Source organism: Hypanus sabinus, chromosome 24, assembly GCF_030144855.1.
Source record: "Hypanus sabinus isolate sHypSab1 chromosome 24, sHypSab1.hap1, whole genome shotgun sequence".
In the NCBI taxonomy this organism is placed as follows: domain Eukaryota; kingdom Metazoa; phylum Chordata; class Chondrichthyes; order Myliobatiformes; family Dasyatidae; genus Hypanus; species Hypanus sabinus.
The window spans coordinates 6,147,972-6,220,060 of NC_082729.1; the positions used below are offsets into that span (position 1 = coordinate 6,147,972).

A 72,089-nucleotide genomic window follows, 5' to 3' on the forward strand; every position below is an offset into this window, starting at 1 on the left:
GGCATCAGAAGCTTTTTGTTTGCTGTTATATATCATGCCAAAAAGAAAAAGAGACACATGGAGCTGCTAACGATATTGCAGAAATAATAGAACCATCCTTTATGTGGAGCTGTAATTGATTGTGAAGCGTGTTAGTTTATTTGAAGGTTTTAAACAACCACTCTTAATAAGCTGCTGCAGATAGAAACAAGAATGATGGTTCCATTATTTCTGGTTGTCTGTTAGACTGCTGGATGGATCCCTGCTTCTCACATCCCACATACTGGAAGTATCTTTTCATCAATGTGCTATCAAGATTGATTCATGCCATCTTCAAGGTTACTTCCCTCAGGCAGTTCATCTGATCAACCGTTCTTGTTAGCACCACTGCGCCCCCCAGTCCTCTCTATCTATTACACCCTGCCACTGCACAATAAACACTTTAAAATAACATTCTATCTCCATCCGCCAAAAGCGGAACTCCCCAGAGGCCAGGCATTTTAATTCCAACTCGCGTTCCCGTTGCGGTCCATGGACTCCTCTTGCCCAAGATGAAGCCACCCTCAGGGTGGAGGAGCAACACCTTATATTCCATCTGGGTAGACTCCAACCTGATGGCATGAATATTGATTTCTCCTCCCGGTAAAAAAAATTCCCTCCCCCCCCTCCCCTCATCTTCTATTCTCCACTCTGGCCTCTTACTTCATCTCCTCGCCTGCCTATCACCTCCCTCCCAGCTCCCGACCTCCTTCCCTTTCTCCTATGGTGCACTCTCCTCTCCCATCAGATTCCTTCCTCTCCAGCCCTCGACCTTTCCCACCCACCTGGCTTCACCTCTCACCTTCTAGCTATCCTCCTTCCCCTTCCCCCATCTATTTTATTCTGGCGTCTTCCCCCTTCCTTTTCAGTCCTGAAGAAGGGTTTTGACCTGAAACATTGGCTGTCTATTCATTTCTATAGATGCTGCCTGAATTGCTGAGTTCCTCCAGCATTCAGTGTGTATTGCTCTTTAGCTATCTTCTAGCTGTCCTCCTTTCCCTCCCCCACCCACCCTTTTATTCTGGCACCTTCCCCCCTTCTTTCTCAGTCCTGAAGAGTCTCAGCCAAAGTGTTGACCGTTTATTCATCTCCACAGATGCTGCCTGACCTGCAGAGTTCCTCTGGTGTTTTGTGTGTCTAGCTGATAAAGAGGCTGCCTGAGCTCTCTGTCCTCTCCAATCAGATTCCTTCTTCTTCAGCACTTCACCTCTTCCTCCAATCACTATCCAGCTTCTTGCCCCACCCACCTTTCCCCTCACCTTGTCTCACCTATCACCTCCCAGTGCCTCACTTCATCCCACACTCCCCCACCCATCCTCCTTCTATCCCTCACCTGGTCTTACCTATCACCTCCCAGTGCCTCACTTCATCCCACACTCCCCCACCCACCCTCCTTCTATCCCTCACCTTGTCTCACCTATCACCTCCCAGTGCCTCACTTCATCCCACACTCCCCCACCCATCCTCCTTCTATCCCTCACCTTGTCTCACCTATCACCTCCCAGTGCCTCACTTCATCCCACACTCCCCCACCCACCCTCCTTCTATCCCTCACCTTGTCTCACCTATCACCTCCCAGTGCCTCACTTCATCCCACACTCCCCCACCCATCCTCCTTCTATCCCTCACCTGGTCTTACCTATCACCTCCCAGTGCCTCACTTCATCCCACACTCCCCCACCCACCCTCCTTCTATCCCTCACCTGGTCTCACCTATCACCTCCCAGTGCCTCACTTCATCCCACACTCCCCCACCCACCCTCCTTCTATCCCTCACCTTGTCTCACCTATCACCTCCCAGTGCCTCACTTCATCCCACACTCCCCCACCCATCCTCCTTCTATCCCTCACCTGGTCTTACCTATCACCTCCCAGTGCCTCACTTCATCCCACACTCCCCCACCCACCCTCCTTCTATCCCTCACCTGGTCTCACCTATCACCTCCCAGTGCCTCACTTCATCCCACACTCCCCCACCCATCCTCCTTCTATCCCTCACCTGGTCTCACCTATCACCTCCCAGTGCCTCACTTCATCCCACACTCCCCCACCCATCCTCCTTCTATCCCTCACCTGGTCTCACCTATCACCTCCCAGTGCCTCACTTCATCCCACACTCCCCCACCCACCCTCCTTCTATCCCTCACCTTGTCTCACCTATCACCTCCCAGTGCCTCACTTCATCCCACACTCCCCCACCCACCCTCCTTCTATCCCTCACCTGGTCTTACCTATCACCTCCCAGTGCCTCACTTCATCCCACACTCCCCCACCCACCCTCCTTCTATCCCTCACCTTGTCTCACCTATCACCTCCCAGTGCCTCACTTCATCCCACACTCCCCCACCCACCCTCCTTCTATCCCTCACCTGGTCTCACCTATCACCTCCCAGTGCCTCACTTCATCCCACACTCCCCCACCCACCCAACTTCCCACTCACCTTGTCTCACCTATCACCTCCCAGTGCCTCATTTTGTTCCCACCCCCATACCACAGTTCCCCTCACCTACCACCTTGCAGCTTGTCCTCATTCCCCTCCCCCACCTTTCGATTCTGGCTTCTTCCCCCCTTCCTTTCCAGTCCTGATGAAGAGTCTTGACCCAAAACATTGACTGCTCAGTCTCCTCCATATGCGTGGCACAGTTGCAATGGTTAGCACAACGCTTTATAGTACCAGTGACCCGGGTTCAATTTCTGCTGTTGCCTGTTTGGAGTTCGTACGTTCACCCTGTGACTGTGTGGGTTTCCTCAAGGTGCTCCGGTTTCCTCCCATGGTCCAAAGGTGTACCATTTGGTAGGTTAATTGGTAAATTGTTCCAAGATTCGGCTAGGGTTAAGTCAGGGGTTGCTGTGAGGAGTGTCTCAAAGGGCTCGAAGGGACTGTTCTGTGCTGTATCTCAATAAATAATTAAATACGATGTTGCCTGACCCGCTGAGTTCCTCCAGTACTGTGTGTGTGTGGCTCAAGACCTCCAATGTCTGCAGGGAGAGGAGAGAGAGTTAATTTGAATGCGATGCAATTGAGGTTGAACCAAGGTGTACAGCATTATGGTGTACAAACTTATCAGATCTGGACTGAATAAACAATTCTGTTTCCTTTGGCAGAGCTGACAGTAAATATCAGTTTGAGCTTTTGTTAACTAGCAATCGGATCTGAAGAGGGTTTATGTATCAACCTTGTCAAGTCATGTTGTAGCTGTATGAAACTTTGGAAGCAACCTGCCTTTTCCAAAATCTCCCCTGAGAAGTGCCCTGGGACTATTAAAACAAGAATTTCACAGTTTCTTCCACTAAGAGGACCACAGAATTGTCACAGTTTGGAGGCTTGCTCACCTCAAAGACCCGGAGAGCTATGCTGGCTGGATCTGGGCTTCATGCTTTGGCTCTTGGTAGGGTCACCCATGCCAAACAGGTCAAAGGGTAAAGGCCAGACTAAGAGTGGCCCACCGCTCCTCCAGGTTCAGGCGTTCAGCCCAGGGCTCACGACCCTGACTGGTCAAACAAAATTGTTACGGAAACAGCAATGAAGAATTCTTCTACATCTGAGTGTGACGGTATTCTTGAGTCTCCACCCGGGACTTGTATAACTGACAGTAGTGAAAACCAAGAGGAAGCTACTGACACAATGACGGAAACCCTGAACACCGCCACAGATGCAAGACCTTCATTGTTGTTCTAAGCACCAACAGTGTTACAGGCAGTAAGTGTTCATGCCCTCATGAAAGTTTATTCCCTGAGGCAGTTAATCTGATTAAACGTTCTAGTTACACCTCCCCCACCCCCTTTATTTTTACCCCAGTCACTGGAAAATATTTTAAGCCACTTTTTATAATTTTGTTTACATTCTAAATACATGTTTTTTTGTATTTATCTGCATTTTATTCCATATCCACCCTTTAACCTCTAGCTTCATATTTTACAGAATTCCTAATTCTTTGCGATTGATGAATGGTGTTGTCTTTTGTTGCGTGTTGTGTCTTTACCAAAGCACGGCAAATCCCCAAAACATGGTTCAGGAACAATTATTACCCCTCAGCCATCAGGGTCTTGAACCAGAGGGGATAACTTCTCTCATCTTCAGTCACCCCATCATTGAAATGTTCCCAGACCTTATGGGCTCACTTTCAAGCACTCTTCATCTCCTGTTCTTGATATTTATTACTTGGTTATTTATTATTAGTATGTCTTCTTTTTGGTATTTGCTGAATTTGTTGTCTTTTGCGCTCTGGTTGAATGCTCAACTTGCTACGGCCTTTCACTGATTCTATTACTGTTATTTCACGCTCTCTTCCATTTCACGCATGCCTGCTCTTACCCCATCCTCCCGCCACCCTACCAGGGATAGGGTACCTCTTGCCCTCACCTACCATCCCACCCGCTTCTGCACATAATTCTCCTCAACTTCTGCCACCTCCAAAGGCACATCTTTCCCTCCCCCTGACTTTCTTCTTTCCACGGGGATCGTTCCCTACGCGACTCCCTTGTGTATTCGTCCCTCCCCACTGATCTCCCTTCTGGCACTTATCTTTGCAAGCAGAACAAGTGCTACACCTGCCCCTATGCCTCCTCCCTCACTACCATTCAGAGCCCCAAACAGTCCTTTCAGGTGAGGAAACACTTCATCTGTTGGGGTCATCTGCTGAGTCCGGTGCTCCTGTTGTGGCCTCCTGTATGTCAATGAGACCTAAAGTAGATGAGGAGACTGCTTCATCGAGGATCTACGCTCCGTTTGACAGAGAAAGCAGGATCTCCCAGTGGCCCCCCATTTTAATTCCACTTCCCATTCCCATTCTGATATGTCCATCCATGGCCTCCTCTATTGTCATGATGAGGCCATACTTAAGTTGGAGGAGCAACACCTTATATTCTGTTTTGGTAGCCTCCAACCTGATGGCATGAACATCAATTTCTCAAACTTACAGTAATGCCCCCCACCCCTCTCTTCACCACTTCCCATCCCCTTTTCCCACCCATCACATCTTTTCCTTTCTTCCATGTCCTGCTGTCTCTTTCACCAATCAACTTCCCAGTTCTTCACTTTACCCGTCCCCCTCCAGCTTTCACCTGTTGCCTGGTGTTTCTCTCTCCCTTACCCCCACTTTTTAAATCTACTCTTCAGCTTTTTCTCTCCCGTCCTGCCAAAGGATCTCGGCCAGAAACGTCGACTGCACTTTTTTCCCCATGGATGCTGCCTGGCCTGCTGAGTTCCTCCAGCATTTTGGGTGTGTTGCTCGGATTTCCAGCATCTGCAGATTTCTTTTCTTGATTGCTTTTACAGTTATTATTCTATTATGGATTTATTGCTTATGCTGATAAAAAAAAATAATCTCAGCATTGTATGTGGTGACATATATGTTAGTTTGTTCATTATGTGCCATATTGTATGACGTAGACAGTCATGGCCTTCCCATGACCATAACCGTTCTTGGCACTCTTTTCCATTGCCTTCTGGGAAACATTTTCCTTTTATCGTTGCACAGTTTGTTGTCTTCTGCACTCCTGATTGATCTTTCATTGATTCTGTTATGGTTACTGTTCTATAGATTTGCTGAGTATGCCCGCAGGAAAGTGAATCGCAGGGTTGTATGTAGTGGCATATATGTCCTTTGATAATAAAATTTACTTTGGTCTTTGGACATGTAAAAGTACATGCCAAGTAAAGTTGGTTCTCGAAGTAGATCCTTGAATACTCTGTGCCGTTCTGGTCACTGTGTTGCAGGGGGGATGTGGAGCTGACTTTGGCGAGGCTTTATAACAGCGGTTCCTAACTTTTTTTTAGCCGTGGAGCCTTACCATTAACCAAGGGGTCTGTGGACGCCCTGGTTTACGAGGATGCTGCCAGGATAAGAGGGCAAGTATGAGGAGAGGTTAGGTTGCTTGCTCTGGGATGTTGGAACCAGAGGTGGCAAGCCAATAGAAGTTTATTAAATTCTGAGAGGCAGAGATAGTGTTGATAGTCTTGTCCTTAGAGTGGAAACATCGAATATTAGAGGGCGTAGCCTTAAAGTGAGAGAGGGTAAGTTTAAAGGAGATCGCTTGGGTTCCCTCCATTTACCCTGGTTTCATGCCATATTCCAAAGACTGTTGGGTTAATTGGTCTTACTTACTTACTGCCCATTACGTTGCTGGCATTTAGGGCTGCAATGACAGTCCTCCTTCTCTGTCTGTCCATATAGTGGCACACAGATGTAGAAAGATTCTTCATTGCTATTTTTGTAACGATTTTTTTTGACCAGTCAGGGTCGTTAGCCCTGAGCTGAACCCCCGAACCTGGAGGACCGGTGGGCCACTCTTCGTCTGATCTCGTCCCTTTGACCTGTTTGGCATGGGTGATCCTACGCATAAAGCCCTGACTCCAGCCAACATCGCTCTCTGGGTCATTGAGGCATGCAAGCCTCCAAAACCTACAACAAGGTTGTGGTCCTCTTGGAGGAGGTTAATTGTTCATATGGGTGTAATTGGGTGGCGTGGGGTCGTGGAACGGAAGGACCTGTTAACATACTGTATCTCTGAGAAAAGTGTGTACAGGATTACGTGTTATAGTTACAGGGAAATTGCAGTGCAGGTAGACAGTAAGTTACAAGGCCATATTGAGGTTAAGAGTTCAACTTGTCTCTCTCTCTCTCTTTCTGAGTTGGGTAATGGATCATGGATGTTGCATGCTAGCTGTCGGTAGGCAAACGTGCCAGGGCAGGAAGACATGGAGAGCAAGCTGTTGCCCATGTAGCAGGCTCCTCTTCTCCACGCAGCCGATGAATCCAAAGGAACGGCAGGGACCGATACATTTTGCTACCAGAAGCAACTCGGGCATTGCCAGTCGGTGTAGGACTGCCTTAGGGACTCCAGCTCTGGATTTCTTCTCAGACTTTACTCCCGAAGCCTTTCCCATGACCGGGTATGGCCGCAAGGCAGGAGAGGCCCAATCTGCCCAAAGCGACTGTCTTTAAGGCACCAGTGAGCCACCTTTTCCCTTTCTCCTGTCAGTAGAAATGGTTCTGCCATGCCACAGGTGAAAGACAGGAGGTTGTCAGAGGCCATTGGGAGCATTTAATAGGGAGTGGCTAGAACAACCTTAAAGAACCATCTTTCTGTACAAGGTCTAGAGTGGCAGGATAGGATCTGTCCTGGAGGCTGGTGGTACATGTTCCTGGACATTTATGCCTTCTTCCCAATGGGAGAGGGGAGAATGACTGGAGTGGTCGGGTCTTTGATGATGCTGGCTGCTTTACTGAGCCAGCAAAAAGTGTACTACAGATGTAGTCCATGGAGGGAAGGCTGGCTTTCATGAAGTGTTAAGCTTTTCCTGTTTCCTCCAGGTGCTCCAGATTCTTCCCACGTTCCAAAGAGGTACAGTACCATGCAAGTCTTAATTACACACTCACACACACACACACACACACACACACACACACACACACACACACACACACACACACACACACACTCACACACACACACACACACACACACTCACACACACACAGACACACACACACACACATACACACATACACACACACACTCACACACACACACACATACACACACACACACACACACACATACATACACGTACACACATATACACACACGTACACACACAGACACACACACGTACACACATATACACACACAGACAGACACACACACATACATACATACACACAGACAGACAGGCGCGCATGCACACACACACACACATATACACACACAGAAAGACAGACACACACACACATACATAGACAGACAGACAGACAGACACACACACACACACACACACAAACACACATAAACACATGTGTGTGTGTGTGTGTGTGTGTGTTTATAATTGGTGTGCTTCAGACTTTTGCACAGTACTGTAGTAATTTTATGTATTGTACTGTACTGCTGCCACAAAAACCCCACAATTTTCATGACATACGAGTGATGATGAACCAGATTCTGATATGGGTCTGAGAGCGGGAAGAGGGCAGGGAGAGGGGAATCACGGTTGGGAAAAGGGGAAGAGAGAGGGGAGGAAACACCAGAGAGACATTCTGTAATGGTCAATAAACCAATTGTTTGGAATCGAATGACCTCTCCTGGTGTCTCAGGGCTGGGTGTGTCTGCACCTGTGCCACCACTCGTCCCTGGCACTCCTTCTCTGCCACCTGTCCCATACCCCTCCCATGGTGCTCCACCCTCGTCATTCCCAACATCCTTTGCTCCTACCGGATTTACAAATTTACTCTCCACTCCATGTTGACAAATACAGTACTGTGTAAAAGTCTTAGGCACCCTAGCTATATATATGTGTCTACGACTTTTTCACAGTACTGTATGGGTCAATTCATCCCGTGGGTGTGATTCTGCAGCGGGGCTTCGTTGGGCCAGAAAGGCCTGTTGCTGAGCTGTATCTCTAAGTTAAAAGAAATTGTCTTCTTCAGCAGTTCCTATTTCAACGACTGGACTAATCTGTTACAGCATTTCGTGTGTCAACAGGGAGCAGCTTCGGTTGAAAACTCCTGTCTTATTTGCAAAGGTTTCACATACATGCCAGCAGATTTTATATTGCAATAATTTGTTTGGTTATGGCTAATTTAAATTAATTGGCAAAACAGTTAGCTGATGAGAGTTTTACCTCTCAGCGTTCTGGTCTCTGCTGTCGGAAAGGTCTGAGGAATCCAGTTTAGGAATAATTTCCCAAAGGACGCTGGGCAAAGGTGCAAAGAGGAAAGAAATTGGAGCAAAGACAGAGGAGGGGAGAGGCTGTAATCAGTTATCTCATCATGGGCCTGGCACCTGATTGTCTACCTGCACAGCACAAAACAAAAGTTCAAAGTTAAATCTTTTATCCGAGTACGTAGATGTCATTCATTTTCTGTGGGCAAAATGAGCAAATCTGTAAAACAGTAAGTGTAAACATCAGGAACTGTAAGCAAACTGTGCAAATGCAGATATAAATAAATAGCAATAAATAAAGAGCATGAAATAACGATATTACAGAGCCCTTAAATGAGCAAATGAGTCAATTAGTTGCACTGGTGTAATTCAGCAGCGGGGGCTCGTTGGGCCGGAAGGGCCTGTTACTGAGCTGTATCTCTAAATTAAAAGAAATTGTCTTCTTCAGCAGTCTCTATTTTAACAACTTGACTAATCTGTTACAGCATCTCGTGTGTCAAGGGCCTGATGGTTGAGGGGTAGCAACTGTTCTTGAATCAGGTGGTGTGAGTCCTGAGGCTCTTGTACCTTCTACCTGACGGCAGGAGCGAGAGAAGAGCACGGCCTGGGTGGTGGGGATCTCTGATAGTGAATGCTGCTTTCCTACGTTACAAGTGAATGATATTAAATACTTTATTAATAACATTTTTTTGTAAAAGATTTATGGTAAGCAATCACCCCAAACAAGGGATGAGCAAGTGAGGATGAGGCTGAGTCAAGGGTCTAAGTGTGCGAGTGTGAGGCTAAGTTGAGGCACGATCTATGCATATTCGAGGCAAAGTCGGGGCGAGCAGAGGTGAGGCAGATTCGAGGCCCGCCCACCTAAACTGAGAGCAAGGTTTGATCGATCTATGATCTGGGCCGATTTGGAAAGGTCGGATACGGGCTGAAACATGGTGGCAGGGTCCAGGTCTTGAGTGTACCGATGCAATAGGGCGTGGGTCCTGGTACGAAGAACAACCCGATGATTGGACGATTTAAACACTAGGCCAGATGGTTTGAAAAGGCAGAGTGTCGGGACCAGAGGCAAGGATCGGGCCAATCCTGCTCGATTCTCCCCTACGTTTACCCAGCTTTGCGCTGAACTGAGGCCGAGGCTGCGGCCTGCTCCGCTGTTTGTGTCTATGGATTCACTTTTGTCCTAAATGTTCTTTGTTACTTTTATTGTTTGCACGATTTGTTTTTCTCTCTGTGTGCATTGGGTGTTTGACAGTCTTTTTTTTAATGGGTTCTTTGGGGTTTCTTTGTTTCATGTCTGTCTGTAATGTGACAAATCTTGAGGGTGTACAATGCATACCTATTTTGATCATAAATGAACTTTGAACTTTACCTGTTAATCATAACACTTTGTTCTGCATGCTCTTTTCGCTCATCCCTTCGTACTATGTCAACATACATATGTTTTAATTTTTTTCCCTGGGTAGAAATGGCTAAAATGGAGAGGTCATAATTTTAAGGCCATGGACTCCTACCATTAACTGAGGGGTCTGTGGACCCCAGGTTGGGAATCTCTGTTTGGAAGAACGTACAGGGAGCTTGTTAGCGGCAAGTTTTTTCACACAGAGAATGGTGCGTGTTTGGAATGTGCTATGCAAGAAATTCAGGTACGACCTATGAAAGGCTATTTAAGACCACCTATACAATTCCGACTGAGGGTAGAGATGGAATTGGATGCATGTCAGCTCCTACAGGGTTTGCAGGCCATTTCTACAATGCGAGACTTATCATCATGAGTGATACTTCACTCCCAGGTGAGATCAACGCCTTTCATGCACACTTTGAAAGGGATAGTAAAACTATGCTTGTGTGACTCTCTGCCCTGTCTGGTGACCCTGTGATCTCTACCCCAGGAGCTGACGTCAGAACATCGTTCCAGAGGGTGAACACTCACAAGGTGCGGGGCCTTAATAATGTACCTGAAAAGGCTCTGAAAATCTGTGCCAAACGTCTGGACATCTTCGATCCCTCATTCCTGCAGTCAATGGCTCCGACCCGCTTCAAAAGAGCACCAACTGTACCAGAGCTCAAGAAGAACACAAGAACATAAGAAATAGGAGCAGGAGTCGGTCATCTTGCCCATCGAGCCCACTCCGCCATTCAATAAGATCATGGCTGACCTGGCCATGGACTCATCTCCACCTACCTGCTTTTTCCCCATAACCCTTAATTCCCCTACAATGCAAAAATCTATCCAACCTTGTCTTAAATGTATTCATTGAGGTAACCACTGTTTCGTTGGGCAGAGAATTCCACACATTCACCACTCTCTGGGAGAAGCTTTCCTCCTCATCTCCATCGTAAATCTACTCCCCCGAATCTTAAGGCTTTGTCCCCTAGGTCTAGTCTCACCCACCAGTGGAAACAACTTTCCTGCCTCTATCTTATCTATTCCTTTCATAATTTTATATGTTCTATAAGATCTCCTCTCATTCTTCTGAATTCCAGTGAGTACAGTCCCAGGCGACTCAATATCTCCGCATAGTCTAACCCCCTCATCTCTGGAATCAACCTGGTGAACCTCCTCTGCACCGCCTCCAAAGCCAATTTTTCCTTCTTCAAGTAAGGAGTCCAGAATTGTACGCAATACTCCAAGTGTGGCCTCACTAGTACCCTGTGCAGTTGCAGGGCAAACTGCCTCAATGGCTATCGTCCAGTGGTACTCACATCTGCTGTGATAAAGTGCTCTGAGAGGCTGGTCACGGTTAGAATTAACACCTGTCTAAGCAAGAGACAGGGCCTACCACAACAGGTCTACAGTGGATGCAACTTCAGCCTTGGATCACCTGGACAATAGCAATACCTGCATAAGACTGTTGTTTATTGACTCCCTCCAATCATTAGTAATTAGAATTACTTAGTAATTACATTACTTAGTAATGTAATTAGTTTTGCTATAATAAGTGTTTGGGACACTGGAAAAATGTTGAATTTCCCCTTGGGGATGAATAAAGTATCTATCTATCTATCTATCTATTAAGCTCCAAAACCTGGGCCTCTGTACCTTTCTCTGCAAATGGATCCTTGGCTTCCTCGTTGGGAGACCACAGTCTGCAGATCAGAAGCAACACCTCCTCCTCGCTGACAATCAGCACTGGCGTACCTCAAGGGCATGTACTTAGCCCACTGCCCTGCTCTCTCTACACCCACGATTCTGCAGTTAGATGCAGCTCAAATGTCATCGACAAATTTGCCAACACCACAACTGGGAGAAATGCAAAGAGACCTAAGAGTCCTAGTTCACCAGTCAATGAAGGTGAATGAGCAAGGGCAACAGGCAGTGAAGAGGGCAAATGGAATGTTGGCCTTTGTTACAAGGGGAATTGAATACAAGAGCAAGGATGTCCTTTTGCATTTGTACAGGGCCCTGGTGAGACCACACCTGGAATATTGTGTACAGTTTTGGTCTCCAGGTTTAAGGAAGGACATTCTGGTAATTGAGGAAGTGCAGCGTAGATTCATTAGGTTGATTCCTGGGATGGCAGGGCTGTCTTACGCAGAGAGATTGGAGAGATTGGGCTTGTACATGCTGGAATTGAGGAGATTGAGAGGGGATCTGATTGAAACGTTTAAGATAATTAAAGGATTTGATAGGATTGAGGCAGGAAATATGTTCCAGATGTTGGGAGAGTCCAGTACCAGAGGGCATGGATTGAGAATAAGAGGTCAGTTATTTAAAACAGAGTTGAGGAAGAGCTTCTTCTCCCAGAGAGTTGTGGAGGTGTGGAATGCACTGCCTCAGAAGACGGCGGAGGCCAATTCTCTGGATGCTTTCAAGAAGGAGCTGGATAGATATCTGATGGATAGGGGAATCAAGGGATATGGGGACAAGGCAGGGACTGGGTATTGATAGTGAATGATCAGCCATGATCTCAGAATGGCGGTGCAGACTGGAGGGGCCGAATGGTCTACTTCTGCACCTATTGTCTATTGTCGGCAGAATATCAGATGGTGACAGGGAGGCGTACAGGAGCGAGGTAGATCAGCTGGTTAAGTGGTGTTGCAATAACACCTTGCACTCAATGTCAATGGGACCAAGGGACTGATGGTGGACCAGGAAGGGAAAGTCGAGGGAAAACGTACCGGTCCTCACTGAGGGATCAGCAGTGGAAAGGGTGAGCAGTTCCAAGTGGCAAGGTGCCAACATCTCTGAAGGCCAACCTACTGACGCAATTACAAAGAAGGCAGGAAAGCAGTGATTCTTCACTCGGAATTTGAAGAAAATTGGTATGTCACCTAAAACACTCATAAATTTTTACAGATGTACCAACGCAGCATCACCATCTGGTGGGTGGTGTGGGGAGGGGCGTGGGGACATGCTACTAAACAGGATCAAAGTAAGCTGCTGAGAATTGTAACGTTAGTTTGGTCCATTATGGACACTAGGACATCTTTGAAAGGTGATGTCTCAGAAATACTGCATCCATCATTAAGGACATCCATCACCCAGGACATGTCCTTTTCTCATTGCTACCATCAGGAAAGAGGTACAGGAGTTTAAAAACACATACACAATGATTCAGGAACAGCTTCATCTCCTCTAGCATCAGATTTCTGAATGAACCCATGAACGCTACCTCAATATATTTTTCATTTCTTTTTGCTCTTCTTATTTAATTTACTTTTAAAAATATATTCATTCAGTCATTCATTATATTCCATGTCGTATGAGATCATCATTTTGTGATGTGTAGTATGACATCATCATTATGTGCCATGACGTGGGCGATCATGGTCTTGACCATGGCTGTTCTTGGCAAACTTTTCTACAGAAGTGGTTTGCCATTGCCTTCTTCTGGGCAGAGTCTTTACAAGATGGGTGACCCCAGCCATTATCAATACTCTTCAGAGATTGTCTGCCTGGTGTCAGTGGTCAAATAACCAGGACTTGTGATGTGCACCGGCTGCTCATATGACCATCCACCACCTGCTCCCATGGCTTCACATGACCCTGACTGATCAGTTGGGGGGGGGGGTGTTAAGCAGATGCTACACCTTGCCTAAGGGTGACCTGTAGACTAGTGGAGGGAAGGAGTGACTTACACCTTCTTCGGTAGGGTCATATCTCCTCCCTGCCACCCAATGGCACTAGACAGTTTAAATGGTCTGGCACAGACTGGATGGGCTGAAGGGCCTATTTCTGTGCTGTAGTTTAGACTCTAAGCTGTGCTCAGTGAATTTCTTTTGATTCTGCCTTGTTGCTGCCACCTGTCATAAAATCGATCCTTCTTTTTGCTAAAACATTTGAACAATGTGAACAATGTCAAGTTCATGGAGAGTGATTATCCCGGTGCACAAAGCAGAGGAGGAGGAAGTTTGTTTTCAGTGTGATTGATGCTTACCAAAGAATATTTTACAACAAGACCATCCAGCTGGAAGCTGAACCTCAGGGAGGAGGCAACAATGCTTGGGGACTTTGCCTGCTACCGATCACGGCATCTTACACGATCGACAGTGAAAGAGTCTCACGGAAGGAAACGAAAAGAAACTGATTGTCGAGTCTAATCCCTCAGGTTCTTGCTGATCCTCCAGAACAATCACAAATGATGGCACTTTGAAGCTAACACTTCGAGGTGTGATACACAGTACTAACACTGTTTTATCCCTTACTGTGAAACACGAAGAATCAATTACTCGTAGATCTATCAGTTCCTCTTCCCAGAAGATCTTACGTACTTGGTGCATTATTTCACAGTGCTGAGCAAGAATCCTGCAGCTATTTTTTATGTTGCTTTTATTTATTTATGGGAGTAGGCTTGTCCGGAATAGGCTTGTCATATGGGGAGCGTTTGATGGCTTTGGGGCTCTACCCACTGGAATTCAGAAGAGTCAGGGGGGACCTTATTGAAACCTATCGATTGCTGAAAGGCCTTGATAGAGTGGATGTGGAGAGGATGTTCCCTATGGTGGGGGAGTCTAAGGCCAGGGGACACAGCCTCAGAGTAGAGGGGCGTCCTTTTGGAATGGAGATGAGGAGGAATTTCTCCAGCTAGAGAGTGGTGAATCTGTGGAATTCTTTGCCACAGGCAGCTATCGAGGCTGAGTCTGTACATATACTTAAGGCAGAGGTTGATAGATTCTTGATTGGTCAGGGCATGAAGGGATACAGGGAGAAGGCAGAAGATTGGGGCCGAGAGGGAAAATGGATCAGCCATGATGAAATGTCAGAGCAGACCCAATGGCCCAAATGGCCTAATTCTGCTCCCATATCTTATGGCCTTCTGGTCTTATGGAATTGTGCTTGTATTTACTTCTTCACGATCTACGTTGGTGATATGAAACCAGATTCTGAAACTGATGAAGTGACAGGGAGCAAACCACACAGAATGGAAGTCAAAACTGAACCTAGGTCAGTGGAGCTAAAGGGCAGCAGATCTGTTAGCTACACCAGTGAGGTTTTCAAACTGGTGCTTATAAGGGTTGTAAGTTCTGGTTCTTTTGCTTATAGTACTTCCCACTGAAGTAAAGAAAAATTTTGTTTAAACGCCGCAGCTTATATTTGCTCTGTAAAGCTTTATGTCTGGGGATTTTCTTGAAGAGCGTCATTTACCAGAAGCTTATTTTGAGACGAGCTTACTGTTTAATTCCTTTTCAGTGGTCGGTGTAGCAGACTTTGTTTGTTCTGCATTTTCCAAAGGAACTTGGCATTCTTCAGTGGTTCAATGGATCAATTTAATATCAGAGAATGTTTACAGTATACAACCTGAAATTCTTACTCTTCAAACACACCCAGGAAAAAAAAACCCAAAGAATGAATGATAGAAACATCAGAACCCCAAAGCCCCTCTCCCCTCCCACACACGAGCAGCAACAAAGGCATGAGCTCTCCCCCTCCCCCTCGTTTGTTCCAAAAAAAGTCACCGACACCCCCCTCCACCATGCAAACAACAGCAAAGCCCCCAAAGAGACCCTGATCTAGGGTCCATCAAGAACTACAGTCCGCAACCCAACACTTCGATATCTCACACCATTGAGGGAGAGAGAAGACGCTCCTGCAAAAAGCAACGAGAGCAGGAGACCAGCAGCTCACGTTTTCGACGTTACAATCTTCCGTGAGTCCCCTGACTCGAGGAGCGACAGGCTCTCACTCCCTATCAGAAAGAGAGAGGGAGAGGATTGCTTGAGTACAGGGGCCTTCTCCTGACCTTAGCGCACAAGGCCTGCTTCAGTCTCCCGCAATGCTTTCGCTTGTGACACTGGTGAAGAACCAGGTCGTCCGTGGGGTTGTAGTCTGAAAGCGTCCATCTTCCAGGCCAAACCTGAAGATATCATAAAATCAGGCCCGATCATCCCCACAAAATCTGGATGTTGTATTTTGAAAATCGTTTTGATGAATTTGAGTCTGTGATGAGGAAGGCGAATGCGCTAGCATTCATTTCGAGAGGACTGGAATAAAAGGATGTAATGTTGAGGCTTTATAAAGCACTGGTGAGGCCTCACCTGGAGTATTGTGAGCAGTTCTGGGCCCCTTATCCTAGAAAGGACGTGCTGACATTGTAGAGGGTTCAAAGGAGGTTCACAAAAATGATTCCAGGATTGAGCTGTTTATCATATGAAGAGTGTTTGATGGCTCTGGGCCTGTATTCACTACAAATTCAGAAGAATGAGGGGTCCTCATTGAAACCTATCGAATGGTGAAAGGCCTCGATAGAGTGAATGTGGAGAGGACACTTCCTATGGTATGGGAGTCTAAGATCAAAGGACGCAGTCTCAGAATAAAGGGACATCCTTTTAGAAAGAAGTTGAGGAGAAATTTCTTTAGCCAGAGAGTGGCGAAACTGTGGAATTCATTGCCAAGGCAACTTGGAGGCTAAGTCTTTATGTATATTGAAGGCAGAGATTGATAGATTCTTGATTAGTCGGGGCATAAAGGGATACAGGGAGAAAGCAGGAGATTGGGTGAAAGGGGAAAATGGATCAGCCATCATGAAATGGTGGAACAGATGCAATGGGCCGAATGGCCTAATTATGCTCCCATATCTTATGGTCTGATGGAATTGAGTTTATATTTACTTCTGCAAGAGTCAGAGTGATAAATAAATGAACAAGATTTACAGCAGTATGGTTTTCAATAACGTTAAAGCTGTTGTCACTGGTGGTTTTGTGGGCCGGGTACAAGGTTGTCCTAGGTTACGATGGGCATTGATAGGATGCTGAACTGGCCTGAGAAGTGGCAGATATAGATCAATTTGGAAAACTGTGAAATAATTCACTTTGGAAGGTGGAATTTGAAGGCAGAATACAGGGCTAAGGGTTGAGTGCTGTCGCAGCAACAACCCTGCACTGAATGTTAGTAAGACCACAGACTGCGGACTTCAGAAAGGTTAAGATGAGGGAACACAAGTGATGCACCATCAATAACTCTCGGAGACGAGGAGTGAACGATAAGCTTTTATTAGCAGCAAAAGGGAGCATGACTGAGGGAGGAGCAGTGCCTCCAATCGCCTTTATACAGGGGTCTGTGGGAGGAGCCACAGGAGCAGTCAGCAGAGGGCGTGTCCAGACAGGTATATGTAGTTCACCACAAGTCAATCCTCATCAAGGGATCAGAAGTGGAGACGGTGAACAATTTCAAGTTCCTGGGTGCCAATATCTCTTAGGACCTAACCTGGACCTAGCATATTGATGCAGCCATGAAGAAGGCACGACAGTGACTATATCTCATTCAGAGTTTGAGGAGGTTTGGTGTGTCACCAAAAGCAGTTGAAAATTTCTACAGATGTACCATGGAGATCATTCTGACTCTCTGCATGACTGTTTAGTATGGGGGCACCAAAATAAGCTGCAGAGAGTTGTAAACTCAGTCATCTCCATCATGGTCACCTGCCTCCATAGAATCCAGGACATCTCCAAGGAGCGATGCCTCAAAAAGGCAGCGTCCATCATTAAGGACCCCCATCACCCAGGACATGCCCTCTTCTCATTGCTACCATCAGGCAGGAGGTACAGAAGCCTGAAGCCACACACTCAGTGATTCAGGAACAGCTTCTTCCCCTCTGCCATCCGATTTCTGAAATTAAACCCATGAACACTACCTCACTACTTTTTTATTTCTATTTTTGAACGATTTACTTTAACTACTTGATATATATATACTTACTATAATTCACGGTTTTTTTCCTCTATTATTCTGTATTGCATTGTACTGCCGCTGCAAAGACAACAAATTTCGTGACACAAGCTGGTGATGTTGAACCTGATTCTGGTTCCCATTCTCGACAGTGCGGGGGAACAGAGGGCCCTTGGGGTCCCTCAAAGTTGAGGCGCGTTAATAGAGTGGTTATTTACTTGATTTTATTTATTGGGATACAGAGCGTAACAGGCTCTTCTGGCCTTTTGAGCCCCGCTGCCCTGGAATCCCTTGATTTAATCCTTGCCTAATCACGGGACAATTTACAATGACCAATTAACCTATTAACCTATACAATTTTGGACCGTGGGAGAAAACCAGAGCACCCAAGAGGAAACCCACGCGGTCATGGGAGGGAACATACAAATGCCTTAAAGGCAGCGGTGACCGTCGGCACTGTGCTGCCCACGACACCTTCATTACTTGTACAAATGAATTCAAGTACAGCTCGATAAAAGTCTAGTTAGATGACGCTTAAGAGTATTGTGTTCAGTTCTGGTCACCTCATTATAGAGAGGGTGTACAGCAGGCTTAGACCCTAAGACATAGGAGTAGAATTAGGCCATTCAGCCCATCGAGTCTGCTCCATCATTCGATCATGGCTGATCCTTTTAGCCCCTCCTCAGCCCCACTCCCCAGCCTTCTCCCCATAACCTTTGATACCATGTCCAATCAAGAACCTATCAATCTCTGCCTTAAATACACCCAACGACCTGGCCTCCACAGCTGCATTTGGCAACGAAGTCCACCAATTCACAACCCACTGGCTAAAGAAATTTCTCCACATCTGTTTTAAACGGATGCCCCTCTATCCTGAGGCTGAGCGCTCTAGTCCTAGACTCCCCCACCATGGGAAACACCCTTTCCACATCTACTCTGTCTAGGCCTTTCAACATTTGAAAGGTTTCAATGAGATCCCCCCCCCCCCCATCGTTCTAAATTCCAATGAGTACAGACCCAGAGCCATCGAACCTTCCTCGTATGATAATCCTTTCATTCCCGGAATCGTCCTTGTGAACCTCCTCTGAACCCTCTTTAGGATGCTGCCTAGATTAGAAAGCATGTCTTACGAGGACAGGTTGAACGATGTAGGGATTTTCTCTTTGGATCGAAGGGCCTGGACTGTGCTGTGCTGTTCTATGCTCTATTATACAAGACTGTGATGGTGCGTAAACTTCCTGCACAGCCAAAAGAAGCAATGATCAAGCTTAAGCCAGCTGTGGTTGGACAGGGAGCTGGGAGCCTTTGGCATCCAGCCACTCACAGCGAAGTGCTTCGTGTACCCAAGCAAAGTCCAGGATGAGCTGAGAATCAGGATCAGCAGGACAGCATGATAGCTTCGTGGCTAGCACAGCGCTTTGCCGTAGCAGCCACCTGGGTTCAATTCCCGCTGCCGCCTGTAAGGTGTTTGTATGCTCTCCCCGTCTGACCGTCTGGGTTTCCTCCCGGTGCTCCAGTTTCCTCCCACACTCCAATGACCTACCGGCTGGTAGGATAACTGGTCATTATAAATTGTCCGGTGACTAGGCTGGCATTAAGTTGGGGGTTGCTGGGCAACATGGCTTAAAGAGCTGGGAGGGATTATTCCATGCTGTATCTCAATAAATAAATAAATCAAAATCAGGTTTATTACCACTGACATATGTCATGAAATTTATTATTTTGTGGCAGTAATACATTGCAATACATAAAATATACTGTTAATTATAATATAAGTTATAAAATATATAAAAATAAATAAGCAGTACAAAATAGTGAAGTATTGTTTTTTGTCCATTCAGAAGTGCAATGGTAGAGGGTAAGAAACAATTTCTAAACTGTTAAGTGTATGTCTTCAGGCTCCTGTTCCACCTGCTCTGATGGTAGTAATGAGAAGAGGGCATGTCCAGTAGGTTGAGGGCTCATGATGATGGATGCCGCCTTGTTAAGGCATTGACTTTTGGAAATGTCCTGGACGCTAAGGAGGCTGGTGCCCATGACGGAACTGACTGAGTTTACAGCTCTCTGCAGCTTTTTCCCAGTCCTGTGCAGAGGCCCCTCCATTCCAGACAGAGGTGCCACCAGTCACTATGCTGTCCACGGTGCGTCTGTAGGAATTGCCGGAGATTTTGGTGACATCACCTCTGACTCCTAATTAGATCGGGAAAACTGCTGCCACTTTATAAGGCACGGAGAAAAGGGTGGCACAGTCAGTGAAACGCTCTTACAGCACCGGGGGCCAAGGTTCAATTCCCACCGCTGCCTGTTCTCCCTGTGATCATTTGGGCTTCGTTCTGGTGCTGCCGTTTCCTGCCACAGTCGCAGACATATCGGTTAGTTGGTTAATTGCTCACAAGGGTGTAATTGGGTGACACTGAGTCGTGGGGCTGGAAAGGGTCAAAGATGTATGGGTTCATAGGTTAATTGGTCACATGGGTGTAATTGGGTGGCGCAGGCTCGTAGGCTGTTACTGTGCTGTATCTATAAGTAGATCAGTAAGTTAATTTACTTATTTATTTTCAAGATATGAGTTTCACTGACAAGGCCAGTATTTATCATCCTTAATGAACTGCCCTTGAAAAAGTGGCAGAGAGCTGCCTTCAATTTCAACACACGCAGAACACTGGAGAAGCTCAGCAGGTCAGGCAGCATCTACGGAAATGAATAAACAGTCGACGTTTCGGGCCGAGACTCTTCTTCAGGACTGGAAAGGGAGGGCGAAGATGACAGGATAAAAAGGTAAGGGGAGAGGAAGGAGGCTATCTGGAAGATGATAGGTGAAGCCACGTGGGAGGGAAAGGTAAAGGGCTGGAGAAGAAGGAATCTGATAGGAGAGGAGAGTGGACTATAGGAGGAAGGGAAGGAGGACGGGACCAAGGGGGAAGTGATAGGCAGATGAGAAGAAGTAAAAGGTCAGGGTGAGGAATAGAGGAGGAAGGGGGGGTGTTAAGTGTTAACAGCAGGAGAAATCGATATTCACGCCATCAGGTTGGAGCCTACCCATATGGAATATAAGGTGTTGCACAGGAGGGGGCCATGGACCGGAACATCGAAGTGGGAATGGAGGGAATGGTGGGAATGGGCCACTGGGAATTCCCGCTTGTGACAGATGGTGCGGAGGTGCTCACCAAAGCATCTCCAGTTGTGCTGTTTGATTGGCCATTAAAGAGCCAATTACATGAGGCAGGCCTGAAACTCCAGAGACACCAGGCTGGGTAAGGAATTGGTTGATGGGCTAACTTTGTACATTCCCTCTAGATCAGGGGTTCCCAAACTGGGGTCCACGGATCCCTCACTTAAAGGTATCGGTCCATGGCATAAAAAAGTTTGGGAACACCTGCACTAAATCTATTCGACTCTCTTGTGTCTTTTAAGAACACTCCTAAAACCAGACCTTTTGACAATATACGAGGTCACCAGCTGGTGCAGCTCAGAGTTTAAAACAATTAATTTAGAGTTACACCACCCAGGCCACCCAATGACACCCATGAGACTAATTAACCTACTATCCTGTACATCTTTGGACTGTGGGAGGAAACTGGAACACCCGGAAAAAATCCGAGAGCATACAGATTCAGTGGGATTGAACCTGGGTCACTGGTGCTGCGATTGCAAAACTACCTTGCTTGTCCCATTGCGGCGTTTCAACGTTCAAAGTACATTTATTATCAACGTATGTGTAAGTTATACGGCCTTGAGACCCGTCTGCTCGTAGGCAGCCGCAGAGCAAGAAACCCAAAAGAAACTAATTTAAAAAGAAGTTCAACACTCAAAGAGCAGAGAAAGAGAAAGAGAAATCACTAACCATGCAAGTAATAAAAGCAAGCAAAAGCATTCAGAGTGAACATAGACCTGAAGCCCAGAGCGGCTGGTTTAGGCCCAAGGCCTCAGCCTCAGTTCATCACACAGTGGTTTAGGTGGATGGGCTCCAAAACTCCTCTACTCCAACTCCTTTCTGATTCGCTTGCTCCAACTCTTTCTCCGACTCCGACTCTGTCTCGAACATGCTTACATGCCTCAATCTCACTCCAGCTACTTCTGGGACATGCCTCGCTCTGACTTTGCATTGGACCTGCACACTTTAACCCTCTTCATTGTTTGTGGTGATAGTTTACCACAGAAAATATGTTATCTGATAATTCTTCAGAGGTATCTGTGTAGATTGCATAGTATTTCAGGTGCTGTACACTGTAGATGCACGGTACCATTGAAACAGCTGAGAGAACAAACATTACTGTTAGCGTGTCTGAACTTGGCAGGTTTGGAAAAACCCTCTCTCTGCTTCTTTCTGCGACAATGATCCAACCTCTCCCCTCTCCAACACCCTCATCCACCTGGCTGAACCCATTCTTAGCTTAGCAACGCACAGAGAAAAAACTGGGGTAACTCAACTGGTCAGGCAGCATCTATGGAGATGAATAAACAGTCGACTTTTCAGACTGAGGTATCAAAAATGAAGTTGGAGGTTAAAGTACTAATATGGAATAAAATATGCATAAGTACATAAATACAACATATATTTACAATGTAAACAGCCTTATAAAAAGCCACAACACACACAAAATGCTGGTGGAACACAGCAGGCCAGGCAGCATTTATAAGGAGAAGAACTGTTGACGTTTTGGGCCAAGACCCTTCATCAGGACTGATGAAGTCCTGATGAAGGGTCTCGGCCCAAAACATCGACAGTGCTTCTCCTTATAAATGCTGCCTGGCCTGCTGTGTTCCACCAGCATTTTGTGTGTGTTGTTGTTTGAATTTTCAGCATCTGCAGATTTCCTCGTGTTTGCGCTTTATAAAAAGCCACACACACACACACACACACACACACACACACACACACACACACACAAAATGTTGGAGGAACTCAGCGGGTCAGGCAGCACCTATGGAAATGAATAGTTGACGTTTTGGGCCGAGACCCTTCATTAGGACTGGAGGGGAAAATGGAAGACGCCAGAATAAAAAGGTGGGGTGGATGTGAGGGGAAGGAGGCTATCTGGAGGGTGATAGGTGAGCCAAGTGGGTGGGAAAGGTCAAAGGCTGGGAAGGAAGGAATCTGATAGGAAAGGAGAGTGGACCATAGGAGAAAGGGAAGAAGGAGGGGACCCAAGGGGAGGTGATCTGCAGGTGAGATGAGGTAAGAGACTAGAATGGGAAATAGAAGGGGGAGGAAAACTTTTTTTTTACCTAAATGGGAAATTGATATTCATGCTTTCAGGTTGGAGGCTACCCACCCAGATGGAATATAGGGTGTTGCTCCTCCACCCTGAGGGTGGCCTCATTCTGGCATAAGATGGTGAGGTTCTTACCTTAGCCAGCTACTCTTTTGACTCCTCTCACTTTCTCTGAATCAAAGGTGTAGCCATGGGTCTCAGCCAAGCTTCCCTTTTCGTTAGCTGAGTGGAAATACTTCCTGCAGTTGTGCAGAACAAACATATGCTTTAAGAAAACATTAAATAATTGGCATTGACTCATTTCTGTGGAATGTTTGCCTCAAATACTCACATTCTTTTATAACAGTGGTCGTGCTAGGTTGATCATTTGAGTTGAGTATGATGTTCTCCTAAGGGGTTGTCTATTGATGGGTCCTCTGGTGGCTGTAGAAAACCAGTCGGAATCAGGTTTAATATCACTAGCATACGTCATGAAGTGTGTTGTCTTTGCAGCAGAGGTAGAATGTAATATATAATAATAGAGAGAAAAACTGAGAATTATAGTTACATTAAATAAGTAGTGCAAAAATAGAAATAAAAAAAGTAGTGAGGTAGTGTTGATGGGGTCAATGTCCATTCAGAAATCAGATGGCAGTGGGAAAGAAGCTGTTTTTGAATCATTGAGTGTGCGCCTTTAGACTCCTGCACCTCCTCCCTGATGGTAGCAATGAGAAGAGGGTATGTCCTGGGTGATGAGGGACCTTAACGATGGACGCCACTGTTTTGAGGTGTCACTTCTTGAGGATGTCCAGGACTGTATGGAAGCTAGTGCCCGTGTTGGAACTGACTGAGTTTACAACTCTCCGCAGCTTATTTCAATCCTGTACAGTAGCAACTCCTCCATACCAGACAGTGATGCAGCCCATTAGAACACTCTCCATGGTACATTTGTAAAAATTGGTGAGTGTTTTAGGTGACGTACCAAATCTCCTCAAGCTCCTAATGAAATATAGCCGCTGTCGTGCCTTTTTTGTAGCTGGATCGATATGTTGGGTTCTGATTAGATTTCCAGAGATACTGACACCCAGGAATTTGAAATTGCTCACTCTCTCCACTTCTGATCCCTTTATGAGGACTGCTGTGTGTCCCTTCATCTTACTCTTTCTGAAGTCCACAATCAGTTGCTTGGTCTTATGGATGATGAGTGCAAGCTTGTTGCTGTGGCACCACTCAACTAGCCGATACCTCTCACTCCTGTACGCCCTCTCGTCACCATCTGAAATTCAGGAACTGTATATTCTCATGCGGTGTGGGTAAGAGTAAGCGGTGGCTGTGGTTAGTCATTGAGTCTTTTGGTTGTTCAGACTCGCCTCTCACAGCTGCCGTTTCTACTAGTGTCACAAGCAAGAGAAAATCTGCAGATGCTAGAAATTCAAACAACGCACACAAAATGTTGGAGGAATTCAGCAGGCCAGGCAGCATCTATAGAAAAGAGTACAGTCGACATTTTGGGCCAAGAACCTTCAGTCCGGCTGAAGGATCTCGACCCGAAAGGTCGACTGTACTCTTTTCTATAGCTGCTGCCTGGCCTGCTGAGTTCCTCCAGCATTTTGTGTGTGTTGTTTGTTCTAGAGTGGTGGGGTGGAGATATGTCTCTACCAAAGGAGGTGTAAGGCGCTCCTTCCCTCTGCTAGCCTGGAGGTCACCCTTGGGCGAGGTATAGCACCCGCTTAGCCCCCTGATCAGGGTCACATGAAGCCATGGGGGCAGGTGGTGGATGGTCGTATGAGCAGCTGGTGCACATCACAAGTCCTGGTTATGCAAACAATGACATCAGGCAGACAATCTCTGAAGGGTATTGACAATGACTGGGGTCACCCATCTTGTAAAGACACTGACCAGAAGAAGGCAATGACAAACCACCTCTGTAGAAAGAATTGCCAAGAACAATCATGGTCATGGAAAGATCATAATCCCCCACGTCATAAGACATGTCACGTAATGAATGAACTCTTGACATGGAGCCCACAGTGGAGGCAGTCAGGCAACTAGACTCACTGCAGTAGAGGTTTTGTTCCTGTTGAGCTACTGTTGCAAAAATTGCAATATCTCCATTAGACAGGATATTAAGAATAATTCAGGAGATTTAACACAGATGATTCAGTTGTGTAAGTCATAGTATCATTCCTGAATGTAACCAAGATCCTATCTGTGATGTTTTCCATGGAAATATGACAAATGCATTTGCTCTTTAAAATCTTTTTCAAAGAAAATCCATCCTTAATACGGTTAGTTGATTTTATGTAAATACCTACTTGGCAGAATCCTTACTGTCTCTTCCTCCCAGTCTCCACTCCCTTTGACTGGCTCAACCAAAAGCTGGTACATTTCTTCCCCTTCCATTTGGCTTTTTTTTCAGATTTCCAGCCAACGTATCAAAATGAAAACAACGAAAGCTTGCTGTTCTGCCCTTGCTCAAAGGTTTTCCCTGTTTTCTTAAGCGAGGCATAAAGGTAAACTCCAGTCCCCGCGTAGTAATAGTTTGAAGACTGTTTTACTGTTCACCAAAGCATTACAGTATGCAAGGAGTTGAGTTAAAAAATACGGTACTTCCTGGCGTTCCCATGAGAGATGGATTCAAATATTGATTAAACTTCCTTCAACGCTTAACAAACTATTTCTGATGAACAGCGACTAAATGAAATGTACAAGCGATATAAAAAATGGCCAACCTGATGTCAAAGGTCAATTGCTTAGCAACACAGTAATAAGTAATGAACAAGAACAGTAAACTTACAGGTAAGTGGTTTAATTCTTGTCAAAACCTAAAGAACCATAACCCTTTCTATAACAACTTCTGCTTCTAGATTTATATGGATTAAGGGTTCTTCATGGTGACCGAGTGTCTACATTCTGAAAGATGCTCGTGATCTTCCATTTAATCTTTCCCATTTTTTTGGTCATTTTCCTGGGGTGAGTTTTGCCTGGATCAGAGAGCATGCCTTATGAGAATAGGTTGAATGCACTTGGCCTTTTCTCCTTGGAGCGACGGGGATGAGAGATGATGTGATAGATGTGTATAAGATGATGAGAGGCATTGATCATGTGGATAGCCAGGGGCTTTTCCCCAGGGCTGAAATGACCAACATGAGGGGGCATAGTTTTAAGGTGCTTGGCAGGAGGTACAAGGGGATGTCAGTGTTAAGTTTTTCACACAGAGAGAGTGGTGGGTGTGTGGAATGCACTGCTGACTATGGTGGTCGGGATGGATACGATAGGCTCTTTTAAGAGACTCTTGGATAGGTACATGGAGCTTAGAAAAATAGAAGGCTATGCACTAGGGAAATTCTTGGCTGTTTCTAGAGTAGGTTACATGATTGGGACAACATTGTGGGCCAAAGAGCCTGTAATGTGCTGTAGATTTCTATGCTCTATGTTCTATGATTCGGAAAGATGGCAACGCACTTGGATGCGGAGGCCTCTCAGAGGCTAAGCAAAGGTGTTTTTTTCTTTGCTAAGAAGGTGCTGTGCCCTAAGAACTTCAGGTGCAGTGGATCCACCCCATCAGTGAGCTGCTCGTGGATCAGAGGAGCCAGCTGGGGAGTCCTGGATGTCAGGGGAGCTGGCTAGAGTGTCAGCAGAGCTGGACTGGGTTCAGAGGAGAGGGCCTGGGAGCATACCATGTCTCTAACTACTGCTCGAAGGCTTCAGAGTTGATGTGTGAAGACGGTGTGTAGTTTAATCATCGATGATTGTCTCGAACGTTTCTCATGCAAGATCCTGTCGGACATGGATAACTTTAAAATACCCCTTGTTTGGTGACATGACAGGTGGTGTGGGAGCTGCATAGCTTTGGTTGTAGCAAGGACTAGGTCTCAAGCTGTGGGCTTGCCTGCTGTCACAGTCCAGGAGAGAGATGCCAGAGGTGATGTAGTATGGCATTATTGCTCAGTTGTGGGGTGGGATGGAGGGGTGGGCTAGCCTTTGCCGTTGGTGCTGCCCTCCAGAGTTCACTCATTGAAATAATAGGCTGGATTGCAATGAGTGTGCATTGCTGGGAATTTGTACAGTTAAATTTTGGGACATGTTACTCAAGGTCTTGGACTATATACGTGATTATTTTTTGCATGACCATGTTGCTTTGCTCACAATTTTGAACGTGCTGTGTATGCTTTGCACCTTGGCCTAAAGGAACGCTGTTTTGTTTGGTTGTAGTAGTCATGTATGGTTGAATGATAATTAAACTTGAATTTGATTTGATTTTGATTTGAAGCAGTGAAATCTAATAGCTGGAAATAAGGAACAACCCAAATCAAGGGGGATGTAACACTCATATAAAAGACTTTAGAGGGGCAAATACCTGACATTTCACCCCAAAATGTTCCATTCCACATCACCTCTCCAGCCATCCGATGGTAGGCCACAGCTTGAATTTGGAAGGGAGAGGGGCAAGGGATTTACTTCAGGGTAAGCACTTTCCTTTTCAGGCAATCCTTTTAGTCAAGTCGCGTTTTTTTGGCACGGGCACACATAAGGTGAAGTTCAAAGAACAACTTATTTGTGCCAGTTTCACGGGCACGTCGACACTGACAGATCTTTCAAATCTCTACAGATGTATAGTGGAGAACATTCTGACTAACTGCATCATTGCCTGGTGCGGAGGCTCCAATGTACAGGAATACAAAAGGCTGTGGAGAGCTGTAGATTCAGCCAGCCCCATCGAAGATACAACTCTCTGTAACACCTTCAAGAAATCGGCATCCAACACATGGGACACTAGCCAATCAGACCATGGCCTTTTCGGGATACAGGAGCCTGAAAACCAACACTCAATGATTCAGGAATAGATTCTTCCCCTCTGCCATCAGATTTCCGAATGGTCCATGAAGCCATGAACACTACCCTTTTTTTTGCACTATTTATGTATGTTGGAATTTATAGTAAATTTATGTCTTTGCCTTGTAATGCTGCTGCAATACAGCTTATTACATGTCATTGGAGTTCGTGATAATCAACCTGATTCGGATTCCCTGTCTTCAGTTGCCAAGACGCAGGTGGGGACCATCAACTGATCAACTTCAATCTTCAAATCCCACATCCGTTTCTAAAGTTAGCTCCGTTAGAATCCGTAGAGTTCATTGGAATAAAAGTGATCAAATCCTTCACTGCTAATTATGGCAACTTGCATGTAAATCGTGCAATTAACGTCCAAGGATTATGGCTGAATCATGCAGAAGGCGCATAAGATTGCCGAAATGCATTGCTTATTTTTGGAATGTTCCCATATCACTCAGGTAATTTGAAAAAGCTGGTTGATGTTTTCTCCATGAGAGTGTGACCATGGAGGCTGGGAAGCTGGGAGACGGGGTGTGCAGGGGAGAGGGGGTTTTGATAGTTGATGTTTTTCTTTCGGCGCATTGGTTCCATGGTTCTGTATTGTTTCCTGATGGTCTGTGGGGAAGGCAAATCCCAGGGTTGTATATTGCACACTGACTTGATAATAAACATATTTTAAATTTTTGGCATCAATAAAGCCTTGAAGTTTGTGGGACGGATGTACAAGTTCAAATCAAATTCAAGTTTACTTATCATTCAACCATACATGAATACAGTCAAATGAAACAGCGTTTCCCTAGGGCCAAGATGCAAAATATACCACAGCACATTCAATATAATGAGCTAAAAAACAGTCATGCAAAAAAAAACACACACACAAATAGCCCAAGTCCCTGAGTGGCATCTTTTGCAAGTTGATGGTACAGTTTCCAGCGGTGCTCAGACGCATGCAATCCAGCCTGTCATTCCACCAATGGGACATTAGGGGTCAGCAATGACAGGAGAGGCTAGTCCCCAACTGAGCACGGATGCCACGCTATACCGCCTCAGGTGTCTCCTCTCCTGGACTGCAGCAGCAGGCAAGCCCCCGGCTTGAGGCCTAGTCCTAGCTACAGCCAAGGCTACATCGTCTGTTGTGCCACCAAACAAGGAAAACAGCCCTGTGGCATCTTACATAGTCAATGTCCAGCAGGGTCTTGCGACTGCAAAAGAAGCGTCCAAGTCAATCCCCTATGGTTACACTGCACACCACCTACGTGCACCAACTCTGTAGTCTCTGATGCCTTCCTGTAGTAGTCAGCACCCAGTCCAGCACCCCCACCAATGAGCAGCTCACTGACGAGGTAGACTAGCAGTACCCAAAGTTCTTGGAGCCTAGCACTATCTTGCGACGGTAAAAAAGATATTTAACAAAGAAAAAGACATCTTTGAACGGACCCAGAGAGGCCACTGCGACTGAACGTTCTGCAGTCTTACCGGAAATTTATTGTCATTCAACCACACACATGTATACTGTAAAACGAAACATCATTCCCCTAGGGCCAAGGGGCAAAGCACAGTATATACAGTGTTGTCACACACAGCACATGCAGTTATGTCCAGAACATCAGATAATATTCGCCCAAGTTCCTGAGTGGCATGGCTTGGAGATGGACAGGTTGGCATAAAGCATGTCAGACAGTATAACGTTACTGTCACTATTTTAATATGACAAGCAGTTGTATAAATATGTGAAACAGCAGCAATAAAAAGTGAAGAAGGATCGGTGCAGGATGAGAGTGTGTCTGCGAGTTGGTGAGTTGCGGGCGAGGGACAAAGCAGTGGTGGCTACCTCAGTAATTATTTTTAAGACGAGGTTGGATAGATTTTTGCATTGAAGGGGAATTAAGGGTTTGGGGGGGAAAGGCAGGTAGGTGGAGATGAGTCCATGGCCAGATCAGCCATGATCTTATTGAATGGTGAAGCAGGCTCAATGGGCCAGATTGCCTACTCCTGCTCCTATTTTTTTCATTCTTATGTTCTGATGACAACAGGGCATTCATTTGGGGTTTACATTTGTTTTGGTAGTATCAGGGTGTTACAGTCCTGGGGGAAGATATCTGAGAAGGCAGCTTCTGACATCATTCCTACTCTCCTCCTTGCCTCTCAGCCCACTCACCCGGACCCACATACCATAAGACTATAAGACGCAGGAGCAGCCTCGGTCATTCGGCCCATTGAGTCTGCTCCTCCATTATTGTCCCTTGCAACCCCATTCTCCTGCTTTCTCCCCAGAACCTTTGACACCTTTACTATTCCTCAACTCTGTTTGAAAGGGACGTCTTTGTATTCTGAGGCTGCGCGCCTTAGGCTCACCCACTACCAGAAACACTACTGTCTGCCAGCACATATTCTACTCAATCCCCTCACCATCTTCCCTCCTTCCTTCTAGACTAGAGGAAGGATTTGTGCTGGTTGGATGGTGCCAGCTAACTACATGACCAAGGGCAACGTCCTGCAGGTGCTTCACAGCACGACTTCTTTCACTTCTTTAACGACTTCTTTTTCTTTCAAATACAATTCTGCTGTTGTTGGAGGTTGTGATCTCCGTTTTGTTGGTTTGTTTTCTGGCCGATTGAGCGATCTGGGGTTTGGCTGCCTCCGAGGGAGGCGTGAGGCCTCAAGACCACAAAGCCTGGAGACTCATGGTTGACTCCATTTCCCGTGAATCTTGCCAATTCACGCGTAAAAGAAGACTGAAATCATTGAGGAGTGAGTGGAAGAACACCGGGCTTTCTGCGCCTTGCAGCCTCTTGATTGCTGATCCTGGAGGAAGGCCCCTGCATTCGGATGGTCTCCCCCTCTCTCAAAGCTGTCGAAGGATGGTGCTGGGGTCCTGTGTCTTGGGCGGGGTTTAATCGGTGCGGTTTGTGGATCAGACACAGTGGTGTTATGATGTGTTTCCGGTTGCTCCTTTTTTTGTTGCTAGTCTGTGGGTTTTCATCGGCGCGTCCACAGATAACGAATGACACAGTGCTAGATCGGACTGAACTGAGCCAAACTGAGTATGCGTGAACTTTTTTGATTACTTTTGTGCGTCGGTGCCTAATATTCTGCATTTTCACTTTTTGCTGTTTGCACGATTTTTTTTGTGCGCATGGGAGGGCAGTCTAATGTTTTTCTTTGAACAGGTTCCAAAGTTTTTCTTTGTTTCGTGGCTGTCTGTGGGGAAGACGAGTCTCAGGGTTGTACACTGTATACGTACTTTGATGATAAGTGTACTTTGAACTTTGCATCCAAAATATCAAAGCGCGGCCTGACCCATTGAGTTCCTCCAGCGCCTCTTGTGTTGCTGTGGCTAGAGAAGTATATAGGATAGTCTTCTTCATCTGCTGTAATATAAATTCAAGATTACGAGAGAAAATGTGAACTCTTGCCACGGCACATGCTGTCTTCACAGCTTTTGTACACACTGACCTATCTTTTTTCTGTTGATCTCACTTGTAACCAAATGCAGCTTGGCTTTGCAAAATAATGATCATCTCTTGAGGGCAGGTTGAGCGAGCTAGAGCTTTTCTCTTTGGAATGAAGGAGGATGAGAGGTGAACAGCTAGAGACGTTTTCCCAGGGTGGAAATAACTGATACGATAAGGCACAATTTTAAGGTGACTGGAGGAAAGTACTGGTTGGGGGGGGGGGGGATGTCAGAGGTAAGTTTTTTTTTATTTAACATGGAGAATGTTTGGTACATGGCATGTCCTGCCAAAGTGGTGGTAGAGGTGGACGCATCAAGGACTTTAAGAGGTTCTTTGACACAGGGATGGCAGAAAAATGGATGACTATGTAGAAGGGAAGGGTTAGATTGATCGCAGAGTACATTAAAAGTTTGGCACAAAGACCAGTACTGTTCTGTGTTCTAAAACCATTTCTCCACTGCCTATCCTATGGGTTTAACCCCTTCTCTGTCCCTTGGGTGCCCTAAGCAAAACGATGTAGCAGGTTTAAGTGCCACTTCCCTGTCAATTCCTTTGTAACCCAAGTTCTCTCAGTTGTCTTGTCCGCTCACTAAACAATTTCTTTCCATTTCTGGCTGTGTATGCAAAAATTTTGCATCTCATGATGGTATCAGCTTGAAATGCTCTTTCAAATTTCTCACATCAGACCTCATCTGTATTTCCTGGTCGTGGTAGACTGATTAATATCTCAGATATCTCTCTTCCCACCATGAATAACAGTACTGCCTTTATCTAAGTCAAAAGTTAAAGTCGAGCTTGTTGCCTTTTGCACAAGTACGTGGATGTACAGTAACAATAGAAAGCATCACAGGCACACAGCATGAAATAAGCAGCATTCACAAGGAATACATAAATGAAGTGTTGCTGTGCACGCTTCTTCAAAAGAAAGAACATAATTCAAACAAACTCCATTTTAGTGTAAAGTGATTGAAGCAATCTTAGTGTTGCTCATGTCTGGTGATAGGGGTTTTGCTGGCTGGGTGAAGGGCAGTAGCAGTCCCTGGTTCTGGTGGTGTGGAACTTCAGCTCTCTGTACCTCCTGCCTGATGGTAGCTGTGAGAACATGGAATGGCCCAGATGGTGGGGGTCATTCTCTGTAGAGACTGTTGTGTGTGAAAATCCCAGGAGGTCGGCAGTTTCTGAGATACACAAACCATCCCATCTGGCACCAATACATCATTCTATGGTCAAAGTCACTTAGATCACATTCTTCCACATTCGGATGTTTGGTCTGAACCTCTTGACCATGTCTGCTTGCTTTTATGCATTGCTTTCTGAGATGCTCTTCTGCACTCCACTGTTGTAAAGCATGGTTAGATAACTTTCTGCCGCCTTCCTGCCAGCTTGACCCTGCCTGACCTTTCTCCTCTGACCTCTCTCATCAATAAGACATTTTTGTCCCAGAACTGCCGCTCACGGATTTTATTTTGCTCCCTGTAAACTCTAGAGACTGTTGTGTGTGAAAATCCCAGGAGGTCAGCAGTTTATTTAATACTCAAACCACCCCATCTGGCACCAGCAATCATTCCATGGTCGAAGTTATTTTGATTAAATTTCTTCCCCGTTCCGATGTTTAGTCTGAATAACTGAACCTCTTGACCATGTTTGCATGCTTTTATGCATTGAGCTACTGCCACATGATTGGCTGATTAGATTTTTCATTAACAAGCAGGTGTACCGAATAAAGTGTCCACTGAGTGTACGAGGCACTATGTGGGTGTAATAATGTATCAAGGATCATAGCAGATGAAGGAAGCAAATTTGTAAAGCAAATGTACAAAATATTTACCGATAACTACGTACTAAACTTCTTGTTTCATGACACTCCAAAAAAGCACCTTAGGAAAGATACACACCGTTTAAATACAATCGGTCATTGTTCTAAGATGGAACATTATCTCAAGTGTTGAATTCCTATTACATGATTGCCATATTCCTGCTGGCAAGATCAATCATAATTTTAAAGGTAAAATTTACCGCTGGATATCTGGGATAAGATATCCATTTTGTACAATAAATCCCTTTGTGAATACACTGGGTAACTGTTGTCCCAGTATTAGAATCAGAATCAAGTTTAATATCGCTGGCCTATATCGTGAAATTTGTTAACTTGGCAGCAGCAGTTCAATGCAATACATAATACAGAAGAAAAAAAAAAGTAAAAATAAATAAATAAACATATCAATTACAATATATGTGTATTGAATAGATTAAAAATCATGCCAAAACAGAAATAATATATATTAAAAAGGTGAGGTAGTGTTCAATGGGTTCAATGCCCATTCAGAAATCAGATGGCAGAGGGGAAGAAGCTCTTCCTGAATATTCAGTATGTGCCTTCTGTATCTCCTTCTTGATGTTAGCAATGAAAATAATGCTGGACGCCGCCTTTTTGAGACACCGTTCCTTGAAGATGTCCTGGATACTATGGAGGCTGGTACCCACGATGGAGCTGACTGAGTTTGCAACTCTCTGCAGCTGACTTTGATCCTGTGCAGTAGCACCCCACAACACCGCCCCCCCCCCATACAGTGATGCAGCCAGTTAGAATGGTCTCCATGGTACATCTGTAGAAATTTTCGAGTCACATTCTTTTTCTGCTAATTCCTTGATGTTTCCAGTAACCTTCGCTGAAGGAGAACTCTGAGCCCCTGAGCTAATTAAAGTATTCATTCATCTGTCTCACTGCTCTTTAATCAGCTCTCTGTTTCCCTATTCCATTCCTGGATGTCAAATCATTCATTATGGTCTTATTAGAAATAAAATCATTGCATTATCTAGTTCAAAAATATCCAACGTTATACCAACTGAGTAATTTCTTATATAATGCATTTTCCAAAATCACTCTACTGTTAACCAAGAATAAAATACCGTTGATAAATGCAACCCCGGGAAAGAAATTTCCTTGGGACGTGAGTTTAATTTGGAGGAGATAATATTCGCTTTCATTTACAATCTTTGTAGGTTCGTCTATCTCAGCATTTTCAATTAATAAAGTGTGAAGATTTCAGCATTCATACCATGTTCCAAATCTCATGTAAAACATTTGCTTTTGGCTGATAACATTTTCTGAGGAATGTTAATTGTGGCCTCTACCCACTCCGATATGTTTGCCATTGGTTGATCCAAGCTGAAGTGGTCGTACTGGTCTGCTGATTTCACGTTTGAGAGTGTCCAGCACTATAAGAAGTGCCATTTCTTTAAGGCAATAAGAGCATAACATGCAGGAGCAGAATTAGGCCATTTGGCCCATTGAGTCTGTTTCACCATTACATCATGGCTGATCTATTTTCCCTCTCAGCCTCAATCTCCTGCCTCCTCCCTGTAGCTCTTCATGTCCTGACAAATCAAGAATCTATCACCCTCTGCCTTAAATATATCTAAAGGCTTGGCCTCCTATACCTTATGGTCTTATTGTCTAATTCCTATTGATTTTGTGTTATATATTCTGTATTTTCGCTCATTTTTTGTTAAACTTTGCCCATTCTTCGCGCCTGGGGAGAAGTGATGTTTGATGTTTTTTTAACATGGTTCTTCTTTGTCTTGTGGCTGTCTGTGGGGAAATCGAAACTCAGGGTCGTATACTGCATACATACTTTGATAATAAATGTACTTTGAATCTTCAAATCGCTTTGCGGCTTCAATCATTCTGGTTCCAAAGAAGAGAGTGGTAACAAGCCTCAGTGACTATTGTCCAGTAGTACTTACACCTACTGTGATGAAGCACCTTGAGGGGTTAGTTATGACACACAGTCAGCTCGTGTTTGAGGAGTGACCTGAATCCACTCCACTCCAATCAGTCTACCTTCATTGCAGGTCAACGGCAGATGTTATTTCATTAGCTCTTCACGCAGCTCTGGAACACTAGACAATGAAGATGTATGCATCAGGATGCATGTGGCGGTAGTCCATCATGTCTGTCCTCTGCGAGGAGAGTTTTTAAAAGTGGAAAATGCATTGCACTGGGGCAGTTCCACTCTGGCTACCTTGGAAGTCCGGCTTCACGCACTGGGGTCATAAACAAGCTTCACAAACTGGGGTGTTCCTTTGGATGACCATGACGTCTTCTGTGTCTCGTCATATCTCTCGCTCTCCATGGAGCGCTGCAGAATTGCCTCCTGGCTGTTGGATCTCATTGTAGATCATGTCCGTCTTTTCATCAGAACTGACCTTGCATGCAGGAACAACCATGTCCCGATCTCCCCGGGGCACGAGGCCCACTGACCACTCTCAGCTGGTTTAGCCCATCCGTCAAAGCAGTGAGGCCACTGTCACATGCAGGCAGCTACTGGGAGCCAGAGGTGAGAGCTGAGCTGCCCCCAAATGGTCACCACAAGCCCTGTCACAGAGATGCTACTCCTCCCTGGGTACCCCATACACCTCTCTTCATTATCATCCCCTAAAAACTCATCGCTAAGCACCAAGACCTCAGCCTTGATACCTCCTTGTGCAACTGGATCCTCGATTTCCTCACTTGCAGACCCCAGTCAGTTCAAATTGACATCTCCTCCACAATCTCCATCAGCACAGGTGCACCACAAGGCTGTGTGCTCAGCCTCCTGCTCTATTCACTTTACACTTATGACTGTGAGGCTAAGCACAGCTCCAAAGCCATATTCAGGTTTGCTGACGATGCCACTATTGTTGGCCAACTCAGTGGTGGTGATGAATCAACATATAGGAGGGAAACTCGAAAATCTGGTCAAGTACTGCCTAAACGCTAACCTCTCATTCAACGTCAGCAAGACCAAAGAACTGATTATTGTCTGCAGAAAGAAGAAGCTGGAAGTCCAAGAGCCAGTCATCATTAGAGGATCAGAGATGGAGAGGGGCAGATACTTTAAATTCTCTGGTGTTATCATATCAGAGAATCTGACCTGGAACGAGCATGTAGGTGCCTTCACGAACAAGGCACGATGGCAGCTCTACTTTATGAGAAGTTTGCATAGTTTCAGCGTGTCCGTAAGACCATAACACATTTCAGCAGGATTGGACCATATGGCCCGTTGAGTCTGCTCTGCCATTGGCTGATCAATTTCCCTCTCAACCCCATTCTCTCTGTAACCTTTCACACCTGACTTAACAAAAAAATCTATCAATCTCCGCTTTAAGTACACTCAATGACCCGGCCTCCCCAGCTACCCGAGGCAATGAATTCCACAAAATTATCAACCGCTGGAAAAAGAAATTCCTCTCCTTAACTGTTCTAAATGGACGCCCCTCTATTCTGAGGTTGCACTCTCTCGTCTCAAATCTCTGACAAAGTACTGTAGGTGCACAAGGGGAAGTGTCCTAATTGGTGGCACCATGGCCTGGTATTGATTCACCAATGCCCAAAACCCAAAAGGTCCACAGAATGTAGTGGACTCATCATTCCATCACAGGCAAAGTCATCATCACCTTGAGCACATTTATATGGTGTTCTTCCTCAAGAAGGCAGGGTCTATCATCAAGGACATTAACCATCTAGGCCATGTCCTCTTTTCACTATACCATTTGGCAGGAAGTCCCACACAGTACTAAGTTCTGCAACCATCAGGCTCCTGAACGAGTGTGGATAGCTTCGCTGATTCTACAACTTACAGACTCACTTTCAAGGACTCTACAACTCATGTCCTCTGTATCATTTATTTTTAGCACAGTTTTTATTTGTAATGCACACAGTATTTCAGTAATAATTGAGTAATATTGTAAATATATTGTTTAATTAAGCATTCTTTATTTGTTTACATAATTCATTAGGGGTTATATATAAAAGTACGTAAATGGCATATGGCACCACGCCACCATGTCATGTGTGAGTGCCTTACTAAAACCAAAGTTGCTTGTAGAGCACTTTAGGTTTCATAAGCAGAATCAAAATGAAGGCGTCCATTTCAGCTTATGTGGCTGAATTGAAGAAATTGTCTGAGCATTGTTAGTGCAGTGATGCGTGATGATGAGAAATTGTTTAGTTTGTGGAGTCTTTCAAGAAAGTATTCAAAAACAGCTCCTAACTAAAGCACAGCTGACATTTAAAGGTGCAGTTGAAATATCTGTATCCATGGAAGATGCAACTGAGTTGCAGTCAGGAACGAAAGTGGGTGTGAACGAAGTCGCGACATCTAAACAGAAACCTGCCTGGCTGAACAAATTTTGTTGCCGTTGCGGTGGGCGGCTCACATACTCCAGGCCAATGCAGGTTTAAAGATGAAACTTGCAGAAAATATAACAACATAACAAAGAGCAGGCTGGGCCGACAGAAAATAAATGAACTGCACAGGGAAGAGATAAAGACAAAAAAAAAGTCAAATTGCAGTTTCAAAAAGAGCACTAATCTGCAGGCTGTTGATGAAAAATCTGATAATGATGAGAGCGACACAGGACTTGGTAGCCTTGAGATTTACAATGTGAAAACTAATGGAAAAAAAAAGCAATATGGCTTACACAAGAAACGAATGGCAAATTAATTAAAATGGAATTGGACAAGGCTTGGCTGTTTCAGTCATTCCACAAAATGAGTTTGACCAGCATTTTAAAGATGCTGAACTGGAGCCTGTAGATATCCAACTAAGAGTTATAGTTACAGTTATATAAGACCTTGGTTAAGCATTACAGCTATGTAAGACCTATTAGACCTTGGTTAGACACCACTTGTAATACTGTGTTCAGATATGGTCACCTCACTATGGGAAGGATGTGGATACTATAGAGAGAGTGCAGAGGAGATTTACAAGGATGTTGCCTGGATTGGAGAGTGTGCCTTATGGGTAAAGGTTGAGTGAATTTGGCCTTTTCTCCTTGGAGCGACAGAGGATGAGAGGTGACCTGATAGAGATATATAAGATGATGAGAGGTGTTGATTATCTGGATAGTCAGAGGCTTTTTCCCAGCGTTGAAATGACTAACATAAGGGGGCATAGATTTAAGATGCTTGGAAGTAGGTACAAGGGGGATGTTAGACATAAGTTTCTCACACAGATAGTAGTAGGTGCATGGAATGAACCACCAGCGAGGGTGGTAGAGGTGGGTACAATTGGGTCTTTTAACAGACTCGTAGACAGGTACATGGAGTTTAGAAAAATGGAGGGCTATGTGGTCGGGAAATTCTAGGCAGTTTCTAGAGTAAATTACATGCTCGGCACAACATTGTGGACCAAAGGACCTGTAATGTGCTGGAGATTTCTATGTTCTACATTCTATATTCTAAGAACTTATAAAAGATAACTCCCATGGGAATAACATTTGTAACAGTGAAGTACAACAACCAACAAGCCACATTGGGCTTGTAGGTGGTAAAATCAGGAGAGTCAGCATCATTATGGAGCCATGATTGGCTGAGACAAGTAAAACTTGATTGGAGATCCATCCACTATTGGCAAGTCACATCCCCTGCAACAGAGTCAACTGAAAGCAAATTAAGAAAGGTACTGGATGGTGCCACGGCAGTGTTCAGGGATGGCATCAGAAAAATTAAACATATCAAGGAGAAAATAGTGTTAAACAAAAATGCCACACCCAACTTTTACAAAGCATGCTTGGTCCCTTATACCATCCATAATAAAGTAACCAGTGAGCTAGATTGCACAGAGGCAGAAGGAATTCTTTTCAAGGTTGAGTGGAGACCATGGGCAATGCCAGTGGTCCCAATGGCCAAGAGAAATGGGTCTGTGGTGATTTTAAGGTCACCATCAACCTAGTACTGAAAGTAGATCAATACCCTCAGCCCAGGATAGAAGATATCTTTGCAAACCTTTCTGGAGGAAAACACTTTGGCAAAGTGGACTTAGCTGAGGACTACCTACAGATGGAGATGAAAGAAGAGTCCAAAATATTTTTCACCATAAACACTCTCAAAGGGCTTTGTAGATATAATAGACCTATTTTTGGAGTAGCATCGGCACGTGCACTCTGGCAGAAAGCTACGGACTAGCTGCTGAAAGGCTGCCTGAGTACTCGTTATTCCCTGGATCATATCATTGTTACCAGTGAGGATGACGTAGAACATCTCCAAAGCCTCAGGGCAGTGCTAAAATGATTAAAACTCATGGCCTCAGAGTACAACACAACAAGCGTGAATTCATATTGTCTTCACACCTTTGATGCACAAGCATTACACCAGTGTGCTGCGAAAATTCAAGGAGTGGTGGATGCCCCAAGGTTAAAGCAGCTGTCATAGTTGCAGTTCTTTTTAGGATTTGTTAGCTATTATAACAGGTTCCTGCCAAACCCGGCTAATGTGCTCCACCCCTTGAACTCACCCCAGGTAGGGAAGAAATGGCAATGGATGAAACAGTGTGAGGTGACTTTCCAAAAGACAAAGGAAATGTTGCTGATAGACAGTGTACTCACGCATTATAATTGACGTCTTCCGGTGAAGCTTACCTGTGACACCTTGCCTTGCAGTAAAGGTGCATCTTATGACTAATGAAAGCGAATAGCCCATAACCTCTGCATCATGTTCTCTTACCAAAGCACCGAAAAATTATGCACAGATTGACAGAAAGACCATGGTTTGTGGTGTAAAACATTTCAGCCAGTACTTGTAAAAGAGAGAGTTTACTAATCATCAGCCTTTAGTGTCCATTTTTCAATCCACAGAAAGGTGTTCCACCAGCAGCAGCAGTACTAATGCAGAGATGGGCTTTGTTTCCTGGAGGACGCAATTCCAAGGTTGAATTCAAGAGGATGCCTAATCATGGAAATACTGACGGATTGTCCTGTTTGCCCTTGGAAAAGGAAATACCTGAAAGATTTGACAAAAGAAGACACCCCTCTTGACGTATTCTCCCTAATGCAGCTCAAAAGTCTTCTTATTGTGGCAGAAATAATCAAAAGACCAGGAGAAACCCCACACTGTCTCAGGTCTACATGTAGTCCATGGTGAACATGCACTTAGAATTCCACATCCAACTCATCTGTAACTTTCAGCATCTCCAAAGGGATCCTACCACTAACCACACCTTTACCTCCCCCACCCCCTTCGCTTTCCACAGGGTTTGTTCCCTCCACGATTCCCTTGTCCACTCATCCCTCCCTACTAATCTCCCTCCAATCATTTGCCCCTGCAAGTGGCCAAAGTACTACGCCTGCCCAAATACCTCCATCCTCACCTTCGTTCAGGGATCCCAAACCATCCTTCTGGGTGAGGCAACGCTTCACCTGCAAATCTGCGGGGGTTGTCTACTGCGTCCTGTGCTCCCGACGTGGCCTCCTCTTCAATGGTGAGACCCGTCGTAAATTGGGGGACCGCTTCGTCGAGTGTCTCTGGACCATACACCACAAATGGGACTCCCCAGCAGCCAAACACTTTAATTCCCATTCCCACTCCCATCTCGACATGGCCACCTCTTGTGCCAAGATGAGGCTACTCTCAGGGTGTAGGAGCAACAGGTTATATTCTGTCTGGGTAGCCTCCTTGCATATCGATTCTTCCTTCTGGTGAACCAATTTCCTCCAACCCATTCCCCACTCTGACCTTTCATCTTTTTCTCACCTGCCTGTTATTTCTACCTGGATCCCCCCTCCTTCCCTCTCTCCTAATGTCCACACACCTCTCCTACCAGGTTCTTTCTTTTCTAGCACTTGACCTTTCCCATCCACCTGTCTTCACCTATCATCTTCCAGCTGACTTCCTTCCCCTCCCCCTACCTTTTTATTCCTGTATCGTCCCCCTTCCTTCCCTGACGAAGGGTTTATTCATTTCCTTCGATGCTTCCTGCCCTGCTGAGTTTCTGTGTTGCTTTGGATTTCCATAGACCATAAAACCATAAGACAAAGGAGCAGAAGTCAACCATTCGGCCCATCAAGTCTGCTCCACCATTTCATCATGAGCTGATCCAATCTCCCCTTTAGTCCCATTCACCCGCCTTCTCACCATAGCCTTTGATGCCCTGACTACTCAGATACCTATCAATCTCTGCCATAAATACACCCAATTACTTGGCCTCCACTGCAATAAATTCCACAGATTCATCACCCTCTGGCAAAAAAAAATATTTTCGCATCTCTGTTGTGAATGGGCGCCCTGCAATCCTCAAGTCATGTCCTCTCATACTAGACTCCCCCACCATGGGAAACAACTTTGCCACATCCACTCTGCCCATGCCTTTCAACATTCGAAATGTTGCTACGAGGTCCCCCCTCATTCTTCTAAACTCCAAGGAGTACAGTTCATGAGCGGCCAACCGTTCCTCATATGTTAACCCTCTCATTCCCGGAATCATTCTTGTGAATCTGCTCTGAACCCTCTCCAATATCAGCACATCCTTTCTTAAATAAGGAGCCCAAGATTTCCAGCTTCTGCAGACTTTCTTGTGTTTGTGGATGGGTATAAAGGTTGGGTCATCTCACCTGAACCTTTTGAGACATTGGCTGGGCGTAGGTGGAGGCCATACTTCAGTCGGATGTAATCTTGCTTCAGAAATGAAAGTTGTGGGTTCGAGTTCTACACTTGGACCAAAAGTGCAGCAAGGTAGATGAGCCCTGCTGTGAAGTCCGGGGTGTCCCTGGACTACTGGACAAGCTAACACACCTCGACGTCCAGACCTGATTCGTTCCTTGGGCCTCGATCGCCCAGCATTGAGGAGTCATCCTCGGTTCAGGGCCTATTGTTGCTCTGTAGCATGTATCGAAAATCTTGGGGAGCTGAGTGAGTCAATATTAATGTAACGATGTGAGATGTTATTTTTGGACACACCTTTAGTTGTTGACAGTCACACTTATGCACGTAAGTGGGACATTTCAACACATCCATCGTCTTTATGCGATGTGTCGTATGTGTGGGCGATGGTTATTCTTGGCAATTTTTCTACAGAATTGGTTTGCCATTGCATTCTTCTGGGCAGTGTCTTTACAAGATGGGTGACCCCAGCCATTATCAATACTCTTCAGAGATTGTCTGCCTGGCGTCAGCGGTCGCTTAACCAGGACTTGTGATGTGCACCGGCTGCTCATATGACCATCCACCATCTGCTCCCAGGGTTTCACGTGACCCTGATTGGGGGGTGGTGGGGTGCAACTCCTTGCCCAAGGGTGACCTGCAAGCTAGCAGAGGGAAGGAGCGACTTCCACCTCCTTTTGGTAAAGACGTGTCTCCACCTTGCCACCCAAGACAGGCAGGAATAAAGCATCACTGCAACTACCTCACCTTTCTCCGTGGATCCCAAGGTTAGTCGTCACTCTGGTCTACTCCAATACCCACCTGGCCTCAACAATCACCTTCTATCTCTTCCCCCTTCTCCTCCCACCGCCACCTTTTAATTCTGGCATCTTCACCCTTCCTTTCCGGTCCTGAAAGAGGCCCGAAACATCAACTGTCTATTCACTCCCACAGATGCTGAGTTCCTCCTGCGTTTTGTGTGCAAAGCAATGAAATGCATTCTTTGCGACAATGGCCAGCACAGTCCGAAGATGCGCTGGGGGCAGCCCGCAAATGTCGCCATGCTTCTGGCGCCAATGTAGCGTGCTGACAGCTTACCGACCCTAGCACGAATGTGGGAGGAAACCGGAGAGCCCGGAGGAATCTCACGTGGTCATGAGGAGGACGCGCAAACCCGTACAGACAGCGGCGGGAACGGGACCCCGGATGCGATCACTGGTTCTGCAAAGAGTTAAGCTCCGCCACAGTATGAGTGGCAATTCGAGACCCTGTAGTCAGTAAACTACAGGAAGTAGAGTTCAGTGGAGGGTCCAGATCACGCAGAGCAGCGTGGACCATGGTCGCTCTGGATTGCTGCATTTTCGGTTCTGGGGGCTCGGATGTTCATTAGCCTGGCCTCACGCAAGGGACTGCGCAATTAATCTCGCCCAACAAAGCACGGCGGCGCTGAGCCAGTCACTGGTTATGTGAGCTGCTGGATCAGACATTCCGCTGTGACCCTACAGTTTGGCTGGATGTTGAATATCACAAGGCAAGCTGTGAGGGTGTGTACGGGACTTTTGCATATCCTGACCAGCAATAAATAGCGACTAACGTTCCATTAACTCATTATCTTCTCGCCTGTCGATCCAGAATTCCAGGTGTGGAGTAGTACAGGGAAGAGCAAATGCTACATTCCAAAAATAGCTCCGCGTGTCGAGATTTTTGACGGGAGTACGGAGGCACACTGACAATGACCTACATTTATATAGCGCCTTCAGAGTGGGCTAAATCAGAAACAGAATCCGATCTATTATCATCGGCTTATATGGTGTGAGATTTGCTGTATTTGGAGTCATGGAGTCTTAGACAGGGCATTTGGCCCATTTAATCCATGCTGAGCCATCTCACCCGCCTACTCCCATTGACCAGCACCATTTTTCTATGTCCCTATGCGTCTTCAACTTTGGAGTAGAATTGTGCCATTCAGTCCATCAAATGAGCTCTGCTATTTGATCATGGCTCATTTACATTCTGTCTCTCACTCCCATTCCCCTGCCTTCTCCCCATAACTTTTTGATGCCCTGACTTATCAAGAACCTATCAACCTCTGCTTTAATATACCCAATGACCATCTGTGGCAATGAATTCCACAGATTCACGGCGCTCTAGCTGAAGAAGTTCCTCCTCATCCCTGTAAAGTCCTCCTATTCTGAGGCTGAGCTCTCTGGTCCTAGACTCCCACAGTTTTGGAAACATCCTCTCCACATCAACTTTATCTAAGCTTTTCAATACTTGATTGGTTTCAATGAGGCTTCCACTCATCCTTCCAAACTCCAAAGAGTACAGGCCCAGAGGCAGAAAAACTCCTCGGAGATGAAGGCCTCAGTCCTCCTCAGTTGTTGCTCATCCAAACCTAGGTATCAGACACACAACTTGGCAAGTTGGAGCTTGTGAAGGGTGTGAAGGATAATGGGGTGCCACTGCTGAGGAGGCCTCAACCCATCAGAGTTGACCACGGATGCTGCGTCCATAAGACTATTGGACCATGAGACATTGGAGCAGAATTAGGCCAATCAGCCCATCGAGTCTGCTCCGCCATTCCATCGTGGTTGATCCCAGATCCTTCTCAACCCCAGTCACCTGCCTTCTCGCCATTACCTTTGATGGCCTGATCAGTCGGGAAGATACCAGTCTGAACTTAAATATACCCATGGACTTGGCCACGGCACTGTGCCAGAGCATTCCACAGATTCACTACACTCTGGCTAAAAAAAAAATCCTCCTTACCTCTGTTCTAAAGGGTCACCCCTTAATTTTGAGGCTGTGCCCTCTAGTTCTGGATACCCCCACCATTGGAAACATCCTCTCCACATCCACCCTACCTAGTCCTTTCAACATTCGGTAAGTTTCAATGAGATCTCCTCACATTCATCTGACTTCCAGTGAGTACAGGCCCAAAGCTGCCAAATGCTCCTCATATGTTAACCGCTTAATTCCCAGAATCATCCTCGTGAACCTCCTCTGGACTCTCTCCAATGACAACACATCCTTTCTGAGATATGGGGCCCAAAACTGTTGACAATACTCCAAGTGCAGTCTGACTAGTGTTCTATAAAGGTTCAACATTATTTCCTTGCTTTTATATTCTATTCCCCTTGAAATAAATGCCAACGTTGCATTTGCTTTCTTTACCACAGGCTCAACCTGTAAATTAACTTTGTGGGAGTCTTACAGGAAGACTCCAAAGTCCCTCTGCACCTCTGCTGTTTGAACCTTCTCCCCATTTAGATAACAGTCCACACTATTGTTCCTTTTACCAAAATGCATTATCATACATTTCCCAACACTGTATTCCATCTGCCACTTCTTGTGCCCATTCTTCCAATTTGTCTAAATCCTTCTGCATCACTTTGCTTCCTCAGCACTACCTACCTCTCCACTATCTTGGTATCATCTGTAAAATTTGCCACAAAGCCATCAATTCCATTATCTAAATCACTGACAAACAATGTGGGAAGTAGCGATCCCAATACTGACTCCTGAGAACACCGCTAGTCACCGGCAGCCAACCAGAAAAGCCCCTACTTTATTCCCACTTGCTGCCTTCTCTCAGCCATGCCTCTATCTTTCCTGTAATGCCATAGGATTTTATCCTAGCTGCCTAGATATGAAAATTAAGGCAGTCAATATGGAAAGCCAACTGTTCCCTTGTAGCAAGCTCCCCCCTTCCCACATCCGATGAAGCCAAAGGAACGTCAGAGACCAGACAAGTTTGATACCATCAACATCGCAGGAGGTACCAGTTGAACTCAACGTAAGACTGTCTTAGGGACCCCAGCTCTAGACTTTTATCTTGAGGTTTACTTCCGAAGCTTCTCCATGGGTGGGTGTAGCCACAAGGCAGCGGAGGTTTGAGATCAGAGTCTTCCTCCTCCTAGAGGAGCTGACAAGCCCCATCTGCCCAAAGTGACTGATTTTCAGGAACCAGTAGCCCACTGTTGCCTCTTCCCCTGTCAGTAGAAATGGTTCTGGCAGGCTTAGTGACTAAGCTACACATGAAGGTCACCAACTGGACTTGGTTGCCAAAGTCTATTCGAGACTTTAATAGGTAGCATTTAATAGGCAGTGGGAGCTTATCCCATTACCATTCCCAGCTATAACAACTTTAAGGAACCATGGTGTGTCACTATTTAAAAGCCCAGGAACAATCTGCATGATGTTGGTAGTGGGTAGAACCTAGTGGAGAGACATAATAGACCCAGGGTAGATCCTTCAGGGTATGCATCATTGGCTAAGTTGCCAAGGGGGAGGAGAGCAGGATAGAGATGGGTCAGGGGAGGCCTTCAGCCTTGTGAGAAACAACGTGCAAGATTGTCTTCCTCAGCACTAGGAAGGGAAGGGGATAAGTAGGTGGGAGCATAATACCCATCTTCCACCAGAAAACTGTATTTGGGTTGTAGTCCAATCACAAACAAGAGAAAAATCTGCAGATGCTGGAAATCCAAAGCAATGCACACAAAATGCTGGAGGAATTACGAGAAGTCAGAGTAAGAAGGTGGGGGGGGGGGGAGGGGGAGGAAGAAATACAAGATGGTAGATGATAGGTGAAACTGGGAGAAGGGGAGAGGTAAAGTAAAGAGCTGGGAAGGTGAATGGTGAAGGAGATAAATGGCTGGAGAAGGGGGAATCTGATCGGAGAGGACATGGAAGAAAGGGAAGGGGGAAGAGCACCAGAGGGAGATGATTGGCAGGTAAGGAGATGAGGTGAGAGAGGGAAATGGGAATAGGGAATGGTGAAGGGGTGAAGGTGGAGGGGGGCATTACTGGAAGTTCGAGAAATCAATGTTCATACCATCAGGTTGGAGGCTACCCAGATGGAATATAGGGTGTTGTTCCTCCAATCTGATTGTGGCCTCCTCGCGACTGAAGAGGCTGTTGGAATGGGAATGGGAAGTAGAATTAAAATGAGTGGCCACTGGGAGATCCTGCTTTCACTGGTGGATGGAGTCTAGGTGCACAGCAAAGCGGTCTCCCAATTTACGTCAGGCCTTACCGATATCCAGGAGGCAACAGTGGATGACCCAGCACACTCACAGGTGAAGTGTCACTCTTGAAGGACTGTTTGCGGCCCTGGATGGCAGTGAGGGAGGAGGTGCAGGTGTAGCACTTGTTCTGCTTGCAAGGGTAAGTGCCAGGAGGGAGATCGGTGGGGAGGGACGAATGGACAAGGGAGTCGTGTAGGGAGCGATCCCTATGGAAAGCAGAAAGTGAGGGGGGGGGGGAGGGGGGGAGGGAAATCTGTGCTTGGTGGTGGGATCCCGTTGGACGTGGAGGAAGTTATGGAGAATTATGTGCTGGACGAGGAGTCTGATGGGGTGGTATGAAGTCCTTGTATGGAGTTAGGGATGTAGTCCTTGCTCCCTACCTGACTTTACCCATCACCATCCAGTCTGTTCCCCTTCCCTACCCTTATCTCCCTGTCTGGCTTCTTTCCCCTTCCTTTCCAGTCCTAACGAAGTCTCAGCTCTACACTGAGTTCCTCTGGCATTCTCTTTATTTATTTATTGAGATAAAGCACGGAATAGGCCCATCCGGGTGCCCGATTTACCCTAGTCCAATCACGGGACAGCTTACAGTGACCAAGTAACCCACTAATCAGTAGGTCTTTGGGCTGTGGGAGGAAACCCACATGGTCACAGGGAGAACGTACTAACTCCTTACAGACAGTGGTGGGAATTGAACCCGGATCACTGGTACTGTAAAGCATTGTGCTAAACCCAATGCTACCATGCCGTGTATGTTGCTCTAGCTTAAGAGTTGGACGTGTTCACTGTCTGTGCAAACATTTGGCGATCTGCACCTCCTGTGTGAAATTCACTGCAACCTGGAATTTGAGGTTCAGTTAGTTGTGAAAGATCGGCCTCGCAACTTCAAGCCATTCAGTTTAATATTTAATGAAGAAGCATTCAGAGGGCAGAGAATTTGAACCAGTAAAGTGCTGCTACTGGTGGCACGGTCTGCAGATCAGTATGCCAAGTGAGAAGAAATACGAGAGACAGCAGGCTTCAAATGTTCTCGTGATAAGCTCCAAGAAAATTCGTAAAGTCTGGCAGTCGTAGCTTCGGAAATTCGTGGGAGAAACACACAGGAGCTGACAGCAATGTGATAACATAGCAGCATCAGGCTGCTACCAGTAGCTCTTAGATTCATAGAACTCCACGGCCCAGAAATAGACCATTCTGCCCATCCAGTCTATGCCCAGCTATTACAGCATCAGGCTGCTGCCCATAGCTATTAGAGTCATAGATTCATTGAACAGTACAGCACAGAAATAGGCCATTTGGCTCATCTAGTCTATGCCCAACTACTATTCTGCCTAGTCCCATCGATTTGCACCATACCTCCAGAATGCACGAACTTTTCCAATCTTCTCTTGAACGCTGAAATCTAACCTGCACCCGTAGCTTATTCTGCGCTCGCACCACCCCGCTGGCTCAAATACAAACTGGTTTAAGATGGCGCTGGTGATTGCCAACGACTACTTAATGGCAGAAAAAAATAAGACTACCGAACACCTTCTCAATGACAATCAATGACAATGACAATGGAGAGGTGAACGGTGGAGGCAGAGGCCCAGGCGAGAAATGGTTGAGGAAAGCAGAGGCAGTGGCGAAGGTGCAGGGAAGGCCTGGCCGAGGTCGAGGCAGAGTCGTGGGTTCCCAGAGAGTGGGGAAAGTTCTGGTGTCTGATTGATGTTAGTGCCGGCCAGATGGGAAAGGCCGGGTACAGGCCGAATCGCGGTGGTGGTGTTCAGGTCCCAGAGCGAGGAATGACCTGATGTTTGGATGATTTAAGCACTAGACCAGATTGAAAAGGTCAGGGTGTTGGGACCAGAGCTGAGGCGATGGCTGGTTCTGCTCCCTCCGCCATGACCTTTACTCAGCTCCGTGCTGAACTGAGGCTGCGGCCTGCTCCAGCTGAAGCGATCCCTAGCTTCGTGTCTTTCATAACACTTCAGTTCTGAAGCTATTTACTGACTTTTATTGTTTGCACGATTCGTTTCGTTTTCTCTCTCCACACATTGGGTGTTTGACGGATTTCTTTTTATTTATGGTTTATTTTGGGTCTCTTTGTTTTGTGGCTGCCTGTAAAGAGACAAATCTCAAGGTTGCCTAACGTATGCATACTTTGATAATGAACGTATGTTGAACTTTGACCTCTAGGACAGCACACACAAAATGCTGGAGAAACACAGCAGCCCAGGCAGCATCTACTAGAGGTACCAACAGCCGACGTTTTGGGCCTCTACCCCCAGGAATTGCTCTTTAATTCTGCCTCTCTCTGATTAGTCAGACAATTGACACAGCCTCCAAAGTTCTTAAAACTAACACTTCCAGCTTGCTCAGCGTTTGAAGGATTGCGCACATGTTTACTCACAAAGATTAAATTACATTTTCTTAACCTTTGTGCAACTCTAGTCTTGCGCTTCCTGAAACGAACGCCTTCCCTAATTACTGTCAACTTTATTTGAAAGTGCTTAATTAACACCCAGTTTCTGCATTTGCACTCTTGAGGGATAAACAGCAGATTTTAAAGTTGATTAATTGTATGATTTTATTTGCGTCCAAGGCTGACTGAAAGTGTAAATACACCATCTGGTTTAGCCCTGTGTTAAAACATTGTGCTGATGAAGTTCTTCTACCATTCCTTAACACCTTATGGTGTTTTTAAGAAATTGCTTTAGAACAACATTGGCGCATGCATATTTCATTGTAGAAGAGGCTTTCAGACTAATTAACATTAGCGTCACATGAAACCAAGATTCGGCAATAAAAATGAATAAAGGGGGGGATAGTAATCTTGCGGTTATAGAGACAAATGGAGTGGTTAAAGGGTAATGATTATGGATAGCAAACTTAATTACAAATCGTTATGAAATTTTAATCAATCAATTGTGAGTCCATGGTTGATAAATTCCTGCCTACCTACCTAACATCAGCAGTTTCTTCGTGCATTTTGGTACAGACACCTCATAATTGTTTTATTAATATTCATTAAGATCCAAAGTGTGGTTGCAGTGAAAACTGGAGACAGTCAGCGCGCAGATGTCACACAGGCAACGGTCTGGCATCCCTATCTGTGATAGTAGAGATCCGAGTTAAAAACACATTAAGTCCAGACTAATATCGGAATCAGGTCTAATATCATGAAATTTGTTATCTTTGCAGCAGCAGTACAATGCAGTACATGATAATATAGGAAAAAGCTGTGAATTACAGTAAATATATTAAATAGTTAAGTTAAAATAAGCAGTCCAAAAACAGAAATAAATAAGAAAAGTAGTGAGGTGGTGTTCATGGGTTCAATGTCCACTGAGAAATCGGATGGCAGAGGGGAAGAAGCTATTCCTGAATCACTGAGTGTGTGCCTTTGGGCTTCGGATTTTAGCTGTTTGCAAAATATTGCACCTTGAATTTTTCCCCCCAGAAGATCTGCTGAGTATCTGGAGTAGCAATTGGCTGAGAAATCAATACCTTGTGAATCTGTGGGCTTGAAGCTTAATGTTTTTTTTTGAGCAGGTTGGTTCCATGGTTCTTTGTTTTGTGGCTGTCTGTGGGGAAGACAAATTTCAGGCTGTATACTGCATACATGTTTTGATAATAAATTGCACTTTGAATCTTTGAATCAGACGACTGTGCAGGCCAAGTTATTGCATATATTTAAAGTGGAGGATGATTTTCTCATCTGTTACGTGCTGTGTCATGTGAAGTAGGTAATCATGGTCTTTCCATGACCATATTGTTCTTGGCAAATTTTTCTAGAGAAGTCATTTGCCATTGCCTTCTTCTGGGCAGTGTCTTTACAAGACAGATGGCCCCAGGTATTATCAACACTCTTCAGAGACTGTCTGCCTGGTGTCCGTGGTCGCATAACCAGGGCTTGTGATGTGCACTGGCTGCTCATACGACCGTCCACCATCTGCTCCCATGCTTCACAGCTTCACATGATCCTAATGAGGGTAGGGAGGTGGGGAGTCTAAGTAGGAGATACACCTTGCCCAAGGGTGACCTTCTGGCTAGCAGAGAGAAGGAGTGTCTTACACCCTTGGAAGACATGAATCTCCACACTGTACCCCCTCCCCCAGGGGGGTTGATTAGTAAGGACATCAAAGGTTATGGAGAGAAGTCAGGAGAATGGGATTGAGGGGGGTAACAAATCAGGCTTAGTTGAATGCTGGAAAAGACTGGATGGACTCAATGCCTAACTCTGATCCTGTGTCTTGTGGACTTCTGGTCTAAATTCAATTTGCATAGAACCATAGAACATTACAACACAGAAACAGGCCACTGATCTTGCCTTGAATGAAGATATTAAAGGCCTCTGATCTTCCAGAGTTCCTGCAGCTGATCTCCATCAAGTGACTTTTGCTGAGAATTGTGCATTGTCAAGTTAGGAAACACTGATGCCCTTGAACAGAATATCTCACAAAAGGTGGTGGATTCCGCCTAGTCCAGAGGTCGGCAACCTGCGGCTCCAGAGCCACATGCGGCTCTTTGATCTCTGTGATGCGGCTCCCCGTGGTTTGTTAGCTTTTGAAATGTAACTCGAAATTTGAAGATTATGGTGATCTTGTACAATCTGAAAACTTTGCGGAGACACCGTTTCCTGGCACATCCGAACCGGCTCACAATTAGCCAGCGTTCAGGCTAAGGGAGATAGCCTACGGGGGTTTGTGAGTACGTGTCTTTTGGAGCATCCGCGCCCACGGGGGGTGGGTTGAGGGAGGTTTTAAAGCAAGGCTGTTTAGTTCGAATAAAGTTACCTTTGACTGCAGTCTTTATTTTAGCGCTGCGTGTAGCGCTACACCGCTACGTGTTTTTTGTCGCTATTAATATACATCACAACTGCCAATGCCTGACACCCGCCAGTGCGCGCATTCTTTTAATTCTTCGATCCAAGGTAGGCTAACTATGGAGTAACCTTCAACCCAACGTCTTTTTTTTCGGAGTTCAAAATGTTTTTGTTGCATGCAGAAATGTAATTTCGTTTTCTCTGCAGGAGTTCATCAATTTCATAAATGCAACACATTATAGTTTGTTTATACATAGCATAAAGGCAAAAAAAAACCCGTTGTATGCAGTGTTATTTCATTTTGTGGCTCCCAGTGTTTTCTTTTCTGTGGGAAATGGGTCCATATTGGCTCTTTCAGTGGTAAACGTTGCCGACCCCTGGCCTAGTCCATCATGGGTGAAGCCCTCCCCACTCCTGAGTATATCTACATGAAACACTGTTGTAGGGAAGCAACATCCACATGCAGAGATCCCCACCACCTAGATCATGCCGTCTTCTCGCTGTTGCCATCAAGAGAAAGGTAGAAGAGCCTCAAGACTTGCACCAACAAGTTCAAGAACAGTTACTACCCCTCAATTATCAGGCTCTTGAATTAAAGGGGATAACTACACTCATTTGCTCCATCATTGAAATGAAATCCCAACCGACGATCTCACTTTATGGACTCTTTATTTCATGTTCTCATTATTTATTGTAATTTATTTATATTTGCATTTTCGGCTACATCTTGGGTACTAATCTACAAAGTACGCAGGACATTAGGGAGCGGTGTCTCAGAAAGGCAGCGTCCATTATTAAGGACCTCTAGCACCCAGGGCATGCCCTTTTCTCACTGTTACCATCAGGGAGGAGGTACAGGAGCCTGAAGGCACACACTCAGCGATTCAGGAACAGCTTCTTCCCCTCCGCCATCTGATTCCTAAATGGATATTGGACCTGTGAACACCACCTCACTTTTTTAATATATGTTATTTCTGTTTTTGGCTCTATTTTTAATCTATTCAGTATATGTATACTGTAATTTATTTATTATTATTATTTTTTTCTTCTAGATTATGTATTGCATTGAACTGCTGCTGCTCAGTTAACAAGTTTCACATCACATGCCGGTGACAATAAACCTGATTCTGGTTCGGATGCACAGTTTGTTGTCTTCTGCGCTCTGGTTGATCTTTCATTGATCCTTTTATAGTAACTATTCTGTAGAGTTGCTGAGAATGCCCGCAGGAAAATTAACCCTGAAAATAAAATTTTGAACTTTGATCTTTATTTCTCTCATGTACTTTGAATCATACTATACAGCGAAAAGCGTTGCCTGTGTCAAATTAAACCAGCGAGGGTTGTGCAAGTGTCACCATGATTCTGGTACTAACATAGCATGCCTACAACTTCCTAACCCGAACCCATACATCTTTGAATATAGGAGGAAACCAGAGAGCCCAGAGGAAACCCATGTGGTCACGGGGAGGATGAAGAAACGGCTTACAGAGTGTGGCGGGAATTGAACTCTGATCACTGACATCGTAATAGCATTATGCTAACTGCTAAGCTACCGTGCGTTAAAATTTGACATTTATATTAAGCGCCCACATCCAATTGTCATAGTGCTCTGACTGAAATATATGCATGGTCTCGTTGCTGTGAAGATCGGCTAGCAGATTTGATTTCTTTAATATATTTCCCCAGTGGTTTTGAGAACTTCTCTATTACAAATGAAATTGATTTTTATTCACCACTTAGAGAGCTACCAACCTGAAAAGCTTTCAGATTTGAAGGAATTTACTCAAAATGTTGAGCGACTGCACTAAAATGCATTTTATCACCTCTCAACACTCAGAAAACGTGACTCTGTGATTTTCACAGTCATTGCGACACCCTAGTTTCTGAAATATCATATTCTCAGCTAGTCATGATGATCACTATAGAAATAGGTTATTATATATCTGAAATTCATTTCCTTATAAACACATTAAACCCTTGCCAAGATATATCAGCTATGTGTAGATCATTTACCATTTGGAACAAGGATTGTACAGATTGCCTATAATATGTTTATTAATTTTATTTCATTTGTTCAGCACAGTTTATCAAAATAAGCTATGTGAAAATAATATTTATTTTTTTTAAACCTATGCAAATGAGGCTTGGTAATAACTAATGGTATTCAGTGTGCTGTATAATATGAACACTATTATGCCAGTAAACAGAGAAAGAGCTAGATTAAAATAGCTTTATTTGTCACGTGTGCATCGAAACGTATCCTCTCTGTCCAACCAAATCAGCAACGATTGCGCTGGGCAGTCTGCAAGTGTCGCCACGGTCCTGGTGCTAAAATAGCATGCCCGCAACTTACTGACACTAACTCATGCGTCCTTGGGCTATGGAAGAAAAATGGAGCACCTAGAGGAAACCCACATGGTCACGGGGAGAACGTACAGACAGTGGCAGGAAACGCTACCGTATCAACCCCAAAATCTGTGTTCCAGATGAGGCTTGACCCTTTAACCTCAGCATCGCTCGCTGCCTGCACTGCCATATAAGTACCGTGCACTAACCAATTGTGCCGCTGGAGCCTGGTGTGTGCAAGGACCAGGATTAGATGTTCAACGTCACTATCGTAGCAGGAATTTTGGGTTGACAAGAAGCCTGCACTGTTGGCAAGTAAGAACAACAATCAGTGAACAGGAACGGAGGTGGCCATTTTGTGAGACTGTCCTTGCAGCCTCCATTCTGTGAACTGTTTGAACTGATCTCTCGCTCTGGGGTAACTTAATTGGAGTATTGGAATATGGGTCAAAGGAGCTTCCTGCTAAAGCTGAGACTATTCTCAGACAAGCAGCTAATGATAATGTAAAGTGGCAGGCTTGCAAGTGGAGCAATCTGTAATCTCATTAGGCTCAGAGTCTGGGTCACCTGATTTGACTGGTTAGAACCAATCAGAATTGAAAAGGACAAAAGGCACGAGGCTGGTGGAAAGAGCTGTAGAACAATGCTGGTTGTAGCCCTGGACCAGAGCCAATAAGAAGGTGACCCAGGTCGCCCAGGTGACCTTGATCCAACGAGATTAAAATGCAACACATGAACTGGTGAGGAAAGAGTATTAAAATGAGTGGCTTCAAATGAAAATGAACAACAACTCTCCAGAGTCTAACTATTGTGGAGTTGGAGGACTTTCATGTTGGACACATGGAGATTATAGATCGGGAGCATGATGAACACCTAGCCAGTGCAGACTCCTTTCCTGGGTAATACCTTTTCTCTTCATTGACCGAACATGGATGATCAAGGAAACTTAGTAAGTGTGCACATAGGTACACAGTTGACTAAATTCGCATGATTGTGAACTGAGCCAATAAAAGTACTTGTTGGTAGATACAGATTCTCTCTGTGCCTCTTTGATCATTCTTACTAAGGGGTGAATCCCCATAACAGTGCTGACCCTCCCCCATATCAAAGAATACTTCAGCTTTTAAAGCAGGCCATGCTGTCCATCATGGGCACATTCTTCCCCAACATTAACAATATCTATGGGAGGTGCTGCCTTAAAAGCAGAGGGGGTGGCATGGTATTGTAGTGGTTGGTGTAATGCTTTACAGATTGTGGTGGAGGTCAAGTCCTTGGGTATATTTAAGATGGAAGTTGAACATTTCCTGATTGGTCAGGGCATCAAAGGATATGGCACGAAGCCAGGTGTATGGGGTTGAGTGGGATAACCTGGGTCAGCCATGATGGAATGGCAGACAGACTCAATGGGCTGAATGGCCTAATTCTGCTCCCATGTCTTATGGTCTTATTGTCTTAACACATACCAGTCCTTATGGAGGGATCAGAATTGAAGAGAGTGAGCAATTTCAAGTTCCTGGCTGTCAACATCTCTGAGGATCTGCTCTAAGCTCAATATATTAATGCAGTTACCAAGAAGGCACAACAGCGATGAGGGATCAAAGTCTTTGAGAGTTGTAAACTTAGTCAGCTTCATCATGGGCCGTTGCCTCCCCCAGCATCTAAAACATCTGCAAGGAGCAGTGCCTTAGGAAGGCATTAAGGACCTCCATCACTCAGGACCTGCCCTCTTCTTATTACCACCATTGGGGGTGAGGTACAGAAGCCTGAAGACACACACTCAACGATTCAGGAGCAGCTTCTTCCCCTCTGCCATCTGATTTCTGAATGGACATTGAACCCATGAGCACTACTTTACTACTTTTTAATTGCTATTTTTGCACTACTTAAGTAATTTAGCTATATAAAACATATATGTACTTATTGTAATTTATAGTTGTTATGATTATGAATTGCAATGTACTTTTGCCACATAACAACAAATTTAATGACAAATGCTGAAGTTATTACACCTGATTCTGATTCTGATTCCTCCGTGGAGTTATAGAGCAGTCTGGGTTGTTCATAGATGTTCAAAATTCAAAGTTCAAAGTACATTTATTTACAAAATATGTATACATTACACAGCCCTGAGATTCATCTCCTTACTGGCAGCCACGAAACAAGAAACTTAATGAAGTCATTTAAAAAAAGAGAAGACAATCTAACACCAAAGGTGCAGAAACAGAAAAAATTGCCAAGTTTGGGCCTATAATTTCCTTTCTTTGCCTTCCTCCCTTCTTAAAGAGTGGAGTGAGATTTGCAATCTTCCAGTGCTCCGCGACCATGTCAGAATCAAGTGATTCTTGAAAGATCACGACCAATGCATCTGTTGTCTCTTCAGCAACCAGTCTTGGGACTGGGAAAGAAGAGGAAAGGCACCAGAATAAAGAGAGGGAGGGGAAGGAGGATAGCGGAGGACTGGAAGATTGCAAATCTCACTCCAGTCTTTAAGAAGGGAGGAAGGCAAAAGAAAGGAAATTATAGACCAGTTAGCCTAACCTTAGCAATTGGGAAAGTGTTAGAATCTATTATTGAGTATGAGGTTTCAAAATACTTGGAGACAAATGATAAAATATGCCAAAGTCAGCATGGTTTCTGTAAAGGGTAATCTTGCCTGACAAATCTGTTAGAGTTCTTTGATTAAGTAACAAGCAGGGTGGACAAAGGAGAGGCAGTGGATGTTATTTACTTGGATTTTCAGAAGGCATTTGATAAGGTGCCACACATGAGGCTGTTTAACAAGATAAAATCCTGTGGTGTTACAGGAAAGATACTGACATGGATAGAGGAATGACTGACGGGCAGCAGGAAGTGAGTGGGAATAAAGGGGACCTTTTCTGGTTGGCTGCTGGTGACTAGTGGTGTTCCTCAGCAGTCTTTATTGGGACTGCTGCTTTTCACATCGTTTGTCAATGATTTAGAGAGTGGAATTGATGGCTTTGTGGCTAAGTGTGGTGAACTATGTGCCTGTCGGGACACGCCCCTGCTGACTGCTCCTGTGGCTCCTCCCACAGGCCCCTGTATAAAGGAGATCTGCGGCCTGATGCTCGGCCTCAGTCTCCAAGACATTGTATGATAGACACTCACTCCTGGTTCCTTCTTCCAGTCAATAAAAGCTGATATCTCGCCTTACGTCTCAGTGTGAGTTATTGATGGTGCATCACAAAGTTTGCTGATGAAACAAAGTTAGGTGGAGGGGTAGGTAGTGCTGAGGAAGCAACACAATTGTAGAAGGACTTAAACAAATTGGAAGAATGGGAAAAAAGGTAGCAGATAGAATGCAATTTGGTAAAAGGAGCAATAGTGCAGACTATTATCTAATTGGGGAGAAGGTTCAAGCATCAGAGGCGCAGAGGGACTTAGGAGTCCTCGTGCAAGACTCCCAGACGGTTAACTTACAGGCTGAGTCTGTGGTAAAGAAGGCCAATGCAATGTTGGCATTTATTTCAAGGGGAATAGAGTATAAAAGCAAGGGGATAATGCTGAGATTTTATAAGACCCTGGTCAGACTGCACTTAGAGCGGTATTAACCGTCTTGAGCCCCATATCACAGAAAGGATGTGTGGTCATTGGAGAGAGTCCAGAGGAGGTTCACGAGGATGATTCCAGGAACTAAGGGCTTAACATATGAGGAGCGTTTGGCAGCTTTGGTCCTGTACTCACTGGAATTTAGATGAATGCAAGGGAATTTCATTGAAGCCTACTGAACATTGAAAGGTCTAGATAGGGTTGATGTCGAGAGGATGTTTCCAATGGTGGGGGTATCCATAACCAGAGCGCACAGCCTCAAAATTGAGGGTGACCCTTTAGAACAGAGGTAAGGAGGATTTCTTTTTAGCCAGAGAGCAGTAAATCTGTGGAATGCTCTGGCACAGTCTGCGATGGATGCCAAGTCCATGGGTATATTTAAGGTGGAAGCTGATCGTTTCCTGATTGGTCAGGGCATCAAAGGGTATGGTGAGAAGGCAGGTGTATGGGGTTGAGTGGGATCTGGGATCAACCATGATGGAATCACTGAATGGGCTGAATGGCCTAATTCTGCTTTAGATGTCTTCTGGCCTTATGGGTCTCAGCCTGAAACGTCAATTGTTTGTTCATTTCCATAGATGCTGCCTGACCGGCTGAGTTCCTCCAGTGTTTTGTGTGTGTTGACAATGAATACGTGCTAGTAAGGGGTTGGTCAGTCTTGAATTATCCATTATTAACTTTACAACACTTTACAAGGCATTCGATCTGGTGTGCATTTAATATTTCAATAATACTTGAGTAACCTACTGTTCAATTAAGCATTCTTTGTTGCTTATATCATTCATTACAGGTTATATGTAAAGATGCGTGAAGTACATATGTCATCAGGCTACCACATGACGCGTGCGCACCTTGCCTAAAGTAAACACAAAGTTAGACTCGCATTTCAGATTCCCGTATGTTTCTTTAAATAAGTTCTATGTTTTGAAGCTACAAACCACACAGGTATAGCCAGATTCCTTTTTTATAGTCCAGTAAAATGAAATAAAAGAAAAGGTATTGTAAACATTATTTCACAGTCACAGGCGTGCATTGCTCTGTGTTTCCAGCATCTGCAGACTTCCTCGTGTTTATGATTTACCGGCTGCTGGTGGATTTTTAGTTACCTGCTCCTGAATTCACAGTTTGTAAAATCAATTTGTTATAGACAGTAGATTCCTAGCAACGTTGCTTGGCCTGGAAGGTTTGAGTTACACGGAGATGCTAGGTAGGCTGGGGCTGTTTTCTCTGGAGTGCTGCAGTCCGAGGGACAGCCTGGTGGAGATTTGTTAAATTATGAGGCAAAGGTAGAACAGACAGTCTTTCTCCTAAGGTAGAGGAGTCTAAAACTTCGAGGGCAGAGGTTTCTGTGAGAGGGGAAAGATTAATGGAGATCTGAGAGGCAAGTTTTTCACACAGCGGATGGTGGGTGTGTAGAATGAGCTTCCAGAGGAGGCTGCCACAGTTAGGACCTCGGACCTTTGTATTGGAAAGGTTTAGAGGGATCTGGGTCAAGTGAGAAGAATGGGACTGGTTTGGATGGATACTGTGGGTGGTCGAATTGCTTATTTCCATGCTATAGAACTCTGTGAAAGTCCACAGAAGGGAATTTGACAAAGAAAAACCAGATCCAGGTCCATCCACACCATCTGATAAGGAGTCAAATGAAACAGACTCTCTGAGCAGCACTGAGAGCCTGGAAGAGTATGGAGAAGCAGATAGTCGACAAACAGTGTCTGTGTATATGCTTGTATCAGTGTGACTGTGCGTGTGTGAGTGAGTGTGCGAATGTGTTTGAGCGTCTGTGTGTGTGTGTGTGTGTGAATGTGTATGTGTGTATATGTATGAGCGTCTGTGAGTACGTGTGTGTGTGTGTGATTGAGTGTGTGTGTGTATGAGTGTCTCTGAGTATTTGTGTGTGTGTGCATGTAAGTGTGTGAATGTGTGTGTATGTGTCTGTGAGTATTTGTGTGTGTGTGTGTGTGTGTGCGTGTGTGAATATGTGTGTATGTGTATGAGTGTCTGTGAGTATTTGTGTGTGTGTGTGAGTGTCCGTGAGTAAGTGTGTGAATGTATGTGTATGTGTCTGTATTTGTGTGTGTGTGTGCGTGAGTAAGTGTGTGAATGTGTGTGTGTGTGTGTGTTTGTGTGTGTGTGTGTGTGTGTGTGTGTGTACGAGTGTGAGTATGTGTGAGCGAGGACATATTTCCGAGGAAGCCGCTCACCCATTCCCACATGAGAGAAACAAGCTTTAATGAGTGCTACCAACAATCTCTGGATATTTTAAATTCCACAGGATTTCTTTCTTTTTCTTTCTGCCTCGTAATAAATCCAGAGATCAGAAAATCTGTACCACTACCAAGCAGCCCAAAGCCAGCTGCTTCAGACGGTGTTTCCTCCAGATAAGTTATGGTAAAATTTGCTAGTTCCAATCGTGCCAAAGCCTCTCTGCTTCCCCCACCTCTTCAGCAGATGGAAAATGCCTGAAAGCCATTCGCCTGAGGCGCAACAATCTATGATTAGGACGTCTGGGAGTGATTGCATATTTGTCTAAGAATTTCCTATGTTGAAGAGATTTAGCACTAAGTTTATTCTAAACTTGTCCTTATTCCAAAGCAGACCAGTCCAGATGTTTATTAGTGAGGCAAAAAGGAAAGACACTGAAATAAAAGGAGATACTATTCCAAAAACACAGCATGGCAAACAGCATCTGTGGGGAGAGAAGCAACACCCACCTTTCAGGTTGATGATCTTTCATTGCCACTGCGAAAAGACACCTCGAGGTTTGAAAGGAAAGGGAAGGTTGGTAGCCCGGGTTGGCTGCTCGTTTGTAGGGTTGTTTGCCAAGCCTAACAGTTAGGCCGCCGGCGTTTTGTCGCGAGTCGAGGGGACATCATCAGCGTGCAATTGTGCTGCTTCTGCTGAGTGCTCGTGTTTATCGCGGTCCAATTCATTGCTCTGATTGGCTGTTGCGCTTGCCGCTGGGCCAAAACGGATAACTGAGTGATCTCCACAGGCCTGAATCCCTGGTTTTTGGTTGTTGTGAGCCTTGGTTCATCAGAAGTTCGCAGTTCAACCCCGCTCCCACAGACACGGAGGGTGTGATGAAATGTTTTTGACATACTTCCAGGTATTCCCAGCCCAGATGCATTGGAGGGTGGAACTCCTGTTGCCTGTATGAACTGGTGAGGTTCCCTGTCTACCCTGGGCACAAACTCCCAAAGGGAGCCCAAACCTCAGTACTTCAGTATGACCCAGTGCTGGGCCTCAACATTCCTGCCATTGTCTGTACGGAGTTTGCACGTTCTTCCCATGGCCGTGCGTGTTTCCTCCAAGTGCTGCGGTCTCCTCCCACCCTCCAAAGACGTACGGTGAGTTGCGGGCAGGCTATGTTGGCGTCACTTGCGGGCTGCCCCCAGCACATCCTCGGACTGTGTCGGTCGACGCAAATGACGCATTTCGATGTACATGTGTTAAGTAAAGCTGATCTTTACTATAGGCATTTGGCTGCAACCACACGACGGTTCTGATGGCCAGTAATACCTCACTCCCCCCACCCCCCCGAGACACAGGCTGACCGTATGATTTTGCATGTCTGTGAACGCTCCCTTCAGTAACATCTAAGGCCTACTGGAATACATAAATTGAATTTATTTAGATAAAGAGCCCATATCAATCCCTTCCAGCCCAGTGAGCCCATGTCACACAACGAGACTAATTGATCTACCAACCGGTACATCTTTGGACTGTGGGAGGAAACCCACGCGGCCACGGGGAGAACGTTCAAAAGCTCCTTACAGGCAGCGGCAGGAATTGAACCCGGGTCACCAGTACTGTAATAGCGTTCTGCTAACCGCTACGCTACCGTAACGTACCGGGAGATTGTACACCGAGGAACAAGCAGAATGCTGAATATTGTGTTTCGGTTACAGGGAATGTGTAGTGCAGGTGGGAGGGGAGAGGTGGGCAGGTTTAAGATGGCGTGTCTGTGGACTCACTTTCATTCTGATTGCTATTTGCTTGCTTCTACCGTTGGCGCAATTTGTTTTTTTTTTTTGCTCGCTCTCTCTTTCTGCACATTGGGTATTTGTTGGCTTTTTAAAAAATGTTTTTTTTTGGGTTTCTTTGTTTTGTGGCTGCCTGTGAGGAGACGAATCTCAAGGTTGTATAATGTACACGTTGTTAATAAATGTACTTTGAACTTTGGGTGGGGCGATGAAGTGGGAAGCTGGGATGGGACTGGAACTGGAGGTCATGGGTTAAGGGTGACAGGTGAGATGTTTAAGAGGAACTTGAGGGGAAACTTCTTCACCCAGAGGGTGGTGAAAGAGTGGAATGAGCTGCCAGTGCAGATGGTGCATGCGAGCTCGATTCCAACATTTAAGAGAAGCCTGGTTAGGTACATGGATAGGAGAGAATGGACAGCTGTGGTCCTGGTGCAGGTCGATGGGAGTAGGCTGTTTATATGGTTCAGCATGGACTAGATGGGCTGAAGGGCCTGTTTGGGTGTTGTTCTTTTCTATGACTCTATGAGTGTAAAGTCATGGGGAAAAATGGTGTCCTATTGATTAATACAATTTTGCTTGGGATACAAACCCCCTGCTATTTTAACCCTTTCCTGACTAGGCAACCTTTTCCACCTATCACCTCCCAGCTTCTCACTTTACCCCCTCCCCCACCCACCTACCTTCCCCCTCACCTGGTCTCACCTATCACCTTCCAGCTTGTACTCTTTCCCCTTCCATCCACTTTCTCATCTGGCTTCTCCCTTCCACCCCACCCTTCCCTTCCCAGTCCTGACGAAAGTTCCGCAGCTTCACCAGAGACCCTCTTGACCAGCCTTACCCGTTTTCACCCTCAGTATGGGGACAATAGACAATAGGTGCAGGGGTAGGCCATTCGGCCCTTCAAGCCTGCACTGCCATTCAATCTGATCATGGCTGTTAATCCACAATTAGTACCCCATTCCTGCCTTCTCCCCAATTCCCTTGACTCTGCTATCTTTAAGAGCTCTATCTAACTCTTTCTTGAAAGCATCCAGAGAATTGGCCTCCACTGCCTTCTGAGGCAGAGCATTCCATAGATCCACAACTCTCTGGGTGAAAAAGTTTTTCCTCAACTCTGTTCTAAGTGACCTACCCCTTATTCTTAAACTGTGGCCTCTGGTTCTTGTCTCCCCCAACATCGGGAACATGTTTCCTGCCTTTAGCGTGTCCAATCCGTTAATAATCTTATATGTTTCAATCAGATCCCCTCTCATCCTTCTAAATTCCAGTGTATACAAGCCCAGTCACTCCAATCTCTCAACATATGACAGTCCCGCCATCTGGGGAATCAACCTCGTGAACCTATGGGACTTTGGGAGGCATGCCTTGATGTACTCGTGATTAATAAATGAGTCTTGAATCTTGGTTTCTTTTTCCATGGCATGCTTTCTCTACACTTGGCCACCTCACAAACCAGTGCAGATGCTCCTCGTATGCACCAACCCTCAACAGGAAAGCAAAAAGTGACAGCAGAGTTGGTTTCCTCCTTGCAAAGGCGCTACAGACAGCAGCAGACTTCTTCTTGTTATTTACACTGGGATGTTTCCTCACGGAGGAACAGCCAGTGATCCTTGTGGGTTCTTTGGCTGAAGGTCATTCCCCTGTGCTCACTGCACAGACCAGCATTGTTCCAGCTGATCTCAGCTGAGTCAACACCAGATGATCTCAGTGCCCCTAGCCTCACAGAGCACCTTTCATAACCTCAGGATGCCTTAAAGTACTTAACAGCTCATGAAATAACTTTGGAGCATAGTAATGGTTGGAAATTGGGAAAGAGGGAGCCAATTTGTTCATATCAAGCTCCCAAAACAGCAATTGAAATCCACTGGTTCAGGGAGAAATATTGGCCAGAGCTTTGAGATCAAGAGACATGAGGTAGTGTTGCAGCTCTATAAAACGCTGGCTCATCCGTACTCTGAATGGCCTGATGCTCCAACGATTTAAACGCGGGTGAGGCTTGGGCTCATTCTGCTCTGCAATGTTTACTCTGCTCTGTGCTGAACTGAGGCAGAGGCTGTGGCCTGCTCCAGCTGCTCCGGTCTTCGTGCCTGCAGACTCACTTTCACACCAAATGCTGTTTGATAACTTTTGTTGTTGGTACAATTTGTTTTATTTTTCTCCTCTCCGCATGTTGGTCTTTTTTTATGGCTTCTTTTGGGTTTCTTTGTCTCGTGGCTGCCAGTGAGGAGACAAATCTCAAGACTGTATAATGTACACATACTTGGATAACAAATGTCCTTTAAACTTTGAACTTTGAATTTGGAGTATTGTGTGATTTCTGGCCGCCTCACTACAGGATGGATGCGGAAGTTTGCGGAGGAAATTTACCAGGTTCTGCCTGGATTGGAGAGCACGTCTTATGAAGATAGGTTGAGTGAGCAAGGGCTTATCTCTCTGTAGTGAAGAAGGATGAGAGGTGACTTGATACAAGGCAGTAAGAGGCATAGAAAGAATGGACAGCTTTTTCTTTGAGCATTAATGGCTGAATCAAAGGGGCATAACTTCTATGATGTTTGGAGGAAAGTAGAGGAGGGATTACAGAGGTAGGAATTTTATGAAAAAAATAGTGGGTATGGGGAATGCTCTATCAGCAATGGTGGTAGAGGCAGATAATATCAGGGACTTATAAGAATCTAAGGTCAATTTTATTGACTTGTATTAGAAATTTGTTCTTGTGTGTTGGTGTAAAATGCAGTAGAAAACAGCATTCAACAATTATAAAAATGAAGAATATATTAAAAAAAAGCAAGAATTTCTTTGATATATTCTTAGTTACATGGATGGAAGAGCAACACCGAACAATACAAAATGGTCCAAGCCCGATCTTACAAATGCTGGTGCTGTGAACTATTTTACTAACTGCTTTGTTACTGTGTCACTCTTACTGTATTTTGCTGTTAGTGGAGCTGTCAGCTATACGTGCATCCTTGAGATGTGCTTGTGCTGAACGCCTCTTCTTTCCTTTTCAAGGTGACTGGGGTCCTGTCAGAGTCCATGAACTACAGCTGCACTAAAACTGTGCTTCTTCAAGGCGCTGGGTTCCCGTTCTCGGATCTTGCCGAGCAGCCGAGCGGCGGGAGGAAGAGTGCCTTTGAGGTGCGACCTTCTGCAGTCCCACGGACGACTCGATTCCTCGCCGGTCCTGGGGAGACTGGAAGATTGGAATAGCCGGTGCGGATGTCGGAGGCCCCCGCTCTCACGTGATCATGCTTCTTCTCTCGATGGTGAGAGAGAGCTTGCTGCCGATTCTTGAACCTGGGGAACTCGAAATATACCAAGTCTGCAGACTGTAAGATTGAAACAACGAGTTGCTGGTCTCCCCTCTCACTACAGCTGGAACAATACCTCTCTCTCCCTCCTTAGTGAGAGGAAGAGAGCCTGTGGCTTGTCCAAGTGCTGGTTGAACTGAAGGTGGATGGGGGAGTGTTGGCTGCTGCTTGTGTGTGGGAAGGGGAGCTTCTATTGTTTTCTCAGTGAATCATTCTTTTGGGGGGGGGTTCTTCTGTTTCATGGATGTCTGTGAAGAGTAAGGGTTTCAGGTTGTATACTGTATACATTCTGTGATATTCAACGGATACAGTTGAACTATGGAGGCGGAGATGCCATTTCTGGTCTGCGCACTGACTGCGGGTCTCCCTCTACAATATAAATCTGAGATAGGAGTTTAGTTCCTAGTCAGCTTGCCGTGGCAAGGTCAACTCAACGAGTTTTGGTTAACCGCTTCTCCAGTGAGTAAGAGCAAAATCTTGCACACCTGATGCAGATAAACCCCAGCCGATCCCCTTCCTGCTGTGCAAAGACTGATTTTCAATAAAGCCAGCAGCCGAGAGGCCGCCTTGATGTCAGGGCATCAGTTGCTACTTGTGTGGCAGGGTTCACTGGAATCTGCGCAGGATTTGGCAGGATTTGGCTTCAGATAAGAGTGCACTATTTAGCTGTGGAGACCTTTTAAGGAGACCTAAACATAGTTAGACTGTGGAAAATATGAAACTGAGACCAAAATTCATTCCAGTTTAAGATCCAATTATTTTTAGATCTGATAAAAGTTAATAAAACAAAGTTATTTTGTAGAAGTTATGCTTGTGTATAAATAGCACAAAATATATGTTTGGAATTTTGCAATTCCTTTTCTTTTCTGAGTTTGTTTATTTAATTATTGAGATGCTGTGCAGAGTAGGCCTTTCCTGCTGTTCGAGCCGCACTACGCAGCAAGCCCGATTTAACCATTGATAGAGTGAATGTGGAGAGGATATTTCCAATGGTGGGGGGCGTCCAAGACCAGCGGACACAACCTCTCAGCCCCAATCTCTTGCCTCTTCCCTGTATCCCTTCACTTCCTGGCTAATCAAGAAGCTACCCACCTCTGCCCTATGACCTGGTCTCCACAGCCGCCTGTGGCAACAAATTCCACAGATTCACCACTCTTGGCTAAAGCAGTTCTGTTCTAAGTGGACACCCCCCCCCCCCCATTCTGAGGCTGTGACCTCTGGTCTTAGACTTCTTCACATAGTAAACTTCCTCTCCACATCCACTCTACCGAGGCCTTGCATCATTCGATAGATTTCAATGAGATCCCCCCCCCCCCCCCATTCTGCTGAATTCCTGGAAGTACAGGCCCAGAGCCATCAAACGTTCCTCATGCAATAAGCCTTTCAATTCTGGAATCACTGTCACAAACCTCCTTTGAATCCTCTCCAATGTCAGCACTTTGTTTCCTAGATAAAAGGTCCAAAGCTGAGTGAGCTGAGTGAGTCCAGCACCTTATAGCAGCTCAACACTACCAGTATACCCCCTCCCCTATTCCCCATTCCCTTTTCTCTGTCTCTCACCTTTTCTCCTTTCCTGCCCATCGCCTCCCTCTGGTGTTCCTCCCCTTTTTCTTTCTTCCATGGCCTTTCTATTAGATTTTGTCGTCTCCAGCCCCGTATCTCTTTCACCAATCAACTTCCCAACTCTTTACTTCACCCCTCTCCCTCCTGCATTCACCTATCATCTTGTGTTACTCCCTCCCCTCCCTCCACCTTCTAACTCTGACTCCTTGTCTTTCCTTCCCCAGTCCCAACAAAGCCCGAAACGTTGACTGGACTCTTTTCCATAGATGTTGTCTGGCCTGTTGAGTTCCTCCAGCATTTTGTGCGTGTTCCATTACATCCTTGCTTTTATACACCTCTGTTAGATCAGCCAGCCCCTACACACCCCACCAGTCTCTAAAGATCTCTATGACCCAGCTTGTTCAACACTCGACATAGCTCAGTTCCCCAAGTTACAACATCCTCATAAATCTCACCTGCATTACTTCCAGCTTAATGGCATCTTTCCTATAAGTATGGTATGGTAGCATAACAGTTAGTGCAATGGTTTTTAGAGTGTTATCTACCTGACTGGGGTTTGATTCCTGCTGTAAGGAGTTTGTACATTTGCCCCGTGACTGCGTGGGTATTCTCAGAGGGCTCCGGTTTCCTCAAATGTTCCAAAGACCAATGGGTTAGCGTTAGGGAGATGCGGGCAGGCTATGTTGGCACTGAAAGCCTGGCAACACCTTTGGGCTTCCTTGCAGAATCCTCACTGATTTAGTTGGACTTTTCAATGTTACAAGGATAACCTTTAATCATTTATAACCTAGGCCTCCATCGGTCAGGGTCGAATGTGGATTCTGTGTCCTAGCTGTCTAAACATGCATGCCAGGGCAGTACAATATGGAGAGCAAGCTGTTGCCCATGTAGCAAGCTCCCCCACTCCACGCATCTGATGAACCTGAAGCAATGGCAGAGACCGATGCAATTTGGCACCAATAGCGTCAAGCAGTTGCTAATCAGCGTTAAACTCAACGTAGGACGGCCTCAGGGACTCCAGCTCCAGATTTTTCCCTCAGGGCTTACTCCTGAAGCCTTCCCCATGAGTGCGTGTAGCCACAAAGCAGCGGAGGTTTGAGATCAGAGCTTCCTTCTCCTAGATGAGCTGCCAAGCATGGCTGAGGAGCTTATCTGCCTGAAGTGACTGGTTTTAAGGCACCAGTAACCTGCCTGTGCCCATTCTGTGGTCAGAAGAAACAGTTCTGCTGGGCCAGAGGTGAAGGCCAGGAGCTGGACTTGGTTGTAGGAGACTATTTTAGGGGCACGCCATTGGGAGCGTTTAATAGGTAGTGGGAGCCTATTCCCACTACCATCTCCAGCTATAACAACCTTAAGGAACCTGTTATCTTCTGTGACAGGGTGACCTAAACTGCTACGACCTTTCCAATGTCTAGAACGTAAGATCCGAACCTCTGTACTTACTGCTGTGACTGAGGAAGGCCAGCATATTCTTTACTAAATATAAACTGTGACTCAGAGACCCATCCTGGGTCAAATGTTTTGATGGTAATAAATCTTACTCAAGAGACTTCTGCCATCGAAGCTGTGCTACAGATGAACTGATGAGGTATTGTGTGTGTGTGTGTGTGTGTGTGTGTGTGTGTGTGTGTGTGTGTATGTGTGTGTGTGTGATGTCACTGGCATTTAGGGCAGCAATGAAGGTCCTCCATCTCTGGTGGTGTTCAGGGCTTCCTTCATCGTGTCAGTAGCTTCCTCTCAGTTTTCACTCCTGTCAGTCATGCAAGTTCCAGGTGGAGACTCAAGAATACCGTCACACTCAGATGTCGAAGAAATCCTCATTGCTGTTTCCATTACAGTTTTGCTTACCAGTCTGGGTTGTTAACCCTGAGCTGAACCCCTGAACCTGGAGGACCGGTGGACCACTCTTAATCTGACCTCTACCCTTTGACCTGTTTGGCATGTGTGACCCTACCAAGAGCCAAAGCATGAAGCCCTGACTCCAGCCCACATAGCTCTGCAGGTCATTGAGGCATGCAAGTCTGCAAACCACAACAGGGTAGTGGTAGTGGTGGTTTTGGATGAGGTAATGCCAAACCTGGATTTAAAGGCTGCAATAGCAAAGATTAAACTACATAATGATGTAATAACACTTTGATCATCAACTGAACTTTGACTCCACTGGAATCACTTCAAATACCTATGGGTTCACCATCAAAACCAGATGTCTACCTCAACGGTGTTGAGTTCGGGAGGGTTGAGAGCTTTGAGTTCCTAGGTGTTGACATCTCCAATAGCCTGTCCTGGTCCAGTCACGGCCAAGAAAGTTAATCAACGCCTCTACTGCTTCAGGAGCTTAAGAAGTTTGGCATGCTCCCATTGGTGATTACAATTTTTATTGATGCACACATTGAAAACATTTCCTTTGGATGCATAAGGGCTTAGCATGGCAACTGCTAGGCTGCAAAGAGATGCAGAATTGCTGCTCAGAGCATCACAGAAACCATCCTCACCTCCATGGACTCTGTCTAAACTTCCCTCTGTCTCAGTAAAGCAGTCGGCATAGTCAAAGGCACCACACACCCCAGAGGTCTCTCTCCTCACTTCTCCCATCGAGTAGAAGATATAAGTGCCTGAGAGCAGGTACCACCTGGCTCAAGGACATCTTCTATTCTACTGTTAATAAACTCTTGAATGAGCATCTTGAACGATAAGATGAACTCTTGGCCTTGCAATCTATCTCGTTATGATCTTGCACTTTATTGTTTACCTGCACTTTTATTCTACATGGTGTTGGCGCGTGGCCAAGTGGTTAAGGCGTTCATCTAGTGATCTGAAGGTCGCTAGTTCGAGCCTTGGCTGAGGCTGCGTGTGTGTCCTTGAGCAAGGCACTTAACCACACATTGCTCTGCGACGACACTAGTGCCAAGCTGTATGGGTCCTCTGGAATCATTGGACAACATTGGTAGCGTGGAGAGGGGAGACTTGCAGCTTGGGCAACTGCCAATCTTCCATTAAAAAAAACCTGCCCAGGCTTGCACCCTGAAAACTTTCCAAACTTTCCTCCGTTAGTCTCGATAGACCGTGGATTTGCATGGTGTATCGAGACTAACGGAGGCCTACTACTTTTACCATTCTACATGAGGCTGCTAAGCAAGATGAGAGCCCATGGTATTACAAGAAAGAGACCGGCATGGATAGAGCATTGTCTGATTGGCAGGAGGCAAAGAGGGGAAACAAAGGGAGCCTTTTCTGGTTGGCTGCCGACGACTAGTGGTTTTCCACAGGGGTCTGTGTTGGGACCCATTCTTTTTACATCATATCTCAATGATTTGAATGATGGAGTTGATGGCTTTGTTGCCAAGTTTGTGAACACTGTGAAGATAGGTGGAGGGGCTGGTAGTGTTGAGGAATTGGAGAGGATGCAAGTGGAATACAGTGTTGGGAAGTGTACGGTCATGCAGTTTGGTAGAAGGAATAAAAGCACAGACTATTTTCTAAACAGGGAGAAAATTCAATAATTGGAGATGTAAAGGAATTTGGGAGTCTTCTTGCAGGATTCCCTAGAGGCTAATTTTCAGGTTGAGTCGGTGGTGAGGAAGTCAAGTGTGATGTTAGGATTCATTTAGAGAGGACTAGAATATAAAAGGAAGGATGTAATGCTGAGGCTGTATAAAGTACTGCTGAGGCCTCACTTGGATTATTATGAGTTATTTGTGCCACCTATTTAAGATTTACTGACATTGGAGAGGATTCAGAGGAGGTTCACAAAAATGATTCCAGGAATGAAAGGGTTATTATAAGAGTGGCAACAAGACTCCGGGCCCATACTCACTGGAATCCAAAAGAATGAGGGGAGATCTCATTGAAGCCAATCAAATGTTGAAAGGCCTGGATGGAGTGAATGTGAAGAGGATATTTCCTATAGTGGGAGGACTAAGAACAGACGGCACAGCCTCAGAATAGGGGGACCCCATTTAGAACAGAGATGACAAGGAGTTTCATTAGCCAGAAGTTGGTAAATCTTTGGAATTTGTTGCCGTGGGCAGCTGTGAAGGCTAGGTCATGGGTATATTTAAGGCAGAGGTTGATGGGTTCTTAATTAGTCAGGGTGTGAAAGGTTACAGGGAGCTGGCAGGAGAATGGGGTTAAGAGGGACAATAAATCAGCCAGGTTGAAATGGCAGAGCAGACTAGATGGGCTGAGTGGCCTAATTCTGCTCCCATGTCATATGGCCCTACATTATTACTGTTTACCTTGTTCTACCCCAATTCACTGTGTAATGATCTGATCTTTAAGAACAACATACAACGTAAGCTTCTACTGTTGGTACGAGTGACAAATATTAATCCAATGTCAAAATCAATATTAATACCTATACGAATGCAATCGCAGTGCCAGGCAGCACAGTGACAGAACAGTTAGAGCAATTGCTTTACAGAATGGGCAATCACTGATCAAAGTTCAAAGTGCATATATGATCAAAATATGTATACTATATATGACCTAGAGATTCACCTCCTTGCAGACAGCGACAGCGCAAAGAACCCCAAAAGAACCCATTAAAGAAAGATTGGCAGACACCCAATGTGCAGGAAAAAGAACAAACCGTGCAAACAATAAAAGTAAGCAAATAACATTCAGAACTGAAGTTCGCTAAAGTGAGTCCACAGCCATGAAGCCGGTCAACACTGGAGCAGGTTCTGGAGCCCGTTCTTTGCAGGCCGCAGCCCAAGTTCAGCGCAGAGACAAGTAAACCTCATGTCGTAGCAAGTTGAGCACCAGCCCGTCGATGTCCTCTGGTCCCCACACCCTAACCTTCTCAATCTGGCCTGGCGCTGAAGTGTGCCAAAACCTGGTTGTTCCGTGCTCTCAGACTCGGGCCCCGCTGCTTCAGTTCAGGGTTCGATTCCCTCTGCTCTCTGTAAAGAGTTTGTGCGTTCTCCCCATCGTCATGTGGGTTTCCTCCGGGAGCGCTGGCTTCCTCCCACATTCCAAGGACGTACGGGCTAGAGTTTGTGAGGTGTGGGCATGAGATGTTGACGATGGAAGTGTGGTGACACTTGAGGGCTGCACCAAGCATGATCCTTGGACTGGGCTGGTCATTGACAGAAAAAGACACACCTCACTGTAGGTTTTGATGTTTCGATGGACATGTGACTTGTAAAGTTAATCTTGAAAAGACCTTCAGATGAAATGTGATAGGCTGAGCTGAAGTTTGAGTCCAATCCAGAATGATTGCTGGCTTTAAGTGTGTAAAGTGTGCTTGCAAACTCTGCCTGTTCCACACTCTGAATTTCAGTCCATCGTCGTCTGGTATGGGGGGGGGGGGGGGGTTCACTACTGCACAGGATCGAAAAAAGCTGCAGAGAGTTGTAAGCTTAATCAGTTCCATCATGGTCACCTGCCTCCACAGTGTCCAGGACATCTTCAAGGAGCGATGCCTTAAAAAGGTGGTGTCCATCATTAAGGACCCCATCACCCAGGACATGCCCTCTTCTCATTGCTACCATCAGGGAGGAGGTACAGCAGCCTGAAGACCCCTCTTCTCATTGCTACCATCAGGGAGGAGGTACAGGAGCCTGAAGGCACACACTCAGTGATTCAGGAACAGCTTCTTCCCCTCTGCCATCTAATGTTTGGACGGACATGGAACGCATGAACACTACCCCATGACTTTTGTATTTGTATTTTTACACTACTTCTTTAATTTAATTATTTATACTTACTGTAATTCATATTTTTTTCTATTATTATGTATCGCATTGTGCTGCTGTCGCAAGGACAAATTTCACGATGTACGCTGGTGGTATTAAGCCTGATTTTGATCCTGAA

At 45.5% G+C, this 72,089-nt stretch overlaps 1 long non-coding RNA gene across 2 annotated transcripts; it reads right to left on the minus strand.

Annotated features, from left to right (window-relative positions):
* Positions 1-2,587: 2,587 nt before the first annotated feature.
* LOC132380427 (uncharacterized) lies at positions 2,588-25,423 on the minus strand. Of its 2 annotated transcripts, XR_009507761.1 has the most exons (4): positions 25,297-25,423; positions 23,334-23,425; positions 23,138-23,241; positions 2,588-2,998 (listed from the first exon to the last, which is right to left on the minus strand). It is a non-coding gene; the product is annotated as an uncharacterized LOC132380427 (long non-coding RNA). The 2 variants fall into 2 exon arrangements; XR_009507762.1 differs by lacking the exon at positions 25,297-25,423 and having other exon boundaries at positions 23,334-24,427.
* Positions 25,424-72,089: the final 46,666 nt, after the last annotated feature.